Below are 72,089 nucleotides of genomic sequence, written 5' to 3' on the forward strand. Positions count from 1 at the left end.
TAAAGATCCATTTGTTCTGAATAGCTTTGCGGCCCTCAGGTAGTATCTCCAAAGTCCACACTTTGTTCTCATACATGGATCCTATCTCGGATTTCATGGCTTCTAGCCATTTGTTGGAATTTGAGCCCACCATTGCTTCTTCATAACTTGCAGGTTCATTGTTGTCTAACAACATGATTGATAAGACGGGATTACCGTACCACTCTGGAGCAGCACGTGATCTCGTCGACCTGCGTGGTTCAATAGAAACTTGAACTGGAGTTTCATGATCATCATCATTAACTTCCTCCTCAACTGGCGTCGCAACGACAGAGGTTTCCCCTTGCCCTGCGCCACCATCCAGAGGGATGATAGGTTCGACAACCTCGTCAAGTTCTATCTTCCTCCCACTCAATTCTCTCGAGAGAAACTCCTTCTCGAGAAAAGCTTCGTTCTTAGCAACAAACACTTTGCCCTCGGATTTGAGATAGAAGGTGTACCCAACTGTCTCTTTTGGGTAACCTATGAAGACGCACTTTTCCGCTTTGGGTTCCAGCTTTTCAGGCTGAAGCTTTTTGACATAAGCATCACATCCCCAAACTTTAAGAAACGACAACTTTGGCCTTTTGCCATACCACAGTTCGTATGGTGTCGTCTCAACAGATTTTGATGGTGCCCTATTTAAAGTGAATGCAGCTGTTTCTAATGCATAACCCTAAAATGATAACGGCAAATCAGTAAGAGACATCATAGATCGCACCATCTCTAACAAAGTACGATTACGACGTTCGGACACACCATTACGCTGTGGTGTTCCAGGCGGAGTCAACTGTGAAACAATTCCACATTTTCTTAAGTGATCACCAAACTCGAAACTCAGATATTCACCCCCACGATCAGACCGTAGGAACTTGATCTTCTTGTTACGATGATTTTTCACTTCACTCTGAAATTGCTTGAACTTTTCAAATGTTTCAGACTTGTGCTTCATCAAGTAGACATAGCCATACCTACTCAAATCGTCAGTGAAGGTGAGAAAAATAACGATATCCGCCGCGTGCCTCCACGCTCATCGGACCACACACATCAGTATGTATGATTTCCAACAAGTCACTTGCACGCTCCATTGTTCCGGAGAATGGAGTCTTAGTCATCTTGCCCATGAGGCATGGTTCGCACGTGTCAAGTGAATCAAAGTCAAGTGACTCCAAAAGTCCATCAGCATGGAGTTTCTTCATGCGCTTTACACCAATATGACCTAAGCGGCAGTGCCACAAAAATATAGCGCTATCATTGTTTACTCTAACTCTTTTGGTCTCAATGTTTTGTATATGCGTATCGCTATCAAGATTCAATATGAACAATCCCCTCACATTCGGTGCATGACCATAAAAGATGTTACTCATAGAAATAGAACAACCATTATTCTGTGACTTAAAAGAGTAACCGTCTCGCAATAAACAAGATCCAGATATAATGTTCATGCTCAACGCAGGCACTAAATAACAATGATTTAAGTTCATCACTAATCCCGATGGTAGCTGAAGTGACACTGTGCCGACGGCGATTGCATCAACATTGGAACCATTTCCTACGCGCATCGTCACTTCATCTTTCGCCAGCCTTCGTCTATTCCGCAGTTCCTGCTTCGAGTTGCAAATATGAGCAACAGAACCGGTATCGAATACCCAGGCACTACTACGAGAGCCAGTTAAGTACACATCAATAACATGTATATCAAATTTACCTGATTTTTCTTTGCCCGCCTTCTTATCTGCCACATACTTGGGGCAATTGCGCTTCCAGTGACCCATACCCTTGCAATAGAAACACTCCGTTTCAGGCTTAGGTCCAGCTTTGGGTTTCTTCGACGGATTGGCAACAGGCTTGCCGCTCTTCTTCGAATTGCCCTTCTTGCCTTTGCCGTTTCTCTTGAAACTAGTGGTCTTATTCACCATCAACACTTGATGCTCTTTACGGAGTTCAGACTCTGCGACTTTCAACATCGCAAACAACTCGCCGGGAGACTTGTTCATCCCTTGCATGTTGTAGTTCAACACAAAGCCTTTGTAGCTTGGCAGCAGTGATTGAAGGATTCTGTCAGTGATAGCTTCTTGCGGGAGTTCAATCCCCAGCTCAGCTAGACGGTTTGAGTACCCAGACATTTTGAGCACATGTTCACTGACAGACGAGTTTTCCTCCATCTTGCAAGCATAGAATTTATCGGAGGTCTCATACCTCTCGATCCGGGCGTTCTTCTGAAAGATAAACTCCAACTCCTGGAACATCTCAAATGCTCCATGACGCTCAAAGCGACGTTGAAGTCCCGGTTCTAAGCCATACAAGACTGCACATTGAACTATTGAGTAGTCCTCCTTACGTGCTAACCAAGCGTTCTTAACATCCTGATCAGCTGTAGCGGGTGGTTCATCTCCTAGCGCAGCATTAAGGACAGAATCCTTCTTCCCAGCTTGTAAGATTAGCTTAAGATTACGAGCCCAGTCTACAAAGTTGCTTCCATCATCTTTCAACTTAGCTTTCTCTAGGAACGTATTAAAATTCAGGATGACTGTCGCGTGAGCCATGATCTACAACACAAATATATTCAAAGTGGACTTAGACTATGTTCAAGGTAATTAGAGTTTAACTTAATCAAATTATATGCTAAACTCCCACTCAAAAAGTACATCTCTCTAGTCATTTGAGTGGTTCATGATCCACTTACACTATCCCAAGTCCGATCATCACGTGAGTTGAGTATAGTTTCAGTGGTAAGCATCCCTATGCTAATCATGTCATCTATATGATTCATGATCGACCTTTTGGTCTCATGTGTTCCGAGGCCATGTCTGCACATGCTAGGCTCGTCAAGCTTAACCCGAGTGTTCCGCGTGCGCAACTGTTTTGCACCCGTTGTATGTGAACGTTGAGTCTATCACACCCGATCATCACGTGGTGTCTCGAAACGACGAACTGTAGCAACGGTGCACAGTCGGGGAGAACACAATTTCGTCTTGAAATTTTAGTGAGAGGTCACCTCATAATGATACCGTCATTCTAAGCAAAATAAGGTGCATAAAAGGATTAACATCACATGCAATTCATAAGTGACATGATATGGCCATCATCACGTGCTTCTTGATCTCCATCACCAAAGCACCGGCACGATCTTCTTGTCACCGGCGCCACACCATGATCATCCATCAACGTGTTGCCATCGGGGTTGTCGTGCTACTTATGCTATTACTACTAAAGCTACATCCTAGCAAAATAGTAAACGCATCTGCAAGCACAAACGTTAGTATAAAGACAACCCTATGGCTCCTGCCGGTTGCCGTACCATCGACGTGCAAGTCGATATTTCTATTACAACATGATCATCTCATACATCCAATATATCACATCACATCGTTGGCCATATCACATCACAATCATACCCTGCAAAAACAAGTTAGACGTCCTCTAATTTTGTTGTTGCATGTTTTACGTGGTGACCAAGGGTATCTAGTAGGATCGCATCTTACTTATGCAAACACCACAACGGAGATATATGACTTGCTATTTAACCTCATCCAAGGACCTCCTCGGTCAAATCCGATTCAACTAAAGTTGGAGAAACCGACACTTGCCAGTCATCTTTGAGCAAAGGGGGTTACTCGTAACGATGAAACCAGTCTCTCGTAAGCGTACGAGTAATGTCGGTCCAAGCCGCTTCAATCCAACAATACCGCGGAATCAAGAAAAGACTAAGGAGGGCAGCAAAACGCACATCACCGCCCACAAAAACTTTTGTGTTCTACTCGAGAAGACATCTACACATGAACCTAGCTCATGATGCCACTGTTGGGGAACGTCGCATGGGAAACAAAAAATTTCCTACCCGCACGAAGACCTATCATGGTGATGTCCATCTACGAGAGGGGATGAGTGATCTACGTACCCTCGTAGACCGTACAACAGAAGCGTTAGAGAACGCGGTTGATGTAGTGGAACGTCCTCACGTCCCTCGATCCGCCCCGCGAACAATCCCGCGATCAGTCCCACGATCTAGTACCGAACGGACGGCACCTCCGCGTTCAGCACACGTACAGCTCGACGATGATCTCGGCCTTCTTGATCCAGCAAGAGAGACGGAGAGGTAGAAGAGTTCTCCGGCAGCGTGACGGCGCTCCGGAGGTTGGTGATGACCTTGTCTCAGCAGGGCTCCGCCCGAGCTCCGCAGAAACGCGATCTAGAGGAAAAACCGTGGAGGTATGTGTCGGGCTGCCGTGGAAAAGTCGTCTCAAATCAGCCCTAAAACCTCCGTATATATAGGTGGGAGGGAGGGGGCCTTGCCTTGGGGCTCAAGGAGCCCCAAGGGGGTCGGCCGAGTCCAAGGGGGAGGACTCTCCCCCCCAAACCGAGTTGGACTAGGTTTGGTGGGAGGGAGTCCCCCTTCCTTCCCACCTCCTCCTTTTTCTTTTCTTTCTCTCTTGATTTTCTTCTCCTTGGCGCATAGGGCACTTGTGGGCTGTCCCACCGGCCCACTAAGGTCTGGTGTGTCTCCCCAAAGGCCTATGGGCTTCCCCGGGGTGGGTTGCCCCCCCCCCCCGGTGAACTCCCGGAACCCATTCGTCATTCCCGGTACATTCCCGGTAACTCCGAAAACCTTCCGGTAATCAAATGAGGTCATCCTATATATCAATCTTCGTTTCCGGACCATTCCGGAAACCCTCGTGACGTCCGTGATCTCATCCGGGACTCCGAACAACATTCGGTAACCAACCATATAACTCAAATACGCATAAAACAACGTCGAACCTTAAGTGTGCAGACCCTGCGGGTTCGAGAACTATGTAGACATGACCCGAGAGACTCCTCGGTCAATATCCAACAGCGGGACCTGGATGCCCATATTGGATCCTACATATTCTACGAAGATCTTATCGTTTGAACCTCAGTGCCAAGGATTCGTATAATCCCGTATGTCATTCCCTTTGTCCTTCGGTATGTTACTTGCCCGAGATTCGATCGTCAGTATCCGCATACCTATTTCAATCTCGTTTACCGGCAAGTCTCTTTACTCGTTCCGTAATACAAGATCCCGCAACTTACACTAAGTTACATTGCTTGCAAGGCTTGTGTGTGATGTTGTATTACCGAGTGGGCCCCGAGATACCTCTCCGTCACACGGAGTGACAAATCCCAGTCTTGATCCATACTAACTCAACTAACACCTTCGGAGATACCTGTAGAGCATCTTTATAGTCACCCAGTTACGTTGCGACGTTTGATACACACAAAGCATTCCTCCGGTGTCAGTGAGTTATATGATCTCATGGTCATAGGAATAAATACTTGACACGCAGAAAACAGTAGCAACAAAATGACACGATCAACATGCTACGTCTATTAGTTTGGGTCTAGTCCATCACGTGATTCTCCCAATGACGTGATCCAGTTATCAAGCAACAACACCTTGTTCATAATCAGAAGACACTGACTATCATCGATCAACTGGCTAGCCAACTAGAGGCATGCTAGGGACGGTGTTTTGTCTATGTATCCACACATGTAAATGAGTCTTCATTCAATACAATTATAGCATGGATAATAAACTATTATCTTGATACAGGAATTATAATAATAACTATATTTATTATTGCCTCTAGGGCATAATTCCAACATTTCTTCCGTTTGGACTCCGTTCCAAAATCAGATCTGAAAAGAGTCAAAAACACGGAAAAAACAGGAACTGGCACTTGGCACTGAATTAATAAGTTAGTCCCAAAAAGATATAAAAAGATACGTAAAACATACAAAGAAGGCAAGATAACAGCGGGAAAACATCAAAAATTATAGATATGTTTGAGACGTATCAACATGCAGTCAATATTGCCTCCCCCCACCATGCCTTGGAGAGACCCGATGTATCTAACATGGCGTTAACCAAATCAGTTAGAGTACGGTTCTTTCTTTCGGCTATCCCATTTGATTGAGGTGAATAGGGAGGCGTCCTCTCATGGATTATACCATGTTGCGCACAAAAAGAATCAAAATCATTTGAGAAATACTCTCCACCACGATCGGACCTAGGCCTCTTGATTTTTCGATCAAGTTGGTTTTCTGCTTCAGCTTTATAGATCTTGAAAAAGTTCAGAGCCTCATCCTTAGATTTCAGAAGATACACTCGGCATTATCTAGTGGACTCATCAATTAGTGTCATGAAATATTTCTTTCCACCTTTTGTCAAAATGCCATTCATTTCACATAGATCTGAATGTATGAGCTCTAGCGGTGCTAGATTTCTCGTTTCGGCAGTCGTGTGAGACTTACGAGGTTGTTTGGCTTCCACACAAACTTGACACTTAGATCCCTTGACGGTGTTAAAGCTAGGGATTAAGTTCAATTTGACTAGTCGCGACATGCAACCAAAGTTAACATGACAAAGACGTGAATGCCACACATTTGATTCACTATTGTTGTAAACATGATTAACAACTTTATTGCAAACGTCTGCCAAGGATAAACGGAACAAGCCTCCTGACTCGTAGCCCTTACCAACAAAAGTTCCATACTTGGATATTACAAATTTATTAGACTCAAAGACAAGCTTGTAGCCATCTCTACACAAAAGAGATCCGCTAACAAGATTTTTATTGACGGAGGGGACATAATGCACATTCTTTAGCCGCACGACCTTTCCCGAAGTAAACTTCAGATCGACCGTGCCAACCCCACGAACAGAAGCACGCGAACCGTTGCCCATCAGGACGGTGGAAGTCCCTGCGGACTGATAAGACGAAAACATGGAGATATCACCGCATATGCACATTAGCACCCGTGTCAATCAACCAATCAGGAAAATGACATACTGAAATAATAGTGGGTAATATACCATACCCAACATCCTCAATGTCAGTGTCAGCAATGACGACATTAGCAGACTTGCCGCCTTTCCCATGTTGACGCTTGTCATAACGATTAGGGCAGTTAGGTGCCCAATGATGAGGATCTCCGCACACATGACAAACACCTTTCTTCTTGTCATTCTTCTTCTTGAAGTTGGTGTGTTGTACAACCTTGTTCTTCCCATCAAACTTTGCTTTACCATCAAACTTGCCCTTGTTCTTGAAATTGTGGGGCTGGAAGTTTTTCTTCTGTACCAGATTGGCACTAGAACCTTCCTCAATAGCTCGAGCACGTGCGTCTTTTGCTCTCGCCTTTTCTTCCACATCAAGAGTACCTATGAGATCCGGAACGGAAAACTCCTGTCTCTTATGCTTCAGTAAGGTAGCAAAGTTCCTCCACGAAGGAGGAAGTTTAGTGATGATGCCTCCGGCAAAAAACTTGTCCGGTAGCATGCAATTGAAGTGCTCAAGTTCTCTTGCAAATTACTGTATTTCGTGAGCTTGCTCAACCACGGAGCACTCTTCAGTCATCCTGTAGTCATAGAATTGTTCCATGATGTACAACTCAGTGCCAACATCCGAGACCCCAAACTTGGTCTCGAGTGCATCCCACATATCTTTTCCATTATCAATTGACGCATAAGCATCAACTATGTTCTCACCAAGAACGCTCAAGAGAGTAGCCTTAAACAAGGTATCCATTTTTTGAAAAGCTAGCTCATGTTGAGCATCATGATCTCCTTCAGGTTTGCCAAGAGTGGCGTCATAGCAGCTCATGGTTTGAAACCATAGAACAGCTCTCACGCGTCATCTCTTGTAGTGAACATCCTCAAACATAGGAGGTCTCATGGAGGCAGCAAAACCATAACATGAGGTGGTCGACGTCGGGGTCCGTGATGGAAGACAGTAGTCGTGCTGAGCGCTCCCAAAAACATTATCGCCCTTCTCGGCTCATTCCTGCAACCCGCGTCGTGACGAGGCGGCGGAGGAGGAGCGCGCGTGTATGTCTCTCTTGTTCTCAAGCTCATACATGTGTGGAAACATCCTCCCTTATAAGGAGGTCCAACTCCCACTAAACTAGCAATGTGGGACTAAACATTTGCACCTCTTGCCTTGCACAAATGGGCTGCGTGGGCCTCTAGGATTTAATACAAATTTTCTGAAATCATATATATTGGGCTGACCCATATTTGGACAAAATTCCAGCAACTCTATCATTATGAAATAAACTACTATTGATCTTGCAAAACAAAGTACTCCCTTCGTCCAAAAATAAGTGTCTTAACTTTGTACTAACTCTAATATAAAATTGTATTAAACTTGACACTTATTTTAGAACAGAGGGAGTAACATTGCACACTGAACTGTAGCGGCAGATAATTACGAGCACTTGGCAATGAGGCAGTCGAGCACCACCTCGGCAGTGCAAGTCAGCGACTCGCGGACACATTCAGATGCATTTATGATTCAGGTATAATGACTGAGTAGCACATGAAAAACGTCCGCCGCATCCATAAACATCAAACTTCATACATCAAATCCGTACTAGCCATGTTGACAAAAAAAACATAAGTACATACATATTAAATCTACTCATCGTCGAAAATAACGATGCTAAAATGTTAGGCAAATTCATGAATAATTTTAACAAATAATTTATAACTAGAACAGAAAGTAGAATGCAACAATATACATTTCCAAGGATGAATAGCAGCAACTACAGGTAAATACACGAACACATCAAGATCAGTGGCGGAGCCAGGATTTGAATATGAGGGGGGGCAAGCCAAATAAAATCCTATGTATAGTTAATTATGCACTTATGATAGACTGCTCGATACCTGTACTTTCACAAAGTGCTTGGCAGTACTGCTGATGGGGGAGGCCAACAAGCCAAGTACAGATATATACGTAGCAATACTTCATGTGTAAGCTGGTCGTTGGGGGGGGGGGGGGGGGCGGTCTCCGCCACTGATCAAGATGTATGCATTGTTCGTTACATGCAGGATCACAAAGACATCAAAAATTAAAATGGAAAAAGGAAATTGCATCCCTAAAAAGTATCAAATCAGATTTGGACGGATCAATCGCGTGCATGTGGCGTGTGCACACACCCGGGCCTCTAACCGGACTAAAAGGAGGATTGTTTCTTCATTTATTTTCGTCCATAATAAAAGTTTTTTGTACGTCCCTATTGTCTTCGTCCGCTTTGGTACGTTCGAGCACAATTTTTTTTTACCATTCCAAATCAAACCTTGGTCTAATGTTTTTTTAACACAAACCTTGGTCTACTTAATATATGCATAGTCACCCAAATCAAGTGAATTAAGACACAAATTTTGCCCTATTGGGCAAGCCAATGAGCGGGGAGGAACACCCCCTGTTTCTTTATTTCCTTTTTATTTTTATTTTTTTCTTCTTGGACTAATTCCAGACTTTAAAAAAACTTTGAAATTTCAAAACAAAACAAGATTTCTGGCAAAATGCTCCAGAAGTAATAGAATTTGGTGTATTAAAAAAACATTCATGATTTTTTAAAAATGTTCACGGATTGAAAAAATGTTCGTGAATTTGAAAACAAAATCCTGACTTCAAAACATGTGCATGATTTTTTAAGTGCTCACTAAAATAAAAATGATCATGAATTCAAACAAAGTTCATGCACTTCAGAAAAATGTTGGTGAAAAAGAATATTTTCATGAGCTTCAGAAGGTGTTCATCCATTTAAAAATGTTCGCCAATCAAAGAAGCGTTCATCGACTCGGAAAATGTTCTTTTACTAAAAAGAGTGTTGTCGATCCGGGATAATTTTTCTCCGTTGAACTCACGGGCATATTTGCTAGTAGATTAGAAAGTGTAAAACAAAACAGTAGTGAAATCCATATATGTGGATCATCTCTTCCATATGGGAAATACTTGTTAGCTTGCATGTTCATTACTAGCAGAAAGCTAGCTTTATTATTTCTACTTTTACTTGCTCTACCATATTGAGGTATGGACCCCACCATGCTAATCATAACATTTAATCATTGACAATAATTAAGGCACACTTTTTGATTGTAGACTATCCAGAGTAAAATTAAGGTTGGTGTTGCGGTTCGGGAGATGAGGTTGTTGTCGAGCATTCGAGGAGCATGACGACGGGGATTGGTGGAGAGAAGTCTATCCTATTTCACTTCCTTGAGATATAAAAAACATTTTGTTCCATTCTCACGCTGCAACATTTATTTGCATATCAACTCCAGCATTTTCACTTTTTTTATATGGTTCCAAGCTTATTGTGAAAACAGAAAGTACTCAAAGAGTTCACTACACAAATATGGAAGAACAAGAGACAACACAATTCACTTACAAAACACAATTTGGTGCCAAATCTCCATACTATGTAGCTAACATAATTTCTTCATCAATCTTAACATATGTGGCATAATTTACATTGTATTCATGGAATGTAAAGTACAAACTATGCTTCAGATACACATACAAACTATACTTTAGAATTTAAATATACATACAAACTATATGTTTTTAAAGTAGACATGTGCAATTAATTTATCTTTCCGTGCATACGAAAATATGTTGCATATGTCGCTCATTCTATGCAGTGGGGTAAGAAGGCTCCATCGCAAGGCCACACATGCCTTTCTTGTCTGGAATGTCCTTCTCCATTCTTAAATATCCGTTCTCGCCCCATGTTGTTCCCCATGAATTCTTCAGCAACCAATACTTTGTGCCATCGCTGGTCTTGCCATAACCAATAGCTGCAATACCATGGTCCAGATCTGTGCCACATGAGCCTGTCATCACTCCACCTTTGTAAAATTGGAAGGTCATATCTCCTCCATCTACAGCCACTGAGACGGGTTGGCTTGCGACGGCTTGCATGAGAGCTCCCTCGTTGTTGGCCGGAACATCCTCATAGCTTTTGATGGTTGCGGCACCATTGGTTCCACTCTTGCACTTGTCATCTGCCGCGGTATATGGGTAGTTGGACTCGGTTGTGAGACCGCCATTCTTGATTATGAACTTAAAGGCATCATCCATAAGCCCACCTTCACAACCTTGGTCTTCACCATGGACATCACAATCCACTAGTTCTTGCTCAGACAACGAGATAAGCTTGCCGGTTTTGAGCTTAACGATGCCCTCCGTAGCGGCGACAGCAGAAAAAGCCCAACAACAACCTACACATGTTTACGGTTGTGCAGATACTATAAGAGGACATTCGCATTAAAAATTCAAACATATATGCAATATATTATTATCCTATAAATTCTTACCACATTGGCCCTGATCCTTGATGGGGGTGACTGCTCCTTTGGTTCTCCAGTCTACGGTTACCGGAAGTGCATCGAAACTTACATTCTCATACCTGAACCCAGTAGGTATCCTCTTCAAGCTTGGTCTGTACCCCTTGTTAGCCTTTGTCGTCTTGAACTCCTCATTGGTGAGGTCGGCGAACTGATTGACACCCAAATAGAACTTGCGGTTCTTGACGTTGAACGACTTGATAAACATGACATTGGCCTTGAACACCCCGAATCGTTGCGCCTTCTCAGTTTCATCCTTGTACACACGGCCGTACTGCACCATCCAGCTCTCGTGCCTTGCCACCATCGACAAGTCATCATTGAGCTCACGAGTTGCTAGGACCGAACTGCAGAAGCAGACGCATCCGAGGATGCCAAGGATCAAAGCTTTTGAGATGGTCATGTTATGTTTGATGAATTGCTTGCTACTACTAGCTAGTTTGCAGCGTGTGCTCTGGTTTGGTTTTGTGAATGAAGCTAGGTGTCTTATATAGTTGCATGGATGTACGTATTTAAATACGGGGGATTGAGATGGTCTCCAATCGTAACGGTGAAGTACTTCTGGTAGGCGGATAGTGTAAAATAAAGATGTGTGCATACAACGTACGCTTCCCTTAGCATATGAGTATACTGGAACTTTCGATGTTAGTGCAAGGAAAACCAAGTAACCATGATTATGGCATATTTTGATACTTTAGACAGACTTAGGTCCTATTTGGATCACCGTTTTCCTTCAAATACACTTGTAAAAGATACATAGCTGCTGCCGTCGTTTCATTTTCGGATGGAATTTGCACAGCGACGAGTAAATTATATGTGTAAGTCATAGACCTCCGTATTAAAATACATCCAATCCAAACATGGCCTTAGGTGAATGTGATCGCATGGTGATATTGACAGGCGTTTCTCGGTCCTATTCAGATGTGACCTCTTGCAGAGGCGAGTATAACACGGAAACGGCAAGTTGATCAAGACAACCTAACCAGCCAGATCGTCAAATGTTAAGAGAACTAAGATTAGTTAACTGATTTTAAGTAATTTAATCTCGAGTCCAAACATACCTTGGTTCCCCTAGTACGTCAAGTGCATAAATCTTCTATTCTTAAAAAGTTGTAACACACTACCTATTTTTTCTTCTCATGGACCATGACACATCATCAAGTCATGCATTTAGTCATAAGTACTTATTTTTTCCTTCACTATCTATTTTTCCTTCTCATGCAACCATGTTACAATGTCAGTCATGCATTTAGTCATAAATACTTATTTTTTTTCTCATGTAACTATGTCACATCATCAAGTCATGCATGTGATCATAAGTTATAATGTGTGCACTAATCTACACATTGTTTCACTAATTTTTGTTATGGGCATAAGCGGTGTATACTTAGAGCAAATATATGTAGATCATGTTACACTTTTTTACGCATCTTTTGTCATATGCTTCACATGAGTTATTGTTCCTAAAATATAAAACGAGAGCAATCCTAATTTTTTTAGCAATAATTTTTTATTTTCAACATCTGTTTATCATGTTTTCCGCGGCAACGCGTGGGACATCATCTAGTTAATATTAATACCGTCGGACGTACTTTTCACCCATTTAGATGTTTTTTTACTCTCACAACTTCGTAGATAATATCTCACTACCCATCACACATTTGTGACGGCCATGGTTTGCCGGTTAGAGGAAGGGGCGACGGCCGTTGGAACGGAGGAAGGAGCTCTTTATCTTAGTTTTACAGTTTGTTTTTATAGTTTCTGTTCGGCCGTGGACCCTTAGAATGCCTTTTTTCAACCCGTATCCCAGTTTTATAGTTTGCATTTTATGGGGTCTGCTAGAGATGCTCTAATATGGGCTGCAGCGTGCAGGTAGCTCGGTAGTCCTACACGTATAAGAGCATCTCTAGCTGACCCCGTATAATGTTTCGACCAGCAAAATAACCGCTAAAATACGGGTTGGGGCGGGAAATGTTGCCCGATCAGACCCCGCAAACGCGTCCGATCCTTAAAAAAAAATTGCGGAGCGCGGCAAAAGTTCGTCCTCAACCTTGAGATTCATGGGGTGGGAGGCCGACCCGAGCTCGCCTCATATCCGCAACAAGATTTAGCGCGAGGGAAATTTCCGCGCAGCCGTTCCCCGCTCCCCCTCCTCGACAGCCATTGCCTCATCATTGCGTGCTCCGGACCATCTTCCCCGCCATTCCTCGCCGCCATGGAAGCCTCCCAGCGGGCCCACGTCAACGTGGAGGTCGCGCACGCGCAATCCCCTCCGGCGGATCTCGTCGCCAGCCATGTCGCCCCCGCCGTCGCCCAAGGTACCAACGCGCCTGCCCGCAAGCGGTCGGGCAACGTTGTTGTGCACGGCGGCAATCCGGCTGGCCCCGCTGGAAAGTCCCGCGTGCCGGGTGCCGTCGCTGCTGCGCGATCTGACCGGCCGCCGGCGGAGAAGATGACCAAGGTTTCGGGCATGAAGCGAAAGAAGGTTCCTACGAAAAAACCAACGCCTTTGTCCACTCCCTCCGCCCCGACGAGATGCTCCCCGACGATGCCTTCGAACGGCGCTGCTTCCACCGCAAGCGAGGTGTTCGATGAAATGGCTGAAAAGTATGCATCTTCCCTCCCTTGTTCTTGCTTCGCTTTTCGCCACTGTGGTAGCTCGTGACTTGCTGTCACTCAATTTAGCGGTGGTCAAACAATGTCGCTCCCGAGTTCATGAACTTGTGTTGGACACCAACGCCGTCGACATCGATCAAGCCCCGATCGCTGGTTTCGAGTACAATGAATTGAAGGGTGGCGTGGATGACCACGATGGTGAAGATTAAGTGGAGGAGGTAGACGAGGGGCGTATCAGCAAGCGCAAGCTATGCTTTATTGTTTGAATTTGAACTCATTTGTCGAAATCGCTGTTAAATTCGCGTATTGGGGGTTTTCGGTTTGCGGGTCGCTGCGGCGGCTCCCGAGCAGACCCCGCATAGCCGACCCGTAAAAGAACATCTTCTATGAATATCCTTTTTATGGATCCGTTTTGCAGGGTCTGACTTTGTCCGCGCACGTGCCGATCCGCAAAACCGTTTTTCGTGAACTGTAAACGAGTTTTGTGGATCGGCTTTATACAGGGTCTGCTAGAGATGCTCTAACATCAGATTATAAGACCCCAACGGAAGACTGGCAACAGGGCTATGATCTATTCTTAGGGCATTTCTAATCGATCCCTTATAATCGATAAGAGGAGAAAAAAGCGGTTTTACTCCTCTAATCGGGACTAACCGATTCCTTATCCATCGTAAAGCAGTAATTTTGTACTCATGTCCTAAATTTCTTCCTATGTTTATTCCACTGCAAGGCGGCCGAGTAAACGATGCGCCTCTTCTCCACTACCTCCCTCTCCCACTATGTAGGCTCCACCGTTGTTCATTACCATTTTAATTTGTCCCTCCTTGTCCCGTCCCTCCTCGTCCTGTCATCGTCGAAGAACCGGTGGATCTGTGGTTGCTTCCTCCACCGCCGGATTTGGCGTTTCCGGCCAACGGCTGATGCGCCTTGCCACGGATTACCCGGGAAGCAGACCACACAGCCCCGACAACGCCTCCGGGGCGCATGCAAGTACCGTTCCTCCTCTCGCCACTTGAATCTCCCTCGCAAACGCCTCCGGACAGCATACAGGGCTCCGTGTTGGCCCAGTGGCTCGTCGGCTGGCCGTTGCCGGTCATAAAGTGCAATCATTGCCCGTTGTAGGTGGTGCACCAAGTTTCAACCACACCAGAACATCCCGGATATGTGTTCTTCAAGTGCAAAAAAGATAGGGTATGTACTTGTTTTAATTCGGCTGTTCATCGAATTTGGCGCAATTTCAGTAGCTCATTGTTTATTCAAATTTGCGTGTAAGAAGGATGCAAGTTTTGGTATTGGAAAAACAATACATTGATTTATTGATAGTAAGAAATTTGATAGATATCCGTGCACTTGTTGCTAGAATTGAGGCTAGAGATAAGACTAGAGAAAAGACTAAAGGAGAAGCAACGTGTAATTCTTTAGAATAAAAGAAGAAATAAATATGCGAGCTCGAGAATCCGCAGACCAACAATGAAGACATAGAAAAAATATTAATCCAAATAGTATGTGCAGTTATGGAAATTGGATACTCTTTTTAAATGTCTAATTAGGGTTTTTATTTTTTTTATATTGCTTTCGTAGCGAAGAATTGATGAATTAAGTACTCCAATATATCAAAATGTCATTGAATGAAATAAAGTGAAAGAAGAAATGTGTTTCGGTGGCCGAAAATGAAATGCGAATGGAATTATTATTTTTACTCCATTAAATATAGGGGATTGGCTAGGTCCGGCCAAAACTTAGTGGAGTAAATACACTTCACTAAGCTTTTATTCCATCGGATACTTCATTATTTTTAGGAGATCGGTTAGAAATGACCTTAGGAGGACACATTTCAGACAGATGTGCACCTATCACTCTCAGGGATTCGAAATTCAGTTCGCTGGAAGAGATGCAGGTGCGGCGGCTCATAGATGTGCAAAATACGCTCTTTCAGCATACTTACATGATGTATTATTTGGTTTAGTCCCTGACTTTCTGAATGCCGCTGTGCATTCAGATTCTGTACTTTCGATGAATGAAGAAATGCGTTCAAGGGCCGTACTGAAAGAAACCCGCATGGCATTAGATTAAAAATTAAACTGATGGCACCACATTAAACTATGGCGACAAAACATTACTAGTAAGACCAATATATACATTGCACATTAAACTGCATTGGCAGATAATAATTGTCAGCACTTGGCAGTGAAGCAGTCGAGCATCACCCTCGGAAACTCGGAAGTGACAAGTCACCAACTCGTGAACTGCCAGTCAACGTAACATTAAGTGGATCGGTAAAAACTCCACCAGCAGCACAATATACCAACCAAAGCATTCATTCATCACAAACGTATGTATGCATTGGACATTTGGACCAGACCAACAGTGGCAGATGTTTCTGAGTTCAGATGACTATTACAGAATGATGGTTCTATGGCCATACGAAAACTCCTCTAGATATCACATCCGACTACAACAGAGCTCCTATGGAAGTGGAACACTGCGTCCGTGCTCGATACTGTAAGAGAAGCAAAGAATCTTAAGCTCCAGGCATCGCCACATAGACAGAGGCACCGGCGCAGGAATCCGGCATCAGAACTTCAACCACTTCTTCTCCTTCTCCTTCCTGGCGACCGCATTGGTGGCCGAGGCATGCGTCGCCTCGGCGTCCGTGAGCGCCTTCCGCGTCTGCTCCAGCTTCCTCGACGCCGCGTCGTGCACCGCCTTGTCCCTGCGGTTGCGCTGCACCATCTCCTCCAGCCGCCCGACCTGGCTCCTCAGCTCCTTCACCTCGTCGTCGTACGCGAGCAGAGACCTTCTGTTGTCTTCCTTCTTGGGATGCCCATTGGCCTGACCCGATGGTGACTCTTTCCTGGCTTTGGCGGACGAGGAGCCTTCCGCCGCGTCCTGGCTCACCAGCTGGCTGTTCATGAAGCTGAAGACTGACCTCTCCGCCTCCTCGGCCTTGGCGGCCCTGGCCAGCTCCGCAAACTTCCGATCGCGCTTCCTTTGTCCACCCCGGCTGCGCTTCTTGTCTTTCTCGCGGTGTATGCTTCGTCCGTCCTCGCCTGTGGTTGCAGCGACCGCGTGGTCGAGTGATTGCTTGGCCGGTAGTACCTTGACTGGGATTGGATCGAGCATGCCTTGGCCGGACACGCCAAGCCCCATGCCCTCTCGGTACCCCATCTTTGCCATCATTTTGGAGGCAACGCCCCTGGTGTGCTGTTCCCATTTTGCAAAGATCACGGTCTCGGTCTGAACGCCGGTTAGATTTGTGGGTTCCATACGGCCAAGGCCCTGATGGATGGATTCATCCTCTTGATCGCCATCTTCACTCAACTCAGATTCATCCTCGCTTGAGCCTCTTTCATCATCTTCGCCGCTCACATCAGCATATTCTGGGATAGAAAGGGAATCACCCGGGAGCGTTGCAGTGCTCCCATCATCTTGAAAGACCACCTGACCGCGCTTCAACTCATCATCCCACGACTCGAGTTCAGCTCTCCTCCAAAGGCCAGAATGGTGCCCAGAAGCTGCCAGTATGCTGGATCCTGCCAAGGACTGTCGCCATGCAGTTGGATTGAACTGTTTCAAGGATGAAGTAGGAATCACAACACCTGCAGATAATTATGAATTAGAAGACAAGCATACCACTTAGCATGAAAGTACAAAATCATACACAAATATTTACAGTAATGCATAGGAAAACAGGGAGAAGCAAATATTGCATACTGACAAGCAATATGAATCCACTGAAGGAGCGATTCGTTTTAAAGGGTTCAGTGTGAAAACAAATGGACAAGACATGGGAAAAAAGCACAGTCCAAAGGGTTCAATCTTTCAAACGGTGAAAAGAGCATTTACATACCATGGGACAAGCGGCAGTTATTAGCAAACCGACACCGTTGCTGCAGAAAGAACTTGCACATCTGCACTATGGGCAGACTTATATTAGAAAGTCTGGCAATAATAATGATCTTTGTTCTAGGTATTACTACAGTTATATTAAGCAGCAGAAAGTTATGGCTGAAGGAAAGGTAGCTGTAGCAACCCACCTGTGTAACCTACTCTAAGAGGGGGTTTTCTGCTTTTGTTGTGTATTTCTGGGTGTCCGTGGGAGTGGGATGGAAACAAACAGAGGGTGCAATGCGCTCAGGTTTTATCAAGAGAAATTTATTTTCAAACAGATGGGTTATAATTAGTATATGCGCATTTCACATGGTTCTAGTGACGAAGAGTATAATGTAACGTCACTTTGCCTGGTAACAATTCATCAATAGTTCCCGAGGAGATGGGATTTGGAAATCAAACAACATTGTGACAATCAGAACTATTTCCTGTAGTTGTTCAGTTGCGCAATAGTCAAAGGCCATTCAACAAAACAACCACACAGGTCCTAGCATTGGTGGAAGTGACACACAAGCATAGATGAAGAAGGGAAAGCAGCAAAAAGGAAGACATACTACAAAGCGACCAAGTAATTTCGTACTGGCTGGTGAGCCACTACCACATAGTTACACTCTTGTGGTTACCAGGTAACAAGGCTGGTTCAATTTGGAAGACAATCTTTGTGCAAAAAGGATAGGTCAAGTTGCATGACTCACCGACATTTTCTCTGATGTGGGTGTCAGAAATGAGACCCGTGCATTGCCTGAACCTTCAAGTCCTAGAATGCATCCATTATACCAACGCCCATCATTGTGCCTGAATCTACACTTTGATCCTACTGAAAATTCTTGTGGCTCCAATGGTTCTGGCTCAACATCATCTGGATCTGATGGCTCAATAGCAGCTTCAGCTGATACCGATGCTGACTCCTGATTTGGAAAGATCTCGTCGATTTGCGTCACTAGCCTAGAACGCTTCAAATGCAGAAGCCCTTCCTCTGCATCCTTAATCGCAGACAGAAGTTCCCCATGCACCTTCAGAACAAAACATAATTTAACTCAGATACAGTACAAGTGCAAATGCAAAATTATTAAACATTGTGATCTGAAATGTCTCCCCAAAAGGGCTCTAGAATCTTCTCCAAGGGTCTTTAAGACAAGACATGCACACTTGTGTGTGCATATCAGGAATTAGCAAAAAAATAAGGGGAGCTACTAATCACTTCCACAGTACATGCCTTGCTTTCTTGCAACAGGTCTCATCAGTCGTCAATGATCAGCTGAAAGAAATAAGCCAAGATGCAAAATCTACCAAACTCATGCTCTCAACACCGCATGCCAGTATACATAGATGCTGTAATATACAATGCTTGGTCTCTTCTAGTTTCTCAGCTTAGCTGCTGCCAGTTTGAAAACAAGACATGAATGAGCTAAGCTAATCCAACCCCTGCAGCAACTTACATGGACAAAGTGCACTGGAACAATGCCACACATTTAAAAAGCACAGTAGCACCGTTTCTTGTAATCAAACCAAGATGCTACTACCAATTAGTGTCACCTCCCAAAATAGATAGAACATCCCTAACTGAGAAGCTGTTGCAACTATCAGGTAATAAACCAGCACATACTGCAGCAGAATGCCCTAACCCCATCGCAAAACAGGCAATCCATACTCCCTGCCTGGACGAATCAGGGATGCCCCCTACAAACAAGTCTACAATCCCTAGGACCCCTGAGAATCCCCATCCCTAGGGAACTAGTTAATCAGGACCCGAGAGCGGTTCCAGCAATCTGGGCCGCGCCACGCGTTCAGGGACGGACGCACACAGACGCGTACGCACCTCGAGGAGGTCCGCGTTGGAGGCGTCGGCGGCGAGGGCCTCGTCGACGGCGGCGAGGGAGGACCGCTGCTCCTCCAGGTGCTGCTCCAGCTGCAGCTCGATCTCCGCCGCCTCGTCCTCCTCCCCCTCGCCCGCCATGGCTCGCCGGTCCAGACAGCGCTCGGTCGGCAGAAGGGAAGGGCCGACGATTTCGATGGGTGAGGAAGTGCCGGTGCGGCAGGCCGGCAGCGCCGCTGCGCCGGGAGGACGACAGGTGTCGTGGGCCGGGGCGACGCCAGCAAAGGTCCACGGGCCGCCAGGCTGGGCTTCTATTGGGCTTGGCGGGCCGGGACAGGCCGTCATCCCTTCGGTCGGTTCGCGTCGAGAGATAGAGACCGTATTTCACCCGAACTCATCGTCGACGCGCGCGTACTTAGAGGATTTCGAGACCTTATAAAGTCAATCAGTAAAAATCATTTTCAGTTCATTAAAAAAGGTTTTATGGTTCGGTGCGGGCATGGATAAAGTCAGACTCTTCAAAATAGATCCGTAAAAAAGATATTCGCAGGAGACGTTTTTATACAGAACGACAATGCGAGGTCTTCTCGGAAGCCGTCGTGTCGACCCGCAAACCGAAAAACCTTCCAACAAAACATAGTTTAAATTTAACAGCGATTCCGACAAATTAGTTCGAATTTAAATAATAAAACATAATTCGTGCGTGAAATGAAAGCATAGTTTAAAAGACAAACGCAAAAGGATTTCATGCATCCTGGTCGCTCTTCACTCCGCACCATCGAGGTCATCGCTGCCCCCCGAATCCATCGCTGGCACTTGTTCCTACTTCGGCAAATGGTGTTGCACAACTTGAAACGTGAAAACGAACTCACATAGTCGGATTTCACGATTTCACTTGGAGGAGCATTGCGAACTGGTTCCAAGCAAGCTGCTCAACGGCTACATGTCGCTTAATCACGTCCCAACGACCTTGGAGTGACCGAGAGGTCCATGTTGTCCTATTGGGATACTTGGCCATGAATTGGAAGTATTGATCTTCAATTCTTTGCTAATACATCTTGGCGGTTTGGGACACACACATACAAGGATCCATAAACACCGTACTCCAAACCTTGATCAAGATTTGATCTTCCAAGATTATGTAGTTCTTCGGTCTCACACTGTTTTTTTTCTTGCGATTGCTGATACGTCCCCTCATCTACCTCCTTCACTTCATGTTCGCCACCGTGATCATCCACGCCATCCTCCATTTCATTGTAATCAAAACCAATGATCAAGGCTTGATTAATGTCGACGACGTTGGTGTCCAACAAGTTCACGGACTCGGCAGCGACATTGTTCGAACCACCGCTACATTGAGTGACATCACGTCACGACCTACCACAATGGCGAAAAATCGAAGCAAGAATAAGAGAGTGAAGATGCATACCATCCGGCCCTTTCATTGAACACCTCGCGTGCGGTGGAAGCAACACCGTAGAAAGGCACCGTAGGGGAACGTCTCGCGGGGGCGGAGGGAGTGGACAGAGGCTTTTTCGTAGGAACCTTCTTCCGCTTCAGGCCCGAAACCTTGCTCATCTTCCCCACCGGCGCCCAAAACCTTGCTATTTAAAACGGCCCGCCGCTCGTACTGCCTCCGATCCTTTTTTTCCTATTTTTTCCATATAGTCTGCGTAGTACTCCGTATTTCTTTTTTCAGCCGTCTTTATCAGATTTGTCTTTAGGGCATCTTCAATGGTTGTATGATCATCGTTGATAAAATTGTCACATAGATGATTTTGATGTCATGACGCATAATAAAATAAGAGAGAGAATGAAATCGTATGAACTTGAAGCAACGGTTCACGCACAAGTTCCGAGGCAAGCATGGTTATTTCTTCCATGTTTAGTGGACCCGTTTAGTTATTTTAAATACGATTAACATACACTACATTGAAGAGCTTGTATGATGTGCTGTTAGTTATGATGTGGACACTTATACCAACGATTGAACATACGGACTGTTAAAGATGTTCTTAAGGGCATGTACAATAGAGGCAACGCCTACGTGCTGCCCCATGCCTCCAGAGTGCATGAACGAACGTGGACGGTGATTTCATCTAGCAGCTGCCTAACTTGTGGTCCCATACTATCATCATTAGTGATCTTCTTTTTCATCTTTCTCCTTAGCTTTCCACAGTTTATTTTCCATATCAGTACTAGCAAGAGCAGCACACCACACATGCTTGCTTTGTCCCTCACTTTTTCTACCATTCTCGACAACGAGGCCGGTTCTTCTGCAAGAGGCCGCTTAAGCAGCATGCTGGACCATCCGAACATACGTGTATAGCCGAGGCATCACGGTGGAGCGTTGGTCATGCCCTAATATATCATTTCGCATGCGGCCTCTGCAGTTAATTCATCCTCCTAATTTACTCGCCTCCCACACGGTTATTGGCCAATTGCCGCCTCTCATGAGCAGAGAAAAATCTGTTGCATGCAGAGAAATAGGGAGGAGAAAAAAGGGCGGGAGGAAGTACACAGCGTCCTTGATTGTGTGGGGCACCGTTGACTCTCATTCTCTTCCCCTGATTGGATTGTGGGCCAGCGTTTACTAAAAGGTACTCTACTCCACACGCACCAAGCATAAAAGGAAAAGCATTTTCTGTTCACAAGCACATGAAACTTTCTTGCTTTTTTCCTCCTTCCCCGGCCTCTGCGTGCTTCATTATATCAACAAATAAAGGGAGACCCACAGAAACGAACACAGAAGAGCGAGAGGACACAGAAAGTAATCAAACATACGTACTCCAACGGCGAGAGGACACGAGTGCCCCCAACATACTCTCTCCGTTCTAAAATATAAAACCTTTTACATATTTCATTAGAAGACTACATACGAAGTAAAATGAGTGAATTTATACTTAAGATACGTCTATGTACGTCCATATATAGTTCATAATGTAATCTCTAAAAGATCTTATATTTAAAAACGAAGGGAGTAGTACAGTACTCAAGCAGAATGTAAGCAAACATGCACACACCAACACATACGGTACGGACCGCGGAGCCCTTGTGGCATCCTCCACGCGCCCTTCCCGCTAGGCGCCATCAAGCCTTTTGACGGTGATGTTGACGACGCCGTTACGGCTGCCCGCCGCCGGCCCTGTGTCGAACAACCGGTAGCTGAGACAATGAAGTTCGCCCGGTGGGAGAGCGTTGAAGTCGCCTACGGGCACGCGCGTCGCCGCCACGGGCTCGTCGTGCTTCTGGCAGTAAATCTCCAGGTAGATGGCCGCGCATTCAGCCGGCACCGTCACGATCACCGGCTCGCCCCAGTAGCGATACCCGTTGTAGGCGCCCTTCTCGCTGCTGACGCCCGTGCGCGCGGCGGAGCTGTCGGCATGCACCGCCGCGTAGGCCGGGCAGTCGAGCAGGCGGCGGCGGAACTCGCCGATGGCGAGTTCCTTGGCAGATACCACCGTCACCTCCAGCATAGTAGCCTGCTTGAACAGCTGTGACGGCAGCTTGGCCGATGACTTGGACCACCACTCGCCGGCAAATTGATCGGCCTTCGACGGTACGGGGGTGCCTCGCGCCATGGCTGCGAGTGGTTTGGATGGAGCCGCTTGTTATGGTGGTGGTTGTTTGGAGAGGATTCGGTTGGCGGCCTTGTTCTACTCCCCTGGGTAGCCATCCGGAGAGGCTCTATTTATAGTGAAGGATGGAAGCGGCAGCCGGCAGACGAATGCATCCTGCGCAAGGGCACAGGGCTCCCCAAACGTGAGGGCCCCATCCTGGGCATGTGCAGCCTATTAGTTTAACTTAACAGTAGGCTTAATAAAAACCAGGAATAGCCCAATATACTAGTACATGGGATTATGAAGTTTCAATTTGCCGGCGGCCACCGAGTTGGCTTGCATTCCCTGTCCATTTAAATATCTTGCCTCGGCAATAACTTTCTTTGGTAATCCTCACAGGATCAACGGAAATCCATAAAAAAGCAACGTATGATACCACTATGAGTATTGAACTAATTAATGATTGTTCAAAGCATGGAAGTAATTAAAATTATCTCGTCCATTTGTCCCGTGTTAAATATTAACCGCAATTCGAACAGAACTACTATTATATATTTTAGTTACATATTTTCCTAGTACTATAAAGTTTTCATACAATTCAGTACACTTTTTTAAAACTATTTTTCACCAGGAAAGGCCTCCTTTTCATTGTTCCAACATGGCCCCTCACTTGTCAGGACCTGCATGGACGTACGCGGCGGCGAGGAGAGGGAAACGAGAGGCTGAGAGCGACCGGGCTGTCATGAGGCCTGAGGGTGAGTTTGCTTTGCTGGCTCCCCTGGGTACTTTGTGCCTGGGCTAAGGGTCAATTTGGTGGCTCTCCTGGGTACTTTCTGCCTGGGCTGGAGGCTGCCTCAGTTATTTGATTTGTGCCTAACAAAGGAAGTACTCAGGCTGGAGGCTGCCTCAGACTTGCTTGGGTGTTATTTAATACTCCCTTCGTTCTTAAATATAAGTTTTTTAAAATGTTCCACTAGAGGACTACATACGAATGTATATAGACATACTTTATAATATATATATTCATTTATTTTGCTCTGTATGTAGTTCTTTAGTGAAACTTTTAAAATGACTTATATTTAGAATCGGAGGAAGTACTATGTGCCTGACCTGTAATGCATGGTGCCATCATTTGTCTGCCTTGAATCACGTGCAGCATAGTTAGAGGGTGTTTGGATCCAAGGGACTAAAACTAGTTTGACTAAAAATAGTCTCTTTGAGAGGCTAAAGTTCCAAGCACCCCTCACTAAAGAGGGGCTAAAACTAGTCTTAAGACTATTTTTTTTTAATCAGGGATACCCCTACTAAAATATGGATTAGTACTCTCTCTTCTTATTTAACTTCTCTTCTTTAACACATGCGAGTTCTGGATTGGAGGGTTTGAAGGATAATAAATGCTCATTAACTTGATTTTAGTCTCTTTGGTATTTGGATTCAAGCATGAATGAGGGTAGCAAATTTTATTCCCACTATTTTTGATCATAAGACTAAAACGTATCCAAACACCTTCTGAATTTGGCCCCGGCGTCTACCATCCAAGGCCGCCGCATGGGCTACTAAGATAGGTGAGAGAGGGACTCACAGGCCAAAATGACCAATAGAAGCCAGGCACCAGATCAGACTGTATCCAGGACGTTCAAAAGCTTTTGGGATTTGTGCGCCCCTGTATTTCTGGCTCTTGTTCCCCTGTAGAAACAGGCAGCTGCGCGTATTCTGGTCAATTGGCAGCGCTACACACCGACTCTAGGTAGTCAAAAGCTTCACCTCACCTACTCCGTATCCATGTAAAGCATAGATGGAGCCAGATTCCCATGCACGTCACGTCTTGATATAACTAAAATAACTGATATTTTTATCCCTTCCCTCCTTCCTGTTATCAAATATAGTATACTTGCTAATTCTGTTCTTGTGATTAAACTTTCGCATAGAGGCTTATGATTTGATGTTAGTACAATAAATTGGAAAAACATACCTCATGCATCGTTAACGTTATAGGCAATCAAATTTAAGTAATTCAGTTATTACAACCAATTGAAAAAAACACTTCATTTTTCAGATGCATAAAAACATGGGGTCCAATCCGACGGTCCCGTCTATAGCAGCCAAAGCGTATAATCTGGTGTCCTAGATTTGCAGCCTGGGAGGCAGCGCGCCCAAGATTTACATCAACGAAGCGAAAGTTTTTTGTGCGCGCTCTATTTTACAGCGTCTGCAGGAACACTATTTTTTGTTTCTAACGCACAAAAACGTGGTTTTTTAACGCGTGAGGTCTTTTTTGGACGTCTGATAGAGATGCTCTCAGATGGTTAGGTTTTTTGTGGTGGAACCAATTCATGAGAATCCAAGTCCTAGATTTAATACTTATGGTCATATTTTTTTAATTACTTCAGACATTTCAGTGATGTGCGTTCATTGTAAGGAGACGTTTCCATCGACTAAAATGGTGTTGAGTTAATGTGTTTGCTCAAGCTCTGAAAGATGCTCATAAAAATAGGATATGCATAGTGCCGTTTTCAGGAATTTGGGGCCCTTGGTGAAACACAAAAATGCAACCTTATTTTTTTAAATCATAAAGAAATACAGCATGCGGAAGCATACAAAATTTTGCTCGATTACACAATATAAGTAGAACTGAAACTCAATGCTAAATGATCGAAGAAAATAGATAACATATGACAAATAAAAAAGTACCAGATTAATAGGTTGATCTGTTCGTGCCTCTTATATGTGTAGACACTCCTTTTGTGCCATCAGTATAAAAAAATATTCATCTTGTTTTTCTACAACATGAAAGAAACTGAAACAAAAATTGGGCAATTTGAGATCCAATTAATAAAATGACTTTTTAATTCAATTCCAGTTCAATGTTCAAATCCATCCATTTATTTTATTTTTCCATCAAAGGGCCACCCAGCCTCCATTTTTACATTTTTATTAAGAAAATGGAGTGTCTACAAACAGAGTAATGCAGCATTTTAAAACAGGAAGTCCCGCAGCATCGATGCACACACGCATGAGGGGAAAGGAAGCAGCCAACAATTTCTAGACATCTGAATCAGGCTGCAAGTGGGAGTGGATAATGGTGGGACCAACTTAGCCCATCCAACTTAGGCTGATCATAGTGGGAGTATCATAGCTAGTAACATAGTTTTGAGACTAGCAAACATGGTGATGTGACAAGTAATTAAAAGAGAGAGAGAGAGGATTAGAGTAACATTGGTAGATACCGTAACATGTTAAATGCTATGCTACTATGTGTCATGCATGTCAATAAATGAGATCACCTATGATACTAGTTTATGATACTATGCACTTGTAATGCCCCAAGTGTAGAACCTACCCTTTTTTTTGGACCTACCTCATGTGGGACCACATTGTCAGAGATTATGATGTTAAGTTGGTACCATGATTTCATGTGTGTTCCTTGCTATTTCCTTCTCATGCATACATGCATAGCATATCATTGCATGCCCATGTGCTCTTGTTGTTGCAAAGTGGCCATTGGATTACATGTGGTATTTGTGGTCATGATGTTGGAGGTGATCTTGTGATAACATGTGATGATGGTGTGTAGAGATAGTGGTTGCTTGGGATTCCAAAGCTCTTTGCAAATTTCAAACCCTTTCCCTTTCCTATTTTCTTTTGTTCAAAATTCCATCTTTACGAGAGCTGTTTTAGAATGTCTTGTATTTAGAGGTTATTGTGGGGATGAGGATGTGATGATGTGGAGTTTTTATTTTGGTCTTGAGGGTGTTTATAAATCACAAAACAGTATATTTAGTGCTGTTTTGTATTTATTTAAATGCCCCATAAAATTCCTTTTGCATTTTATTTTAAAAGCTTAGGTATTTTTAGGCCCGGGGGCATTTTTTGTTTTGATTTTTATTTCAGCAGTAGTCCTGAGATTTTCTTTCTTTCTCTGGTTTTGTTACCTAATTAGAATAACTCCAGGGCTGTTTTTCTTTTTTTTCCCCTTCTCTGGTGGGCTCCCTCCCACCAAGAGAGGCCCAGTTTCTCTCCTGGGCCAATACCCCCTTCGCTGCTGCAGCCCAGCGCGTCCCTCTTCCTCCTCCCGTCGACGTCACGCTGTACGACTCCACCTCCTCCACAGATTCACCATGGCATGATCCTGTGGCTCCAGCGCCTCCCCCGAGGTAATATAAGAGGAAGGGAACCCTCCTCCTTCCCCTAGGGTTCCCTCTCCTTCTCCCCAGCGCCGCCACCTTCCCCCTTCTCTCTTTCTTCCCTTGGTAAGCCTCTGTAGGAGTTAGCAGAGAGAGAGAGAGAGAGTGCGGCCATGCCACCGTCTACCCCGCCCTTTCCGTCGAACAGCGCCGGGGGCCATGTCCAGGGGCACGGGGACGGTGCCCGCGCCCCATTTTCGCCCTCGGTGAGGTCGAGGGTCGTCTTCCATGCCGGCCAGGAGCACGTCAAGGAGCCGGCTCCGGTGAACCGCTCCGTCTACCTCCGTCGGCGCCAACCGACAGCAGGGCCTTCACCCGCGCGTCTTCTTCCTCTCCATCGACCGACGCCCTTCCTCCTTTCCCTAGGTGAGCAGGAGCCTCTCCTTCTGTCCTCCTTCGTAGATCAGCTCGGATGTGGTATGTGCACGTGCGTGTTCTCTGTCTCGTGCAACAGCAGTAGATCGTGCTTGTTGGGTGGTGCTCGTGCTGTAGGTATGTGGTGCTCGTGGGCTGCAGTAGCAGTAAGAGTTGCCACCCCGGGGCCTGGGAGCTTTCCCCGTCGACGTTGGGCGTGTGCAGCCTGGTCTGTGTTGCCGTCTCTGTCTCAGGCGAGCAGGTTAGATCAGGTAGCAGATAGCGACGGGAGAGACCCTTCTTCTATTTTTTTCTTGCGCGTTAGTTCAGCAGCCGGATCATAGCGCAGTGGTTGGCACTTGTGTCTGTAAGTGAGAGGTGCAAGGATCGAATCCCCTGTAGAGCACCTTTCCTTCGCATTTTTGTGTTGATTTTTTTCGGCCTATGGTGCTAACAGCTGCAGAGAGTATAGCCTGCGAATTGCCTCTCTCTCTATCAAAACGATGTCAGCAGTAGAGTGGTAGAATGCAGTGTGGTATACAAGGAGGTGCTGGGTTTGATTCCCAGGACCCCTGATGCATATTTTTGTTTGTTTTGCTGTCTTTTTATTTTTGTTCTTCCTCTTTCTTATGCATGGGCAGCAAGGTGCCTATTTAACTCTTTCCTGCTGGTGTAGATGGGTGCATATGGTCTTGTGTGTGTGTTTTGCACACTAGTATAGTGATAGTTGATGTGGGTGACTTAAGTGATATATGTGTGCATGTTGTCTCGTCAGATTATGATGTTGGTGTGTTTGCCAATAGGCTTTTGTGCATAGAGGTTGTAGGAGAAGTGATGGTGTAGGATGGAGCTGTGTTTGTTGTGAGTGCACACCACTTGTGGTTCCTACTAAGGTGTTGGAGAGGTGAGGCTACCAAGTTAATTGCTTAGTATTTTCCCCCTCTTGTTGTTCTTAGGTTTAAGAGCATGATGTTGTTATGAATGAAGTGGAATATATGTGTGTGTGTGGAACTTCCCCATCTTTGCAAAATTTATGCACCTTCACATGTCTATATGTGAGAGGGCATGGTGTTTGTGTGTGGGGATAGTTGGTAGATGTGTTGGTGTTGTTGATGTGCATGACACAAGCATGGGGTTCAAACCCCCATGTCACTTTGTCATTGTGCACATGAACTCTATGTTGGTAGTAGTTGTCTTTGTAGGGTGTTTTATGGAGTTGCATATTCAGTTTTGTTGCAAGTTTGAGCCTTGATTCCATGGAATAGGTGGAGTCCAAGGGCATGAGTATTTGTGTGATAGTAGTAGGGGTTTTGCTTTACACCATAGTGGTGTCAATCACCTCTTGGTGTTATGTGTGTGCAAACTAAGCCTAGACAAAGTGGGCTTGTGGCTGAAAAATTCCAGATTAGTGAACTCTGAAATTTCACTAAGTCTGGGATGCTGGAAACATTTTCTTCCCTTATAAATGAGGATGTGCTGGTCATTCTGTTGATAACTGGCCTTAGTTCAGTGCTAGGATTTTGAATCTGGTATGTTTGTGAAGCTCCCTGTCAAATTTCAAGTCATTTGGAGTCCATTAGGTTGTGTTTTGATTGCTGTCAAAAAGCTTCAGAACAGAGACAGAAACTCAGGTGCAGGAATTTTCACTAAGTCCCTGGGATCTGATGGTTTTGGGAAAGTTTGGGGCCTTGTATCTTCTAGAGTTTAATTCCTTTTGCTGTGATTCTTGCTGGTGCTTGTAGTGTTCTTGGTTGGCAACAGCTACATATATTATTTGTCATGTTTGAAGACCTGTAGCTATGTTGCATGTAGCTTCCAAATAGCTAAGATGCAGATTATGGCAGATTATGCAGTTTTGTCATTTTGAGCAAAGTATGTGCTTAATTGATGTTGGGGTGCTCTACCTTGCTCCATTTCATTCATGTTGGGTTGGTACATGTCTTGGCAACCTGGGAATACCAGATTTGTGCCATTTAAGTGTGTGGTGTTCATTCTTTCACGTAGAGCTTCATAACTTGTTTCGTTGATTCCCGTTGATCCATAACTCCGTTTGCAATGTTCTTTATATGGTTTTGTACCGATTTCACGAGCCGCGTCTGTTCATGTCATTCTCATGCATGTCAAAATAGCTTAGTGTACAGTTCTGTCCAGAAACTTGCAGTACTTTATTTTGCCTTTGCTAGTGATAGAAACAATGGTGCATGCTCAAATTTCATCTCATGCATCATGTGATTGTTGCATCTTATGGTGCTTCTGTTCATTGGCTGTTATTCTTATGTTGGGTAGCACCGGGATCAGAGAATGAATACGTGGAGTCAGGAGAGTACGTGCAGGACGATCCAGAACCATTCCAAGCTGAGGATATCACAGGCAAGATGATATGACCTTGATTCCATCTCTAGACTTGTTATGTTAGTTTCGTTTCCATGTCATATTGCTCGCTGCCTACCACTGAAATTAAATTGCCTCTTCGTATGCCATGAGCCCAAACACCGTACTCCTTCCTAGCAAACTTGTGTGGCTAAGTAGGCTTGCTCAGCTACTAATGTTAGCATTGCTAGTTGCAGGTGTTTAAAACTCATGTGTTGACATGAACTTTGATATCATTATCTTAAATTCTGATATTTATTTAATGCACCTATATACTTGGTAAATGACGGGAGGCCTAGCCTTTTGCCGGGTGCTTTGTTCCGTTATTGCCGCCTTAGTTACCGGTTAGAGGAGTTTGGTTTCATAATGATCGCTCCTAACACGTTCGGGGTTGTTATGGGGACCCCCTTGATAAATCGCGTAGTGTTAAGGCTTGTCCGGCAAGACCCAAATTTGGTGTTAATTTGCTAATCACTTAATAATAATCTGCATAGGGAGTAGCTACCCCGAGGTTTCTTAATCAACAACCCGGGCCAGTGCTCCTCATGAGTGTTGGTCCAAACTGGTCTGCCTGCGGGGCCACCACAAGGAAACTTGAGGTTTGGTACCTGTAGCTAGTTCCATCCGGCGTCTCCTGAGACTGAGATACGCGGCTCTTATCGGGGTCGTCGACACGTCGGGAGGTCCTGCTAGCCTTGTCTTACCTTAGCGGTATATCTTGCGTATAGAAATCCCAGTGAAGCTTTGGGTTCCCCCAGAGTTGAGGTTTTCCTCTAAGGAATCCGACGAGATCACGAGATTCGTGATAGAGGATGCCTTTGCAGCGTGTGTTCGTTTGTGATGGACTAGTTGGAGCACCCCTGCAGGGTTTAATCTTTCGGAAAGCCGTGCCCGCGGTTATGTGGCAACTTGGAATATTTTGTTAACATCCGGTATTAGAGAACTTAAACATAAATTAATAAAACTGCCAACTGTGTGCGTAACCGTGACTGTCCCTTCGAAGATCTCTCTTCGATCGGGAACACGGTGGGGTTATGAATGCCGTAGGTAGGTGTTCAGGATCACTTAGTGATCAAGTTAATCCGACCGTTAGTGTAGACCACCTTTACTTCTATTTTGCGTAAGTTAGCCACTTATTCAAGCATAGGTTGCTGCAGCCGGATACACTTCATCCCTACCCTATCCAATAACATGACTAGTTCTGGCACCAAGGTCTTAGATTGCTGAGTCCCCGTGGCTCACGGATTCCTCCGAAACTCCCAACAGGTACATGTACCCCAGAGACAGATGATCCCGACGTCACCCAGCTGGCGTGGCAGTACGACGAGGAGACAGACCACCTCTACGTGAACTATCCCGAGGACTGAGGCGTGGTCGTGATCGTGGGCCTGCAGCAGGGTAGCATAGCATTTTCCATGTTTCGTAGTCCGTAGCGGAACTACCTTGATTGTATCTGTGTTGTACTCTGAGTTATTAATAAGAAGACAGTTGAATCCCGAATTGTCTACTTGTATTATTATTTTGTGCTATGTTACTTGCTTGTGAAACGCTTAGATGCGCTTCTTTCCTATTCGGTGGCCTCGACCCCCAGATCGGAAAGGACAGCATCTTGGCCGTTACAGCACTATGAAGATAGTATCATACAATAGTAAAATATGCATGATACTATTATATGTTACTCTCCACTATGAGCAGACTTAAACAATTTAGGGGGTGTTTGTTTCCAGGGATTTTTTAGTGTAGGGACTAAAAAAAAGTCCCTTTTAGTTCTATGTGAAACAAACAGGAGGGACTTTTAGGACTAAAAGAAGGTATTTGGGACTAAAGGAAAAAGTCTCTATGGAAGGGTCTTTTTGGGACTTTTTTGACACTTTTTCCAACAGTGCCCCTACTTTTAGGGGAACGCTACGCGTCCGCCGGATGATTTTTAAAAATTATCCGTCACCTAGCTAGCCGTCGGATGTCGATCTAACGCCCCGCATCCCCGCCGCATGGTCAGTAGTTATTTCCTGAAACGACGCTCGAGTTGCGGAAACTTTCGCTTTGTTGCAAGAAATAAACTTTGGATCCGTTAATTCCTGAAACAACGGTCGAGTTTCAGAAACAATTTGCTTGTTGCAGATTTTTTCTTCTTCTTTCTGTAACATAGGTATTTTTACGGAAGAATTTTTGCAACAACGGTCGAGTTTCAGGAATTTTGCAACGAAAGTCACGTTGTAGCCGGGATCCATGCTCAACGGAGAGTCGCGCGCGCAAGCAGGGACACATCTCCAACGAGGCAGAGAAGCTCCCCTGCGGCGGGAGCTCGCCGGCGTCCGCGCCGCACACCTCCTCGTTCGTCGCGCGAGGTGAGGATCCGACGAGGGGCTGGATCTCGTCGGCGAGGTGGGGATCCGACGAGCTGGCGAGGACCGACGGTGGCGGCGGTTCGTCGGACTCCGGCAGGCTCGTCCCCGGTAGCAGAGGAGCCACGATGAGGAACCTGGAGTGCTCCAGCTTCAGCCCCGTTCCTGAAACAACGCTCCAGTTTCTGAAACAACGAGCCAGTTTCGAGAAATGGTTCCTGATCGAGGCGAGATCTAACGAACGAGCAGGCGGCGGATGGATCAACCGGATCAGCCGGTGGGATGTAATCTTTTCCCCTACTTTTAGCATGTCATTTAATAACTTCTATTACATTACTAGGGGTAACATGACCTTTATATGTCATTTAATGACCTTTAGTCCCTGTTTAGTCCATGAAAACAAACGAATAGGGACTAGAGACTTTTTAGTTTGGACTAAAAATAGTCTTGAGACTTTTGAAACAAACAGGACCTTAGTGGACACCCGATGGACACCATAAAATTTAAATGGGATGTCCCATTTAACCCATCGGGGCCCCACAAAACCCACTTTCCCGATCCCCGGTAGTTCTTTGGAAAATATAAAAATCCACTCTTGCAAAGGAGGAGACGCACATGCACATCTTCTGCTTCGCCGAAGACCGGAGCGCCAATCGACGAGGGAGGCCCAGAAAACTGTGACAGCCCGAGACCGACGTTCCAGAAGATTCCCGTGTTAATTCCGTTTCCGTCGTGTGATTAGTTTTGTTTGTTGCATTCATCATGTCATCATGCCATCACGTCGTTTTTTTGCAACTCAAATGCATAAATGGTACAGATCCTTGGTCCATTTAAATCAAGGGAATTCACATGGTGATTTCTCTATATAACTTATCCTCCCAACATTATTAGGGGGCCATAATGAAATATTCTAATCATAACACACTTGCAATTTAACTCCATTCTTTCCTATCTTATTTCTTGCCTTCAACTTTGCCCATAATTCTTTTGCTTAAGGTCTAGCCACCCTCTTAAATTCACCCCATCCGTAGTTCATTTAAAAGGGAGTTTGAATTCAAACATAACGAATTTAATTCATTATGTTTGGTATTTTTTTTTACTTCCTTCAGAATGTTCATCTTGTTCCCATAAATCATATTTATTATGTAGGGTGACCCTCCTAAATTTCTTCCCATTTGACATTGGTTTGATTAGGTTTTAAATTCAGGCAAGCATGAGTTAAATCAAACTTGTTTAAATTTATTTCCTGTAAAAGTCTCCAAACTGATTTTATAAAATAGAGTATATTTTTATGGTTCCACAAAAATATTTCTCCAACTCTATTTCTCTCTCTACCTCTCGTTTTCTTTTTCTCGAGATCTGTTTATTGAATTAATGGCTAAGGAAGATATAAACAGAGCAGGCCCAACTCTTACCTGTTTGATCTCAGCCCATTAAGCCCACCACCCCTTCTTCTTCCTACGTCACCTCCTGTACAAACCAGGGGATCACCATTGATCTCCTGGAGCTCGATCAGACGGCCGTCCCTTCTTCCTCTAGTCACATAAGAGCACCCGATGGGCCTAGGGTTCCCTCCTCCTTCCATTTTCCCCCTCTCTTCCTCCTGCCGCTACCAAGAGAGGCCTCCTCCATGCCTCGCCATGGTTTTGATCCAAGTTGGAGCTCGCGCTCGGTTTGAACCAAGCAACTGTCTCCTTCCTCAGGGGCGTCAAGATCGTCGCCGTCGTCTTCCTCACCCCGCTTCGGACCACAGGACCCCGAAGGTTTCTCCCTCGACGTCCACTTCTCTGCGTCCCCTACTTCGTCTTCGTCATGCGGGGACTTTGACATGCGGGGGGAGTCTGCTGTGGCGACAACAGAGGCGACTGCCATTCCGGCGGATACAGATCTTGGCGAGAAGGGCGAGGGGTCTAACGCCGATCAAGAGTGTGGTGGGGAGATCAGCACCTCCCTCCCCGACGACGGGAAGACTTTCGCGGAGCCCCGGCAGCCGTCGCGTGAGACCAAGGTAAGTTCTGGACTCCCTTCTTTTTCACATGGTTGTTCTGCAGGTGTTCATTATCACTGGGAGGTTCGTCTCTCGATCTCTAAGGATGCATCTAGGGTAGATCAGTTTGGTTCGCTAGTTGTTCATCATTCGTCTGGGTGGGCGACGATTAGAGATGCGGAGGGAGAGATTCTTGCAGGTAGCTATGTTATTCCAAATGATTTGAGGATCGGGTTAGAGATTGAGATGGATGGATTTCTAGTTATGTTGTTTAAACCTTATTTCTTGGAGAGCGATTGTGGGAAGAAGAATGCATCGGTTCCTCCTCGGGTGGGTGGAAAATTTTGGGTTCTTGCAGATCAGAATGATGATTCAGACATCGAGGATGATGCTCCTTCCTCCTCTTCGGTTCCATCTCCGATTTCTCCAGCCTCGCCCGTGGGGGTGTCAGTGGAGTGTAAGTTGCAGCAAGACTTCCAATTACCCACGAAGAAGATGGGTGCTCCAAGGCCGAAACCTTGGATCGGGCCTCTTCCTAAGGTAAGTAGGAATCCAATCTCTCTAGATGATTTTCTTTTTCCTGGAAGTTGGCCTACGGGAAGGTTGAACCAACGACAACGTAAATTACGGCCCTCGAAGCAGTCTACGTCGCGTCTGCCGCTGATGGCGCAGTTGACGCGATGTTTGCGGGATTCCTTCCTTGCGGCGGCACTTTCGGTGGACGGGCCGGACCCTCTTTCTGTGCCGTGTGCGGAATCGCAGGCTGGGTATCTGGCCCAGCCGGGTTCAAGTCGGCCTGATGCCGACCAGGTGGATTGCCAGAAGGACTCGGACCCTGGTGTTCGGGCTATTATTAAGACTGCTAGTGTTGGATTCCCTCGTCAGCAGTCTAGACGAGCGCCGCTAGTTCCTTTTCTTCGGTCGCCTGTTATGTCTGGCAAAGATGCCCCAGTACCGCAACAGCGCGCGCCGGCGGCCTCGCACCATGGTTCCGGCAGTCGAGGACCGGGGCCTCGCTTGCCTCCTCAACCTGCTCAACCTGCTGCTAAGTCTGTGGCGGGAGGAGTGCAGGCCGCTCCAAGAGCTGGCGAGCCAGGTGGGCATGCTGGGGGAGATGTTAATCGCATGCAGCCCCGCGGACGATGGGGAGACGATGGTGTCAATGCGTACGGCGCTGGTCAGCATCGTGGTTCGTCGTCGCAAGGGGGAGGTCGAGGATATGCTTGGCAGTCTAATGCTGGTTCGGGACAGGGTTACTCGGGACCCTCAGGAATTTTTGTGCCGGGGCAGCAGGTCCCAAGAGGGGTGGTTATCGAGGACGGTGGGGAGGCCATGGTGGTGGTAGGAGACTGCCGCCTCAGGTGGTTCCTGCTGCTGTCGACAAGGAGGCAGCGCAGAAGCCCGAGGAATCTCCATTACCTGCGCCCATTGGAGCTGTAGCATTTACTGTGGTTGTGGACAAAGGTGTTGTGCCTCCACGGATAGAGGGAGCAGATCGTCCAACAAAGTGGGCGCGTAAGAAGGAAAAGATGACGTGCTATCGCTGTGGTGAGAACGGGCACTTTGTGTCCGAGTGCTCGGCGGTGCTTTGTGAGCTATGTCTTAAGCCTGTGCATGGATCCTCTTCATGTCCTCTTATGACGGGTCCGATGCCTGTTATGACTATTTATGGGGTCTGTTCTGAGGAGCTTATGTTCTTTGAGTCCCCTACTATTTCCACTTCGACACATACGCCAGATGTGGCTCTTATAGGTAAGATCACCGTTGCCAGTGGTAAGATGACTGTTGACCAGGTGGTGCAACAGCTTCGAGATCTGGTGTCAGCTACTTTTTGGTGGGAGCCTATTGCGATTTCGGATTCTGTCTTTAAGGTGGTGTTTCCTTCTAAAGAAGATCTGGCCCATTTACTTAAGTTTGGCATGTGCAGAGTTCCAAGCACGAGTTGCATCCTGGAGTTTGATGTATGGGCGGGTGATGAGCCTCAGGGGGTGCCTCTGGACCAGGTCTGGGTTTGCTTCTATTGTGCTCCGTCTAAGGCAGTTAATGATTTTTCTGTGGCTTGGAGTTTTGGCTCCCTCATTGGTAAAACGGAGCAAGTGGATATGGTGTTCACTCGTGCTAATGGAGCGGTTCGGTTGTTAGTGAGTGTTCTCGATAGTGGATTGATTCCGGAGGAAGTACTTTGGATTTTCGAGGGTAAGAGATTTACCCTTTGTCTTCAGATCGAGACTCCGTCGGCGGCTGTTCAGGGTACGGTGGATCCTGACATTGACATGCCGGACAGGGATGGTGATTCAGGTGCTAATAATGCGGACAAGGGACAGTTTCCTTCTCATTCTCATAGTGCCCCTGGGTCGGCTACAGTGGATCCGAAGGCGGGGGAGGCTGCGCCGGCAGCAGGTGGCGCTGTAGGGGCCCCTGGGGCTCAGTTGCGCTTCGGCTCCTTCCACCCAGAGGCGTTGCCGGTCAGAATCGCCGATTCACAGATGAAACGGTCCTTTGGGAAGCAAGCCGCTGGTGCCTCGATGCAACCCTCTTCACCGGCTGTGGGACTACAACCGATCTCCCTGGATCGTTACTTGCTTCAGGTCAGACAGGAGGACGATAGGACAGCGCTGCCTGTGCCGAGTCTGGGGACAGTGCAGGAGGTTTCTGGATTTTCTAGTCCAAGCATTCAGGCAGAGATGATTGTCGCCGACCCTCCGGTGGCTTCGGTGCTGGAGACGCCCGATAGTTATATCTCTGAGGATGCGGTCATTCAGTTTGGGGGTATTCCAGATCCTGTGGCTTCGGACCGGAGGGTTAGCGACCGGATTCAGGGCCAGCCCGATGCGGATGACTTGCCTATGGGCCGTGCGACTAGGATTGCAAAATTGAAGGATGTTGAATCGTCAACAGGTATGTCGGTTAATTTGGAGCATTCTATTTTGCAGTTTTCACCTCCTGAAATTATTGATAAAGCTACGGCTATCGGGGTTTCGCTTGGTAATTCGAATGCAGAAGTTGCGAAATCTATTAATGAATTATTGGACCTAGAGGTAGATAGGGCTCTGGATATTGTTAGGAACTTAGCCGCGGTCAAGCCGATGACCGATGCAGAGATTAGTGACCTTGGGGGGCTGAATTCTTTATGTTAGAATTTGTACCCCATAGATGAGCTTAACGAGGGTCAGGATTCGGTTCTTGATAATACTTTAGGTGACGAGGGTGCTGTTCATAATGACTCAGGTGATCCTGGTTATACGGACCAGGGACATGGGGAGAAAATTAAACGGACTTGGAATAGAAAATTTTATCCGGTATCGGCTATTCGTAGGAGTGCCCGCTTTAAGACTGCTAAGAAATTCTACGATGAAAGATGAGAGGAATTTTTTGGAATAGCAGAGGTCTACGCGACTTGGCTAAAACAAGATTCCTCGCTGACGCCACGACGGAGCATCAGCTAGACTTTATTGCCGTTCTAGAGACAGGGAGAGATAAGTTCTCTTCTCAGTTTCTGAGTTCTCTTTCCGCAGGGATTGATTTTGATTGGCATTGTCTACCTCCAAGAGGAAGATCCGGAGGGATCTTACTTGGAGTCAGATGTGACACACTCCAGGTTAGGGAAGTAGTGTTTGGCGATTTTGCGGTCAAATTCAAAATTACATCCAAACTGGATGGTTTTAGGTGGGCTCTAGTAGTGGTTTATGGGACTGCTCAGCCTGAACTTAAATCTGAGTTCTTGGCGGATTTAGTTCGCATCTGTGATGACCAACTGCCTTTACTGATTGGTGGCGATTTTAATATTATTCGATGGGCGTATGAAAATAATAATAACAGTTTTGATGGTAGATGGTCATTCTTGTTCAATACTATTATTGAGAGCCTAGAACTGCGGGAGATAGAACTCACAGGTAGGAATTTCACTTGGGCAAATTCCCTGCCGAATCAAACTTTTGAGAAGTTAGATAGAGTTCTTACCAGTGTAGATTGGGAACAGAAGTTCCCTTTGGTTACAGTCCGTGCACTCCAAAGGGCGATTTCCGATCATACCCCCTTGCTGTTGGATACTGGGGATGCATTATATCTGGGTAATCGAGACAGTTTCTCTTTCGAATCCAGCTGGTTCTTAAGGGAGGGATTTCTGGAGTTGATAGACAGGGAATGGAATAGGACTTCGGGCGGCTCATCAAGTGTACAACCATGGCAAAATAAAATTAGACACCTGAGACAATACCTTCGTGGCTGGGCTAAGCATGTCTCGGGGACATATAAAGATGAGCGGGATAGGCTCATAAACTTTATCGATGAGCTGGATAGAAAGGCTGAGAACTGTGTGTTGGACGTAAATGATTGTCAACTCAGATTTGAGGCTGAACAAAGGCTTCATACTCTTCTCAGAGAGGAGGAGATGAAGTGGGCGAATAGAGCAAAAGTTAAAGCTATTATACTTGGGGATAATAACACTAAGTTCTTCCATTTAATAGCTAATGGCAAGCACATGAAGAAGAGGATAGTGCAGCTTGAACAGGATGAGGGTACCATAGTTGGTCATGAGAACCTAAAATTATACATCTCAAACTATTATAAACAGCTTTTTGGTGCTCATCAAGATAGTTTTGTGACTATGGACGAGTACCAGGTTGCAGATATTCCCCAAGTTGGGGAGGCTGATAATGAGTCTTTATCTGCTCCTTTCTCGGAGAAAGAGGTGCTAGACGCAATAGGAGGTTTGAAGTGTGGCAAGGCCCCTGGTCCGGATGGGTTTCCGGCAGAGTTTTACAAACACTGCTGGCACATCATTAAGAAGGATCTTATGGCTATGTTTGATGATCTGTATGCTGGTAATCTCCAACTCTTCCATCTGAATTTTGGTACTATTACGTTGATACCAAAGAAGGAAGGAGTGTCTCGTATTGAGCAGTTTTGCCCGATTTGTTTGCTTAATGTTAGTTTCAAAATATTCACAAAGGTTGGAACAGATAGACTAACAAAGATGGCGCATTCTGTGGTGCAATCTTCGCAAACCGCATTTATGCCTGGGCGTAATATCCTTGAAGGGGTAGTGGTTCTCCATGAGACTCTGCACGAAATTCACTCAAAGAAACTTGATGGAGTTATCTTTAAAGTGGATTTCGAAAAGGCATATGACAAAGTGAAATGGTCCTTCTTGCAACAAACATTGCGGATGAAGGGGTTCGATGACGTTTGGAGAAAGCACATAGATTCCTTTACTACAAGAGGGAGTGTCGGGATCAAGGTCAATGATGATATTGGTCACTTCTTCCAGACACTAAAGGGGCTAAGACAAGGGGATCCTATGTCCCCTATTCTCTTCAATATTGTTGCGGATATGTTGGCTCTGTTGATCAAGAGAGCTAACGAAAAGGACCTTGTAGCTGGATTAGTACCTCATCTGGTGGATGGGGGTGTATCTATTCTACAATATGCTGATGATACGATTCTCTTTATGGAGCATGATTTACTCAAAGCTAAAAATCTTAAGCTCATCTTGTGCCTTTTTGAGCAGTTATCTGGGTTGAAGATTAACTTCAATAAAAGTGAGTTGTTTTGTTTTGGTGAAGCCAAAAATCAACAACATATCTATAATCAGCTGTTTGGATGTGTGGCAGGGGAATTTCCTTTTACGTACTTAGGAATTCCCATCCACCATCGTAAACTATCTAATGCGGAGTGGAAATGCATTAAGGAACGGTTTGAAAAGAAACTTAGTACTTGGAAAGGCAAGCTTCTTTCTTACGGAGGCAGATTAGTGTTAGTTAATTCAGTATTAACTAGTATGCCTATGTTCCTCCTATCTTTTTTTGAGATACCTGTTGGGGTACGGAAAAGATTGGATTTCTACCGTTCTCGCTTTTTCTGGCAGAGTGATGAGGTTAAGACTAAGTATAGGTTGGCGAAATGGGATATTATTTGCCGTCCTATAGATCAAGGAGGATTAGGTATTGAAAATTTGGAAACCAAAAATAGATGTCTGCTCAGCAAGTGGTTGTTTAGATTGTCAATGGAAACCGACGGAATGTGGGTACAAATTCTGACCAACAAGTACCTGCAGTCCAAATCTTTATCTCAGGTGGAAGCGAGACCTTTTGACTCGCCATTCTGGAAGGGTCTAATGCGGGTAAAAAGCTCATTCTACCACAGATCGAGGTTTATCATTGGGAACGGGGAATTGACTAGATTCTAGGAAGACACCTGGTTAGGAGAAGCGCCTTTGGCTCTTCAATATCCGCGGTTGTACCATATTGCCCAGCGTCGACAAGTGACAGTTGCGGTTGTATTGCGTGAGATTCCCCTTAATATTCAATTCCGCAGATCTCTAGTTGGGGATAGATGGGTTTCCTGGTTGCATCTAGTTAGAAGGTTAATGGAGGTTAACCTTTCTGATAGGAGCTATCGAATCTCCTGGAGATTAACACCAAATGGGTTGTTTACGGTTAAATCCATGTATTCTGATCTCATTGATTCAGTACCTATTCCAAAATCCAAACATGTTTGGAAGGTTAGAGTTCCTCTTAGAATTGAAGTTTTCTTGTGGTTTGTTCACAAGGGAGTTATTTTAACTAAGGGTAATTTGGCCAAACGGAATTGGAAGGGGAGCCCCAGATGTTCTTTCTGTCCAAGAGTAGAAAGTATTCAGCACCTCTTTCTCGACTGTCCTTTGGCTAAACTTGTTTGGCGCTCAATTCATATTGCTTTTAACATCTCTCCTCCTGTTAACTTGAACTCGTTATTTGGAACGTGGTTACAGGGAATTGATGTTCAATTGGCTAAATCTATTCGTGTCGGAGCATGTGCTCTTCTTTGGGCTTTATGGAATAGCAGAAATGATTTGGTTTTTAACAGAACTCGTGATATTCAATTTTTGCACGTTATCTACAGAATTACTGCACTGATCCGTACATGGTCGTTACTAACTCCTGGGGCAGCCAGGGAGCCTATGGTTACTGGGTGTGTCCGCTCGGAGATGGTAGCACAGGGTATCTTCAACCGGTTTGGATGGCGGCATATTAATAGGATAGGTGTTTAGTCATCTTTATCTTTTAGCCACTTCAGGCCGCGGCTCGATGTTCGCCATGTATCTTTTTTCCTTTTTTTATATACTTTGTACTTTTTGAACACTTTGTTTGCTTAATATATGGCTGTATGCATCCCTCGATGTAGAGGCCGGGGCGAGGCCTCCTTTTCTAAAAAAAACTTCGTCTTCGTCACACCCTCGAACCCCTCCTCCTCGTCCCTTACCGTGAGCTCCGCGAGAGCCTCGGCCTCCGCGAGGGCCATGAGCCACTGGAGCATCTCGAGGACCCGAGAACCAGCGCCAGAGCCTCCCCTCTGGAGAGCCCGTCGCCTCCAGTCGGTGCTCACCGGAGCAGCCCCGCCTCCCGCCTCTCGTGTAACTCAGGCAAGCCGCCGGACCTCCTCCTCGTTGCCCCTAGCTCTCTCTCTGGTCCAGTCTTATTTTCCTCTCCTCAAGGTCTCTTTCTCTTTCTCTGTATGGCGCAGCAGCAGGAGAGAGCCATGGCGCTTGCCGAGCTCCGCATTGCCACTGCCCTGGTCAACCTCGACGGGCCCCGCCGTCGCTAGAAATGGATGCCCCTCCGCTGGATCCGGAGCCCAGAGCCGGACTGCCCGTCCCCATCGCACACGCGTACACCCAGTCGCGTCGCCCCACCTGCGATTGCATCTCCAGCCAAAGGAGACAGCAGCAAGTCTGTGTTTCATGTTCAGTTTCGTCAGGTAAGCATTAGGGTCTGTTTCATCTGCAGCGAATCCAGTTTTGTATCACTTCCCGCTTCTAGCGCACTGGTCAGCGAGCTGCGTTGCAACTCGAGAGACCTGAGATCGAATCACAACGCGCCCACCATTTTCATTTCATTTTCTGTTGCATTTTTTTTGTTCAGTTCAGCGCTAGCTTATGTTTCATTTGGAGTAACTCCCCACAAGCATCATAAACCACACTGTTGTGGTTAGCAAAGCTAGTATTCACCCAGGAGGCCAGGGATCAAATCCCCATGGCTGCACCTCACTTTTGCATTTTTTTCTTCTTCTTTGCTATGCATTTGGTCACTTGTCCAATACACTGCCTATTTACAAAATGTCATCTTTTAGGCGGCTATTAAGTATTTAACCATGCATGGCATGCAAAAATCATAGATTATAGAATGCGTAGAATTTTGCGTAGTTTTGCAAAAGCCACTTCCATACATGATAAAAGTAATAAAACGCGTTGTTTGCATTGATTTGTGTGTTAACGTGTTAAAATGTTTTAATTCGTAGCTAGTTAACCGTAGCTCCGTTGGAGATGTGCCATATATGTAAATGGACTAGAACGACGTGTAGTTTCACGTGAACCACTTTGTTTTGCCGTTTAACAAACATAAAATGTGGTTAGCATAAATCTGGACAGATTTAGAATTTAACGCGTGGGGTCATTTCGGAGATGCTATATGACGTTTTCGGCCTCATTTAAAATGTCTAGCTAGGTAGATTAATTTGTGCTTCACCCTCGTGCCATGTTTAACAACATTTAATAAAGCCGCGTACCTGAACGGGAGTGAACTAAATAATTAAACGTGGAGTTTCGTCATATTGAGCTTCACTTAATGTGTAGTGTTTGATTGTTGTGATTGTCATGCCTTGCATTAGACCGTTCATGCATCATATGTGTCTTGCATCTTGTGGTGAATATCTGTGTTGATGTTTGTTTCCGGTTTGCTCCGTCTTAATAGAGTTCCGCAAGCGTGTCGGACTGTGAGGACCCGTTCGACTACGTTGGTTCGCCGACTTCTCGGAGTCAATCTTCTCACAAGCGGGATCTCATGCAAGATGACCATTTCCCCAGATACCATTACTATCATTGCCATGCTAGATTTATCGCTTCTACCGATTATGTCTGGTTGCCTACCGCATGTTAAATATTAGCCTCTCAACAATGCCATGATTATCTTCAACCTGTTCGACCTAGTAAACCACTGATTAGCTATGTTACCGCTTGCTTAACCCTGTTGTTAGCGTTGCTAGTTGCAGATGCAGATGCTTCAATGTGATAACATGGGTTCTTCGTTATATCACCATGTTAAATGCTATTTAATTTAATGCACCTATATACTTGGTAAAAGGTAGAAGGCTCGGCCTTTCTAGCCTGGTGTTTTGTTCCACCTTTCCCCCCTTAGTTTCGGCTACCGGTGTTATGTTCCATAAATGAGTGCTCCTAACACGATCGGGGTTGTTATGGGAACCCCCTTGATAATTCGTTTTAGATTAAAGCTGGTCTGGCAAGGGCCAACATTGGTACTACATTTGCCCAACATAATAACTTGTTAATACTGAAAGCATAGGGCGTCATGAACCCGAGGAGTAATTTCACATAATACAGGGGGGCCAGTGCTGTTGGTGCTGGTCCAAAACTAGAGCCGTTTGCGGGGCCAACCCGGGGCAACTCGGGAGATTTCTATCAGGCCACCGTACCCTGTGCTTATCCGTCGTGTCGTGAGAACGAGATACGCGGCTCCTATCGGGATCGTCGACAAGTCGGGCGGCCTTGCTGGATTAGTTTTACCTTTGACGAGATATCTTGTGCATCGGGATTCCGGTGATGTTTTGGGTAATCTCAGAGTTGAGGTTTTCCACTAGGGAATCCGACGAGATCGCGAGCTTCGTGATTGAGGATTTCTATGCGGCTTGTGGTAATTTTGTGATGGACTAGTTGGAGCACCCCTGCAGGGTTAAATCTTTTCGGAAAGCCGTGCCCGCGGTTACGTGACAACGTGGAAACTTGGTTTAACACTGGTTCTAGATAACTCGAAGTTAACTTAATTAAAATATGCCAACTGTGTGCGTAACCGTGATTGTCTCTTTCGTGAGTTCCTTCTCCGATCGAGGACACGGTGGGGTTATGTCTGACGTAGGTAGGTGTTCAGGATCATTCATTTGATCATCAGTAGTTCACGTCCGTTAAGCGTAGATCTTCCCCCTCTTATTTCTTGTACTCATAAGTTAGCCACCTCATATATGCTTAGTCGCTGCTGCAACCTCACTACTTAACCATGCCTCGCCCATTAAGCTTTGCTAGTCTTGATACCTTTGGAAATGAGATTGCCGAGTCCCCTGTGGCTCACATATTATTACAACACCAGTTGCAGGTACAGGTAAAGGGTACTTGACGCGAGCGCGTTGATTGTTCATTTGGAGTTGCTTCTTCTTCTTCTTCTTCATCGATCTAGGATGGGTTCCAGGCCGGCAGCCTGGGATAGCAAGGATGGACGTCGTTCTTGTTTTGTCGGTTGTTTTCGTCCGTGGTCGGACCCTGCTCTTACTCTTGATGATTATGTAATGTACTGATGTGACTCTGATGTAGCTTGTGGCAAGTGTAAGCCAATTCTATATATCTCTTCTTTTCAGTACATGTACTTGTAACGATATCCGTTCTTGCGACACGACGAGATGCGCTTCTATCCCTGACGAGGCCCTCGTGTCAAATTGAGGATAGGGTCGCATCTTGGGCATGACAAGTTGGTATCAGAGCAGTACCGACCTAGGAGCCCCCTTGATTGATCGAACTTGGTCGAGTCGAGTCTAGTGAAAAATTGCTTTGAGTCTAGTTATATATCGGAGGGTAGGATTCTTTTTTCTCCTCCTCTATGCTCTGATGAGGAATCTTGACGTAATAATTTAATTCTACTCCTCTTTTCACTCAAATTTTTTTTAGGATCACGCGGATATTCTTGGGATCTATATGATGCCGATGTGACGGAGTTCTGTCTTGGTGCCTCCTATCTGCTTTAAGTTTCAGGGGAGTTGAGCTCAAGGGGATTCTTGAGCACATCGTTATCATTCAGATTTCTTAGTATCTCAGAACGAAGGATGTTCGTAATTGCTTCAATACTAGTAGTGGCGAGATAACGCCGATGTCCCCAGTACTCGTGCAGATTGTTCGGGAGTACTGCCATACTTTGTATCGTTGTGATCACGAGGGTCTGTTGTAGATGAAGGTCCGAGATTCTGGTTGTGTGTTGACGGATGTTATACAGGTGACGGGTTAGTATAGGAGTTGTGTGTTATTACTCCTTGTATCCGTGTACCAGATTGCATGACCAGAAATTTCGGGAATTCAAAGGTGGGAATTCAAGTAGTTGCTTATAGGACAATCTTCCAACAAATGCATGATGTTAGGTTGGGGTTCGACATCTAGTGGATTCCTGTCCACGAAAATATCGGACGAAATCTTTCTCATGAGTTTGTTCTGGCTTGTTTCGTAAGCCTCACCCTTTGTTTTGTTGGAATATGGTAATTCGTGTTGCTTCGATGTCAAGTGGTGATTTCAGATCTTTCCTAAGAGTTGTTCTCATATTCATATGAGAGTGCTAATCCTTTTGCTTAATCAATTGTCTTATCAATTCTTGTCAACCGGAGTTGTTATATCAATTCTTTTCAACCGTGTGTTTCTCTCCAAGTGGAGTCAATCCTCTCCAATTTTTGCAAGATCGTTCTCTCATTTTATTCCGGAGTTCATCTCATCTAGCCCAAGTTGTCTTTGTTTTTCCCCGCCCTCCCGCCCTTTTCTTCAGTGTTTGGATTTCAACCAAGTGCATTTCATTCCAGTGATGTTTCCGCTATCTCGTCTTCCTTTCGTAGCCGGTGATTCGTTGTGAAGATTCTCAGTTCTCCGTGTTCATCATATTCCTTTCGTCCTTGTAATTCTTTCCTGTGTTGGAAATTCTTATCTAGTATTCTGTTGTCATTTATCTCTATTCTTTCCGGAGCGTTGAAGATATCCCAGTAGTTTCTTGTTTTCACATCTTTCATTATTTCGAGGTGCCAACCTCATCTAGTTCTCGTTATACCGGCGCAATATCTCTCCTTATAATCAGTTGTTTCAACGGTGATTTCTTTGAGTGGGCCCATAACCCATAGGTTTTTCCCAGGATCTGTTATACCTCTTTTAATCTTTCCGGAGATCTCTAATTCTTTCATCTATGACGTAACTGTGAATTTCATCAGTCTTATTCCTTCTTCAAGATCTATTTGAGTTAATTCTCATAATTTTGGCTCAACCTTGCATTCTTCTTTATTCGAGAGTGTCTCAGCTATTCTTGGTGTTGTGACTCGGCATCGTTCTCAGCTTGCAAATTCGGAGGAGTGTTTCTCTCAAATCTTGGTTCATTCTTGTGGAGATTATCATTTCAGCTTGGTGCTATCATCTTCAATTGTTTCTATCATGAGTATCCCTTTCTTGCTATCTGGTGCATTTCTGAGTTGTTTACATTCTCGTTCCTCCGAAGGCCATCATTTTAGAAGATTCTTCGTTCTCAGCTTTCAACTTTCATCCTCAAATCTTCTCAATTGTTGTCTCTTCGTTCGTCTCTCGATTATCCGGTGCCTTGTTCAAGTTTTCTCTCAGGTGGATCATGTTCTCTTCATTCTCATGTATCTCCATTAATTCGTGGTGTTCCCATTTATTTGTGAATTCTTACCGGTGCTTCCTTCAATTTTGCCACAAATGGTGCTTATCTCTCTGCCTCTTCAAGATTCTTTAAAGATTAAGTGGTATGCTAAATCCGTTGCTTGTCATCAATTAAATTTGATGAAGGATAAGCATAACATAATTCTTATTCTTGTTCATAGTTATCTGAATTCTTCTTCCGGAGGGGCTCATGGTTTCAATTCTTTTCTCAAGTGTTCCTATCTTTCTTTTCCGAAGTTCCAAGTTCTATCAAGTATCTCTTGTGAGGCTTCATCTAAATATTGGTAAGTTCATAATCTTATTCTTTTCTACCTTCATATCGTTGCATCATTAATTTGTATACGGAGGTCCTTCTTGGTGGTCCATCAAGATTTCATTCATGTTGAAGTGTTCTTCAAGATTCTTATTGGAGTACCTCAAGTTTTGTTCTCTTGCATTTCCAAGTGCATTGTTCTTTCTTTATCCTTTGAGGTGGTATTATAGCATTCTTGTTAGCGTAGGAGCCTCGAAGAGTTTTCCTCTCAAGAATGAGATAATTAAAACCACCAATTCTTTGATCATGAGATATTTTCAACCCATGATTTCTTCATTGAGCTATCTTGGTTTGAATTTCACCTAAAGCTTTTCCTATGGATGGTTGCTATCATGGTGCTTGTCATTAATCCAAGTTCTCAAGGTATCCTCTTGGTGTAAGAAATTTTGCTTGTCTTGTTTCCCGAATCTATCCTTGTTTCTTTTAGTGGTTGTTTGTCACCTCATATTTGCTGAGATGATTTTCATAAGCCCACTACTATCTTGTTCTTTTCGTTGTCATTTTTTCCAACAACTTCGTTCAATTCTTCTTGCATGGATGCTTGCCAAGTTCATTGGAGTAGTAGTTGTCATTCTCTTCTTCCGTATGAGCTAGTTCATATTCTCTTCCTCCGGAGGCATTGTGATGTTGCTCTTTGGGTCTATTATGTTGTTCTATCAAGATCATGGTGTTCCCTTGTTCTAATTACTTGTTTGTTGTGAATATTGCCTAATTCTCTCTTCTTATCGAATTTTTTGTCCCATTTTCCTACCGAAGTGCTGCCGAAATTTTCCGTGAATTCTTGCTCGTCTCTCATATCATTCCTCATCTCTTTGCAACTTTCAAGGATTGTTGGTGTCACTCGTTTGTCAAAGAAGCGACTAAGTTTTTACCTCGTGTTCTTTCTCATCCTCTCCCCCCTTTCATTCTTGGATCTCGGGGCGAGATCCTCTTGTAGTGTAGGAGAGTTGTGACAGCCCGAGACCGACGTTCTAGAAGATTCCCGTGTTAATTCCGTTTCCGTCGTGTGATTAGTTTTGTTTTTTGCATTCATCATGTCATCATGCCATCACGTCGTTTTTTTGCAACTCGAATGCATAAATGGTACGGATCCTTGGTCCATTTAAATCAAGGGAATTCACAAGGTGATTTCTCTATATAACTTATCCTCCCAATATTATTAGGGGGCCATAATGAAATATTCTAACCGTAACACACTTGCAATTTAACTCCATTCTTTCCTATCTTATTTCTTGCCTTCAACTTTGCCCATAATTCTTTTGCTTAAGGTCCAGCCACCCTCTTAAATTCACCCCATCCATAGTTCATTTAAAAGGGAGTTTGAATTCAAACATAACGAATTTAATTCATTATGTTTGGTATTTTTTTTATTTCCTTCAGAAATGTTCATCTTGTTCCCATAAATCATATTTATTATGTAGGGTGACCCTCCTAAATTTCTTCCCATTTGACATTGGTTTGGTTAGGTTTTAAATTCAGGCAAGCATGAGTTAAATCAAACTTGTTTAAATTTATTTCCTGTAAAAGTCTCCAAACTGATTTTACAAAATAGAGTATATTTTTATGGTTCCACAAAAATATTTCTCCAACTCTATTTCTCTCTCTACCTCTCGTTTTCTTTTTCTCGAGATCTGTTTATTGAATTAATGGCTAAGGAAGATATAAAAAGAGCAGGCCCAACTCTTACCTGTTTGATCTCAGCCCATTAAGCCCACCACCCCTTCTTCTTCCTACGTGACCTCCGTTAGGAACCACGGGATCACCATTGATCTCCTGGAGCTCGATCAGACGGCCGTCCCTTCTTCCTCTAGTCACATAAGAGCACCCGATGGGCCTAGGGTTCCCTCCTCCTTCCATTTCCCCCCCTCTCTTCCTCCTGCCGCCGCCAAGAGAGGCCTCCTCCACGTCTCGCCATGGTTTTGATCTGTGACAGCCCGAGACTGACGTTCCAGAAGATTCCCCTTTTCTTTCCGTTTTCATCGTCTGTCTATTTTATTTTGTCGCATCATCATCGCATCATTCACATCATCTGCATTGCATCGACATCTCCGTTGCCGCCAGTTTTCAAAACTTGCATCCGTTGTTAGTTACCGGTCTCGCCGTTGTCCGTTCTGAGCCCGACCACACACGCACACACCCGCGACATCGTCAAAACCCTGTTTTAAAAGTGTGTTGAAAACTTTCTCTGATCAGGGTGAAACTTGTCATGCGGTCGAGATTAGTTATAGCCAGGCCGCCTGTCGAATTTCGTCGCGATCGGAGTCCGTCTGGTACCCGAACGGTCGACAACAGCAGCACCGTCTCCGGTTATTCGTCGGACATTTGCCGGTGTTTTAAAACTTGTTGCCGCGCCGCTCGTTCTCCCTCTCGTCTCCGGTTATCCCCTCTACACGGCCGCGTACCCGTTCCCGTATTCGGAATTACTCGAATCCGACCCCGCGGTTGGATCCGGGTCGAAATTTCGCTAAACCTAGCCCCCCTTTCCTATTTAAACACACCTCCCCTTCCATTTTAGACAGCCCCCTCTCCCCTGCCTCGAAAACCGTGCCAACCCTAGCCTCCCGCACCCTCTCTCTCCTCCCCTCGGTCCCTCAGCCGCCGCCTGGGCTCGCCGAGCCCAGATCAGGCCCGGGCAGGCCCGAAACCGCCGCCGCCGCCCGTTCTGCTCCCGTGCCCGTGCCTGTGTTGGCGAGCCGCCGGGCTGTCCGCGCCGCACCAGGCTCCCCAGGCCCCGCCGCCGGCTGCCCCTCGCCGGAGAGCCCGAGCCGGCCGCTCCCGTCGGTCGAGGGTGCCGCAGCCGAAGACCTTCGGTGCTCCCTCGCCTCGCCGGAGCATCGTCGTCAAGCCGCGCGCCTGAACATCGGCCGACCCCGCCGCGCCAGATCTCGCTGCTCGCCAGCCTCCGTCGCCAGATCCCGTCGGATTCCGCCTCCCTCGACGCCCCGGCAGCCTGCAGCGCCGAGCCTCGCCCTCCCTGCTGCCGGCAGCCTGCCGCCGCCGCCCGCATGCGCTCGGGTTCGTGCAGCGCTGGGCGTGCGACGAGGTGCCCGACGCCTCGCGCCTGGGCCTCGCTCGGCCTCCACCGCCTGGGCTCAGCTGGGCCGTTCGGCCTCCCCACCGCCAGCGCTGGCCCAAGACTCCTCCAGACCGCCTCCTCTTGGGCCACAGCCCGTGGGTGAGTCCCCTGCCGCCTCTAATCCTTGCCCTAAGCATCTTTTGCTATGCTACGTCCTTTGTTTAGGCCCGTAGCTATTTTTTTTTCAGGTTTCAGACTTTATTTTAATTTCAGGAATATTAGCTGTTTTTGAAACGTCCGTAGAATTTTATCCGTAAGTCGGATCAGAAAGTATTAGATATGTTTTTCGTGTAGTTTCTCGCGTAGAATCCGATTATAAAACATGCATAAATGTTTGACGTCATTTAGCGTGCCTAACGCCTAGTTTAGCAAGCTGTCCCAATAGGTTCCGTCCCGCTTTTATTTTTTCGTGCGAGACCGGGTTGCTCGTATGCCGTAGAATAAATGCCCATGTTTTAGGAACCCTCTTGCTATGTATTTTAGAGCGGTCATTGGTATTTTTACGTGTAGGGATTGCCGGTAGTTTATTTTTCCGTGAATAGGTTTTTATCTCATATTTAAGTGTGGCATTATTTTTGTTGTGCAACCCCACATATTTTATATGTTTCCGGGGTAGAAAAATCCATGGGATTTTTCTGTGCAATTAGTTTTAGCATTAGAGCAAGTTGGTTCGCGTGATATTTTGCCGTGATGCCCTTTTGTTTAATTCATAGGATTCATTCCGTGCTCCGTTTGATTAAGTTGTCAACTAGGGAGTTGTTCTTGGGTGTTTAGACTAGCCCCTGGTATTTTTAGTTGCAATAGAAATGCATGTTTAGGTGTAGTTTGATTGCTCTCAAGTTGCTAGAAATAGTGCTGATTTTGAGGAGCTGGAATATTTCTAAGTCTGGAATCTGTTATTATTTTGTTGTTGTATTGTCTTGCTTGTGTCTTTTGATCTGTAGCTCTTTTGAGGTTGGTCCAATGGAGTTAGTTGTACCCCTTGTGTTTCTCTTGCATTCTGTAAATTTTCATGCCATTTGGAGTCCTGTAGCTTATGGTTTTGCTGCTGTCAATATTTCTTCAGATCGAAAACTGCACTTTCATGAGGTGTAATTTTCACTAAGTCTGAAATAGTGTCTGAGATGCCATTTTGTGACTTCTTTTCCTAGTGATCCATGATGCCATGCTAGTTGTTGTTAGTTGTTTGTAGTAGTGCTTCTTGCCCTCTTCCGTGCCATGACTTGTTTGAGCATATCGGAGTTGTGTAGCCCGTAGTTGTGGGGTGTAGAAAATGCTATGTGGCTGATTTTGGCAGATTGTAGTCATTTCTTGTTTTGCTCGTAGTTGTTGAACCGTAGCTCCGATTTGATCGTGTCCTATATGAAACTTGCTTAGAATATCGTGTAGTTTCATTTTACCTTGCTGGTTGCATGTTTTGAAGTGCTCGTGACCGTCGTTGCACGCATATTGCATTCATGCCATCATATCTTGCGGTGCTTGTATCTTTTGATTCGTAGCTCCGTTGGAGATGATCTTTATGTGTAGATTGCTCGAATTGACGCGTAGAATCACATGAACCTATTTGTTTTGCTGTTTAACAACTAATTAAATGCATTAGTTCAGATCTGGACAGAATTGTAAATTAGCATGTGAGGTCGTCTCGGAGGTGCTATATGTCATTTCCGACCTCATTTAAAGTGCCTAGATAGGTAGTTTAATTATGCTTCACCTCTTGCCATGTGTAACCACATTTAATATTTTCGTGTATTTAATCGGGATAGAACTAAATAAATAAACATGGAGTTTCGTCAATATGCAACTCGTTGCATATTGAACTTCACTTAATGTGTAGTGTTTGATTGTGTGAATTGTCATGCCGTGACTTGCATGTATTCAGCTGTTCATGCATCATTTGTGTTGTGCATCGTGTGGTGAATTCCGTGTGTTGATTTGTGTTTCCGGTTTGCTTCATCTCGATAGAGTTCCGCAAGCGTGTCGGATGTGAGGACCCGTTCGACTACGTCGGTTCGTCTGCTTCACGGAGGCATTCTTCTTCCAAGCGGGATCTCAGGCAAGATGACCATTTCCCCAGATACCATTACTCTCATTGCCATGCTAGTTTTTTATCGCTTCTATCGTTTATGTCTCGTTGCCTACCACTTGTTAAATTTCAGCCTCTCAACAATGCCATGAAACCTTCAACCTGTTCGACCTAGCAAACCGCTGATTGGCTATGTTACTGCTTGCTTAACCCTGTTGTTAGCGTTGCTAGTTGCAGATGCAGTTGCTTCCATGTGATAACATGGATTCCTTGTTATATCACCATATTAAATGCTATTTAATTTAATGCACCTATATACTTGGTAAAAGGTGGAAGGCTCGGTCTTTCTAGCCTGGTGTTTTGTTCCACCTTTGCCCCCTTAGTTTCCGGCTACCGGTGTTATGTTCCATAAATGAGCGCTCCTAACACGACCGGGGTTGTTATGGGGACCCCCCATGATAATTCGTTTGCCTAATCACCTAACACGACTGGCAAGGCCCAACATTGGTACTACATTTGCCTAATCACCTAATAAAATTGCATAGGGACTTTCCGGACCCCGAGGATAATTTAATCAAGCCCCGGGCCAGTGCTCCGCATGAGTGTTGGTCCACCCACCTAGCAGTCGGCGGTGCCACCTCGAGGCAACTCGAGGTTTGGTTCCCGTCCACTATGCATAGATGGTGTGTCCTGAGAACAAGATACGCGGCTCCTATCTGGTTCGTCGACACACCGGGTGGCCTTGCAGGATTAGTTTTACCTTTGACGAGATATCTTGTGCATCGGGATTCCGGTGATGCTTTGGGTAATCTCAGAGTTGAGGTTTTCCACTAGGGAATCCGACGAGATCGCGAGCTTCGTGATTGAGGATTTCTATGCGGCTTGTGGTAATTTGTGATGGACTAGTTGGAGCACCCCTGCAGGGTTAAATCTTTTCGGAAAGCCGTGCCCGCGGTTATGTGGCAACGTGGAAGCTTTGTTTAACACTGGTTCTAGATAACTTGAAGTTAACTTAATTAAAACGTGCCAACTGTGTGCGTAACCGTGACTGTCTCCTTCGTGAGTTCTTACTCCGATCGAGGACACGGTGGGGTTATGTCTGACGTAGGTAGGTGTTCAGGATCATTCTTTTGATCATCAGTAGACACGTCCGTTATGCGTAGATCTTCCCCCTCTTATTTCTTGTACTCGTAAGTTAGCCACCAAATATATGCTTAGTCGCTGCTGCAACCTCACCACTTAACCATGCCTCACCCATTAAGCTTTGCTAGTATTGATACCTTTGGAAATGAGATTGCTGAGTCCCCTGTGGCTCACAGATTACTACTACACCAGATCGAGTTGTTTTCTCATTTTCTAACAAGGTCCTCAAAAGAGTTTCACTAAGAGTGAATCACGCGGCAAGAAGGAAGTCAATCAATACATTCATTTGAAAAGATTTTTTTACAAAATGAAATGGTCCTCTATCATCAAGCTCCAGAAGCTAAAATAGAAACAGGAAGTGCCACGAGGTCAATCACAATATACCTGGTGTATTTTCAAAAACCAAGAATCCGTGTGAGGGAAAGTTTGGGTACCCTATGATAGTAAATCAGTAATGTATACATCTAAAAGTACAACACAGATAAGCTATCAAACATTCATGGAATATACTTCTATAGAGAACATTTGTTTCCAAAAACACGTCCCTGGATGTGTAATAAACTTTTTACAGTTATAGGCTCGTGCTTTAAGTCAGTCTAGACATGTTATGCCCAGCATTTTAACTTCACAGCAGCCTCTGAACATCCCATGGAGTTATCTTAGATCTGCTTTATAATTAGTTGTGCAATGAAAATATTTAAAATAAAAATAGTATCAGCAGAACTTAGAGCTAAAAAATTACTGTGTTGTTCTTTTAGAGACAAGTTATATGCGTAAAAATTACCAAATCAGGTTCCAGCCAAATCAAGTTTCTTCCATAAATCAGGTTCCAGGGCATTAATGTGCACGAACCAAATACAACAATTAGATATTACTAGTCGTCAACCCGTGTATTCCCACGGGCACAATTATGATCATGAAATTGATATACCCAAGAAATTTAAGATGAACCACAAACATAAATATTCATATGAGTTATAATTTTGATTTTCATATTATGATTGAAGAATTAACTAAAACTCAATGCAAAATAATTTCTGCATCATGAGTTCACTGCCCAGTCGCACATCATGGTAATTTCCTTGCACTAATCATTCCATCCACTCCCACTGCACTTTCTAACATGCCGGCACTCACACGCAGCCAATAAAAAACATGCATGAAGTGTACTTATTATTCAGCTATGAGACTAACAACAATTAATGTCTCTCACTACACCCAATGAAATAGTTGCATCCATATGCAGGTTTCCAAAGCAGGGCCTTATAAAACGGACATGCCTATGCTGCTCTTAGGCACAGTAAACTCGTACGTAGGGAGTATTAAGCAACCACAACACAAATTATTAGGAAGAACAAATAGAAGAAAGGTTGTGACAAAAATCAACTTAATTATCTTTCCATGCGGTTATTGTCGAAAAGCAAAGCATAAAATAGAATGGCAAGATTCTACTTAACCATCCATGTCCTTAGTTATCCATCATGTATTCCGTGAAATAATGCTAAGGACCACCAGGTCTGACTAATGACTTGTTGTATATAGCAATTTCCAACTGAAATAAATAAACATTGGTGAGAATATTACAATGTGAGAAATGTACTTGATCACGTTCCCAATTATGCAAGCTTTATTGTTTGAAGAATTGAGAATGGGCCACCAGATTTGGCTGCCCTGATTATTCTTGTACATAGGCACGTAGTGGCTTGCACCAATTTTGTATGTGAAAACAAAATGTTAGAAGGCACGAAAATAACCCCTTGAAGATATATTACCTATGAGATCATCCGACTGAGCAAAACCATTTATTCTTTTTAGAAACTAAGATAAACATATTAGAGCATGGTTAATAGTATAGTCAACTGCTGGCTATAAGCCATCTTATAGCCCATCTTATAGCTAACTTGTACAATAGTGAGCTATAAAAGAGTACTACTTTTTCATATATGGCCCATATTTCATTCTCACAAAGCACCTACACTAGTAGAAAACGGGGCTTTGGCCTGGACCATTTAGTCCCGGCCTGCCTCTGGGCCGGGACTAAAGGCCCGGCCACGTCGCCCCAATTCTCAATGCCTCCCTCGAGGCTTTAGTCCCGGCCCGTAAGGAGCCTTTAGTCCCGGTTCGTGTCCCAAACCGGGACTAAAGGGCTACGCGGTGGGCAGTGGTGGTGGCAACCGTTCGTATCCCCCTTTAGTCCCGGTTGGTGGCTCAACCCGGGACTAAAGGACTAACACGTGGCCTGCCGTAGTGGTGGCGACCGTTGGTATACCTCTTTAGTCCCGGTTGGTGGCTCAAACCGGGACTAAAGGCCTAACATGTGGCCTGCCGTAGTGGTGGCAACCGTTTGGTATACCTCTTTAGTCCCGGTTGGTGGCTCAACCCGGGACTAAAGGCCCAAACGGTTTGCATCCCGCGTCGTTTTGGGCGATGAAAAGCACGAACCGAAGCGTACAGTCGCCATTTCTCTGTTCTTCTTCTCTCTCGCATCGCCCTCTCTGTTCTTCTCCTCTCTTCTTCCCTTCTCTTCTTCCACCATGCCAACTAGCTTTCATGAGGTGCTCGCACATGGCACGACCAAGCTCCGTGTCGTGTACACGAACCTGAGCAGGGAGGTGCCGTTTTTTCTTCATCAGTTGAAGGAACGATGGTTTGACCACGCAGCGGATCATGAGAAGTTCTTGGGGCTTGATCTGGAGTACACGGCCGATCAACGAGGTGTTGCCGTCATCCAACTATGCTTCGCACGCCATGTCTTGATCTTCCAATGGGCGAGGTAAGTTTTGAGGCTTTCTTTGATCCAAGATAATGACATTGTAAGTTTATTTGTTTCAATCATAGTTGGTACCCTTCAAATAGTTGTAGTGAAACAATTTTGATTAGTTGAAGGGGAGCACAATCTAATTGGAATAGTGTTCCATAATCTGAAAAATCGTATTAGAATCAACTAGTGTTTAATATGTTCCATTGGAATCATAGTTGGTTCCCTTCAAATAGTTGTAGTGAAACAATTTTGATTAGTTGAAGGGGAGCACAATCTAATTGGAATACTGTTCCATAATCTGAAAAATCGTATTAGAATCAACTAGTGTTTAATATGTTCCATTGGAATCATAGTTGGTTCCCTTCAAACAGTTGTAGTGAAACAATTTTGATTAGTTGAAGGGGAGCACAATCTAATTGGAATAGTGTTCCATAATCTGAAAAATCGTATTAGAATCAACTAGTGTTTAATATGTTCCATTGGAATCATAGTTGGTTCCCTTCAAATAGTTGTAGTGAAACAATTTTGATTAGTTGAAGGGGGACACAATCTGATTGGAATAGTGTTCCACAATCTGAAAAATCGTATTAGAATCAACTAGTGTTTAATATGTTCCATTGGAATCATAGTTGGTTCGCTTCAAATAGTTGTAGTGAAACAATTTTGATTAGTTGAAGGGAACACAATCTGATTGGAATAGTGTTCCACAATCTGAAAAATCTGATTGGTTCAATATGTTCCATTGAAATCATAGTTGTAGTGATACAATTTTATGCGGTGTTCTTTGATCCAAGGTTATGAAAATTGAATATAGCTAGTGATCTCTCTAGGTTCCATTGGATAGCAATATGATATGTCATAGTCATGAAAATTGCATATAGCTAGTGATCTCTCTAGGTTCCATTGGATACCTATAGTGATCTCTCTAGGTTCCATTGCATATGTTCTATTTGAATCCTAAAGATAAGTTTCTCTTTAGTTGTAGTGAAACATGTTTCCTTATTGCAGCACTATGTAACATTTGTTCCATTTAAATTTGTTTCTGTTGCAGGAGTGACAAGCATTGTCCAGAACTCATGGAGTTCCTTCGCAGCGGCATCAATTTTGCTTCCGTTGACATAAGGAACGACAAGCTGAAGATGAGGCACAACTTCGGTATTGAGATACCAGCTGGTTGCCTCGTTGATCTCCAAACGATATTCAGGCTTCGACATGACAGGACTTCGATGGCTCATATGGCAGTTGCATTGATCGACGAGTCATATGGTGATATGAAGACCAGTTTCCCAAAGTCTCAGCACAGACTTTGGGAGAAGGGCCCACTTGATGATATCAACATTGAGTATGCAGCAAAAGATGCATGCGTTTCATACGAGTTGTACCGCAAGATTCGAGTCGTCCAGTATGGCCAGCGTCACCTCGAGGAAGGTGGACATTCTGATTCAGATGATTCAGACGAGTAGTGTTCTGAACGTCGAACACTTGTATATATATCTCTATGGTAGCTATTATTATGTACTGTTTGGACTAGTATCATGTACTTCTTGGACCAATTTATATATGTCTAGTTTCTGTTTGTGCCATTATAGTTTCCAAATTTGAATGGTTTAGCCCTTTCTAACTTCATTTGCTACTTTTGAATGGTTTAGCCCTTTCTAACTTCATTTGCTACTTTTGAATGGTTTAGCCCTTTCTAACTTCATGGTATCATGCATTTCGACCACATATATATACAAAAAGTCTTCAGTTCAAATAAGTTCAAAAAATGAAATCCCTTTTGTAAGAGATCTGTTTTTGATTAAAATAGTCATTTAAAAATGAAAGACCATTAGTCCCACGTGGCGTGAAGCGGAACCACGTGGCGTGCAGCGGAACCACGTGGCGTGCCGCGGAACCACTTTTGTTGTGGGGGTCGCTTCTCCTTCTTCGAAACGCTGCTACTTCGAGAGAGAATGTCCGTTTTGTACACGAACTGCATCCAGTTTTTGTCGTAGCCCTCTCAACTTTTTAACACATGCTATGTGGGTGAAATGATGATAGCATGCCAACTTTCAACATTTTTCAGAGTTCATTTGTAGTGCTTTTCAATTTCAGGGTCAACTAGCTCAAAAAAAATAAGTAAATGCACGAAATATACCAAATAGAAAATAGTTTTGCATTATTTATTCAATTTGAAACACTTTTCATTATCATAGTTTTGTCAAATTCTCAAATATGCAAAAAGAATTTTTAATAAACATAGTTTTTAATTGAAAATAACAAAATAGATAATAGTTTGGATAGTCAAAATTTTTAATTATGAAAATAGAAAATAGTTTTGAATTATTTATTCAATTTCAAACACTTTTCATTATCATAGTTTTGTCAAAATCTCAAATATGCAAAAAGAATTTTTAATAAACATAGTTTTTAATTGAAAATCACAAAATAAGTTAATAGTTTGGATATTCAAAATAATTAATTTTTAAAATAGAAAAAAATTGAAACTATATGAGAAATCATGGACAAAATTCAACCTGAATTCACTTTGAATTCAGATTGAATTTTCTCCACAATTTCAAATATAGTTTCAATTTTCAGTAAGTTTAGGCCCGTAAGCCTCCTTTAGAGAGGAGCTCGATGGACAAGCTGCGACAGGGCTTATAAACAAGTGTTAGTCCCCCTCGCTGGGCGAGGTGGGACTAAACTTATCGTGCAGCCGAGGAGGGGCTTTAGTCCCGGGTGGAGCCACGCGCCGGGACTAAAGACACCCTTTAGTCCCGGCTGGAGCCACGCACCGGGACTAAAGACCCCCTGCTTCTCGCCTCTTGGTCTGCCCGAAAAGAGACCTTTAGTCCCGGGTCGTGGATCCACCTGGGACTAAAGGGGGTCTTTAGTCCCGGCTCGAGCCACGCACCGGGACTATAGATCCACCTATATAAGCGGGACTTCGAAAATTTCCAACCCAATTCGTCCATTTCTCTTCTTCTTCCTATCGTTCTCCTGCCCGGCGAGGCACAGCGACGAACTAACCGACGCCGTCAGGCTGCCCGCCGTCCTGCTCGCCGCCGCCTGCCGTCCTCCTCGCCGCCGCGCCGTCCTCCTCGCCGTCGCGCCGTGCTCCTCGCCGTCGCGCCGTCCTCCGCGTCGTCCTCCTCGCCGCGCGTCGTCGACACCTCCGGCCGGTAAGCCCCCCGCCCCCTCCTCCCCAACACTCCGGCCAGTATAGAAGAAAAGAAGAAAAGGGAGAAGAGAAGAAGAAAAAGGCGAAGAAAGGAAGAAAAAGGAGAAGAAAAGAAGAAAAAGGAGAAGAAAAGAAGAAAAAGAAAAGGATTTTTTTGTCATTTAATTCCTATTGTTATTAGGTTTGTGCTAGATTATTAGGGTTAGTAATATTTAGAATTAGGTTAGGGTTACAAGAAGAAGAAATATGAACAAAAATAAACAAATAAGATTAGGAAAAATGAAAATAAGAAGAGGAGGAGAAGAAAAGAAGAAAAAGTGTATATTGTATAGTGTATATGCTTAAGTGTATAGTGTATATAGTGTTTAGTGTATAAGGAGAGGAGGAATTTTGCTATAGTGTATATAAGTGTATAGTGTATAAGAAAAGAAGAAAAGAAGAGGATGAGAAGAGAAGAAAAGAAGAGGAGGAGAAGAAAAATGAAAATAAGAAGATGAGGATTTTTGCTATTGTATAGTGTATATGATTAAGTGTTAATAGTGTTTCTTAGATTATTGCTTAATTTTGCTATTGTATATGCTTAAGTGTTAATTGTTTAATTTTGCTATTGTATATGCTTAAGTGTTAATAGTTTATTTTTAGCAAGAAAATTAATATAACTAGTTTATTTTTTTAGTTCATTTTACGATGCCTATCCCGCATCCTCGTCATCGACTCGGCGGAGGACATCTGCTTGATCAGAGGGGCCCTGTCCGGGACTCGGCTCCGCCCGACTAGTATTGGGAGGTGCTACCTTCCGGGGGGCGTAGGTTGGTGAGGAGCCAGCCCGTCGTTGACCCGATCCTTGTTTGGTGGCGGTCGCGTGGGCCAGTGAGGGTGCCGAGGCTTCCGGACACCGCGGAGGTGGTACGTCACCGTGTCAGCGAGGAGGATGAGCACGTCCGTCGCTACATGGTTGCGTTGGAGGGCAGGTTCGAGCATACCTGGCAGGTTCTTCGGGGATCTCACTAGAGCTATGATCCTCTGATGGTTCCTTCTCTTTGGGTGTCCACCGCCCGCGCCGATACCCGTCGGGCGCTACGGTTCTAGATGTATTAGTGATGCTATATGTATGATAGTATTCAAGGAGTATTAGTGATAATATTCGACGATGTACGGACAAAAGTGATGATGTATTAGCTTATAATTGAATGCATGCTAATTTGAATACTACTTTATTTTACGATTTGGTTTTGCTTATTGAATGCTCAAATTTGAAAAGTACTCCTACTTTGAATACTATGCAGAAATCTAGGAGTCCCGGGTGGAGCCACGACCCGGGACTTAAAGTTGTTTTGGAACGGAGTTCCTGATAGAATAATTCTTTTTTGGTACAAAGGTTAAGAGAATCCGTTTTTTGCAGAACTATGGATCCACATATCAGGAACCTCGAAGAGGAAGAACTTCTCGAAGATATAATCAAAGACGGCCCCGACGTTGAACCAGCTGAATCTCCGTCGTCATATCTAAACCAGGACGTTGGAATGGAGGACGAGTGACACGAAGATGAAGCCGATGGGGCAGGAGATAGGTCCAATGACGGAGAAGGTGATAGCTCCACTGATGGAGAAGCCGGTGAAGAGGAGAAGTCCGGCGAGGTATACATATGAAGTTCGACAATCACTTGTAATATGTGAAAAATATTGGAGATAGCTCTATATTGTATACATATACATTCGTTTGACGAATGTTTCTCCCTCTTAGGCCTCCACATCGAGCAAAACTACGAAACGAGGCCCGACTAGAAAGTTGGATGCACGGACGCATTACAGATTTGAGGTGATATTTCCTACGGGTGAACCCAAGCTTCCTAAGAATGCTGCTGACACATTCAAGAAGCAATGCAGAGTTCTCGTTAGGGATCACGTCCCGATCAGCGTTCGGGAGTGGAACAAGCGCAAAGGGGCAGCCGATAGTGACTATGTCGCCGAAAGGTACAAAGATAATCTTTGGAATGATCTCATGTCACATTTCAACCTGCCAGAATGTGAGAATGCAGACACCGCAGACAAACTGAGGGCCAAAGTCAAGCAGTGGACTCTGAAGAAGATGGCCGAACTGTTCCGTAGCTGGAAGAAGAAGCTATGGAAAAACTATGTGAAGACACAGAAAGTGCCAGTATTCGAGGGGTATCTAGCCAAGCAGGCGAATCACTGGAAGGCATTTCAAGAGTACAAGGAGTCAGAAGATGCCCAGGCATTATCAGAAAAGAACAAGATAAATGCCGACAAGAAGAACTATCACCACAAGCTGAGGCCAGGGGGCTATGAGAGTGCCATCCCAAAGTGGGATAAGAAAGAGCAAGATCTGATAGATAAAGGCATCGTACCTGAACCACTCTGTGGTGAGTGGGAATTGAGAGCAAGAAATTGGTTCCTTGCGCATGGTGGGTCGTACGACGAAACAACAGGGGACCTCATCTGCAATGACGATCTTAGGATACCCAGGGAGAATTGGAAAAGGATAGTGAAAGAAATTAAGGAGGGACAAAGAAAGTTCACTGCAGATAGAGATAAAGATTTGCTCACACTGGTCCTCGGCAATGACGAACATGGAGGACGAACGCAAGGCTTCGGTCCTTCTTACCCGTGGTGGCTTGGGTTTGCCAGAGACCAAGACACTTACAGAAGCCGAGAGAGAGCAAAGAAGCGGCGGCAGGATGAGGAGAATGACAAGTTCAACCAGTTGCTTGCCAGGATTAACGAGCAACAGAAGCAGATTGATGAGCTTAGAGGAGTACCGCGCCAGGAAGATCCTGCACTTGATATTACCGGCGCCCCATCTAAGCAGAAAAGCAGCGTGGCTGAATCTGAGGCCCCGCCCGACGATGAACGAAGAATGATAGAGGGCGGTCCCGGCTACCCCGTGGATGGAATCAAGGAGTCAACATCATGTGAACTCCAGCAGAAATTCAAGAACATATCCATGAAGGTGGCCGTCGGACAAGCTTTACCTTCTGGCCCTGATGCACGCTGGCATGGCCGTGAGATTCCAGCTGGCTTTGCTAAAGTCGGGGTGGATGAAATCATGACGGGGTTTAATGATATGGAGCTCGACATAGCTGGACCCGAAATTGAGAGGACACTCGGAGAAGTACTGGGTGGAGTCATCCTATGGGACAAGAACTACATCAAGCTTCCAGGCTCGGCCCCAAGGACAACACCGCCTCCGAGTCGTCGCAGGTCACCTACACCTCCATTACCTCCAAGCCCTCCACATGACGTCGGCCATCACAACACGAGTCCATCTCGATCACCGCCGCCGGACTTGGGTCGTCCGTCTCCGCCGCCGCCCGCACATGATACTAAGCGGAAGCGTGCCAGCAAGAACACTCCGTCGATGATTTCTAAGCGACGGAGCTCCCCAAAGCGCAAACTTTCGCCCCTCCCAAAGGTACCTCATGCTAATCTTCCTATCGGACCTTATGATCGTACCCCCGAGGAAAACGCCAGGATAGCAAAGGAACAACATGATGCGCAGATGAAAAGGAAGGAACCCGAGCCCCGCCCGGAATACACCGAGAAGCACATAGCATGGGCAAAAGACTTCATAACCACTCCATCATAGTATGACTTACACTATAAGCCTGATGACTATACACGCACATTGCAGAAGGAAGTGAAAAAGAGCAGCTCACGTGCAAGTGCAAGTGGGAGCAAATCAAGTTCAACTACAAGCAAGAAAAAATCAGACGTTCCTCAGCTTGGACAACAGGCCAAACAGTTGATCCCACCCCTCAAGGTGTTAACCGAGAATGTTCCCCTCCGGTGCAGGGGCAAGCTTTTGAAAGAGCAAAGGAGTTGGCGGATGAATGTGGTATCTCGGTTGAAGATTTGCTGGCTTCCCAAGACGACAGGATACCCAAGGCTGTGGTAGCCCCTAAGCCACAGTTTGTCATGGGAGAGCCTTTGGTCAGCAAAGATGATCTCCCAACAAATATGCGTTACTTGCATAAATGGTACTTAAGTGAATCAAAGAATGGGAGAACGATGATCGTGCTGAGTGTCCCACGGGAGTACTACGGCCGCTCCGAAGAAATCCATATCGACTTTGATGAACTCTTCCAGATGTACAATGGCAACGCCCTCGACAAATTGCTTATGAGTTGCTATTGTCTGTAATTTTTTTAATTTGTTGTCTACATATAACTTGTTTAGTTATTTCAATTCATTGTCTATATATAACTTGTACTCTATTATGCAGAATGAAGATTCTGGATTGTAAAAGTAAGAGCATCCTAAATATTGGGTTTATTGACCCAGATAAAATACATATAGCGACGCTAACTAACAAACCCAAGGAGACGGAGGAAAACCTTCTAAGGTTTCTAACAGATCAAAATTTCTGTGACCACATACTGTTTCCATACAACTTCAGGTGAGGGTCTTTACTCTGTTGTGTCCATTCACATATAAGTGTAATTGATAAGTTACTGACACACACACACACTGTTGGAAATATGCCCTAGAGGCAATAATAAATTAGTTATTATTATATTTCTTAGTTCATGATAATCGTTTATTATCCATGCTATAATTGTATTGATTGGAAACACAATACTTGTGTGGATACATAGACAAAACACTGTCCCTAGTAAGCCTCTAGTTGACTAGCTCGTTGTTCAAAAGATGGTCAAGGTTTCCTGGCCATAGGCAAGTGTTGTCACTTGATAACGGGATCACATCATTAGGAGAATCATGTGATGGACTAGACCCAAACTAATAGACGTAGCATGTTGATCGTGTCATTTTGTTGCTACTGTTTTCTGCGTGTCAAGTATTTATTCCTATGACCATGAGATCATATAACTCACTGACACCGGAGGAATGCTTTGTGTGTATCAAACGTCGCAACGTAACTGGGTGACTATAAAGATGCTCTACAGGTATCTCCGAAGGTGTTAGTTGAGTTAGTATGGATCAAGACTGGGATTTGTCACTCCGTGTGACGGAGAGGTATCTCGGGGCCCACTCGGTAATACAACATCACACACAAGGCTTGCAAGCAATGTAACTTAGTGTAAGTTGCGGGATCTTGTATTACGGAACGAGTAAAGAGACTTGCCGGTAAACGAGATTGAAATAGGTATGCGGATACTGACGATCGAATCTCGGGCAAGTAACATACCGAAGGACAAAAGGGAATGACATACGGGATTATACGAATCCTTGGCACTGAGGTTCAAACGATAAGATCTTCGTAGAATATGTAGGATCCAATATGGGCATCCAGGTCCCGCTGTTGGATATTGACCGAGGAGTCTCTCGGGTCATGTCTACATAGTTCTCGAACCCGCAGGGTCTGCACACTTAAGGTTCGACGTTGTTTTATGCGTATTTGAGTTATATGGTTGGTTACCGAATGTTGTTCGGAGTCCCGGATGAGATCACGGACGTCACGAGGGTTTCCGGAATGGTCCGGAAATGAAGATTGATATATAGGATGACCTCATTTGGTTACCGGAAGGTTTTCGGAGTTGCCGGGAATGTACCGGGAATGACGAATGGGTTCCGGGAGTTCACCGGAGGGGGGCAACCCACTCCGGGGAAGCCCATAGGTATTTGTGGGGGTCACACCAGTCCTTAGTGGGCTGGTGGGACAGCCCACCAAATCCTATGCGCCAAGAAAGAAAAATCAAAGGAAGAAAAAAAAAAGAGGAAGAAGTGGGAAAGGGGAAGGACTCCCTCCCACCAAACCAAGTAGGACTCGGTTTGGGGGGGGAGAGTCCTCCCCCCTGGCTCGGCCGACCCCTTGGGGTTCCCTTGGACCCCAAGGCAAGGTCCCCCTCCCTCCTCCTATATATATGGGGCTTTTAGGGCAGATTTGAGACGACTTTCTCACGGCTGCCCGACCACATACCTCCATAGTTTTTCCTCTAGATCGTGTTTCTGCGGAGCTCGGGCGGAGCCCTGCCGAGACAAGATCATCACCAACCTCCGGAGCGCCGTCACGCTGCCGGAGAACTCTTCTACCTCTCCGTCTCTCTTGCTGGATCAAGAAGGCCGAGATCATCGTCGAGATGTACGTGTGCTGAACGCGGAGGTGCCGTCCGTTCGGTACTAGATCGTGGGACTGATCGCGGGATTGTTCGCGGGGCGGATCGAGGGACGTGAGGACGTTCCACTACATCAAACGCGATCTCTAATCGCTTCTGCTGTACGATCTACAAGGGTACGTAGATCACTCATCCCCTCTCGTAGATGGACATCACCATGATAGGTCTTCGTGCGCGTAGGAAATTTTTTTGTTTCCCATGCGACGTTCCCCAACAGTGGCATCATGAGCTAGGTTCATGCGTAGATGTCTTCTCGAGTAGAACACAAAAGGTTTTATGGGCGGTGATGTGCGTTTTGCTGCCCTCCTTAGTCTTTTCTTGATTCCGCGGTATTGTTGGATTGAAGCGGCTTGGACCGACATTACTCGTACGCTTACGAGAGACTGGTTTCATCGTTACGAGTAACCCCCTTTGCTCAAAGATGACTGGCAAGTGACGGTTTCTCCAACTTTAGTTGAATCGGATTTGACCGAGGAGGTCCTTGGATGAGGTTAAATAGCAATTCATATATCTCCGTTGTGGTGTTTGCGTAAGTAAGATGCGATCCTACTAGATACCCTTGGTCACCACGTAAAACATGCAACAACAAAATTAGAGGACGTCTAACTTGTTTTTGCAGGGTATGATTGTGATGTGATATGGCCAATGATGTGATGCGATATATTGGATGTATGAGATGATCATGTTGTAATAGAAATATCGACTTGCACGTCGATGGTACGGCAACCGGCAGGAGCCATAGGGTTGTCTTTATACTAACATATGTGCTTGCAGATGCGTTTACTATTTTGCTAGGATGTAGCTTTAGTAGTAATAGCATAAGTAGCACGACAACCCCGATGGCAACACGTTGATGGATGATCATGGTGTGGCGCCGGTGACAAGAAGATCGTGCCGGTGCTTTGGTGATGGAGATCAAGAAGCACGTGATGATGGCCATATCATGTCACTTATGAATTGCATGTGATGTTAATCCTTTTATGCACCTTATTTTGCTTAGAACGACGGTAGCATTATGAGGTGATCTCTCACTAAAATTTCAAGACGAAATTGTGTTCTCCCCGACTGTGCACCGTTGCGACAGTTCTTCGTTTCGAGACACCACGTGATGATCGGGTGTGATAGACTCAACGTTCACATACAACGGGTGCAAAACAGTTGCACACGCGGAACACTCGGGTTAAGCTTGACGAGCCTAGCATGTGCAGACATGGCCTCGGAACACATGAGACCGAAAGGTCGAGCATGAATCGTATAGTTGATATGATTAGCATAGGGATGCTTACCACTGAAACTATTCTCGACTCACGTGATGATCGGACTTGAGATAGCGAATTTGGATCATGTACCACTCAAATGACTAGAGAGATGTACTTTTTGAGTGGGAGTTCTTAAGTAATATGATTAATTGAACTAATTGTCATGAACATAGTCTAATGGTCTTTGCGAATTACGATGTAGCTTGCGCTATAGCTCTACTGTTTTTATATGTTCCTAGAGAAAATTTAGTTGAAAATTGATAGTAGCAACCTTTGCAGACTGAGTCTGTAAAACCGAGGATTGTCCTCGTTGCTACGCAGAAGGCTTATGTCCTTAATGCACCACTCGGTGTGCTGCACCTCGAGCGTCGTCTGTGGATGCTATGAACATCCGACATACACGTTACTGATGACTACACGATAGTTCAGTGCAAGATACTTGATGGCTTAGAAGCAAGGCGCCGAAAACGTTGTAAAACGTCACGGAACATAAGTGATGTTCCGAAGAGATGAAATTGTGATTTCATGCTTGTGCCCTTGTTAAGAGGTACGAGACCTCCAAACAAGATTCTTTGTCCACAAAGTAAAGGAGAGAAGCTCAATCGTTGAGCATGTGCTCAGATTGTCTGAGTACGACAATCGCTTGAATCAAGTGGGAGTTAATCTTCCAGATGAGATAGTGATGGTTCTCCAAAGTCACTGCCACCAAGCTATGAGAGCTTCGTGATGAACTATAACATATCAAGGATAGATACTATGATCTTTTGAGTGATTCGCGATGTTTGACACTGCGAAAGTAGAAATCAAGAAGGAGCATCAATAGTTGATGGTTAGTAAAACCACTAAGTTTCAAGAAAGGCAAGGGCTAGAAGGGATACTTCGTGAAACGGCAAAACAGTTGCTGCACTAATGAAGAGACCCAAGATTAAACCCAAAACCCGAGACTAAGTGCTTCTGTAATAAGGGGAACAGTCACTGAGGCGGAGCAACTCTAGATACTTGGTGGATAAGAAGGCTGGCAAAAGTCGAGAGAAGTATATTTGATATACATGAAGTTGATGTGTACTTTACTAGTACTCCTAGTAGCACGAGGGTATTGGATACCGGTTCGGTTGCTAAGTGATTAGTAACGCGAAATGACAGCTACGGCATAAACGGAGACTAGCGAAAGACGAGGTGACGATACGTGTTGGAAGTGTTTCCAAGGTTGATATAATCAAACGTCGCACGCTCCCTCTACCATCGGGATTGGTGTTGAACCTAAATAATTGTTATTTTGTGTTTGCGTTAAGCGTGAACATGATTGGATCGTGTTTATTGCAATACGATTATTCATTCAAAGAGAATAATGGTTACTCTATTTGCTTGAATGATCACCTTCAATGGTTTATTGAATCTCGATTGTAGTGTTACACATTGGTGCCAAAAGATACGAGTTAATAATGATAGTACCACTTACTTGTGGAACTGCCGCTTGAGTCATGTTAGTATAAATTGCATGAAGAGGCTCCATGCTGATGGATCTTTGTACTCACCTGATTTCGAATCACTAGTGACATGCAAATCATACCACGTGAGCAAGGCCTTGTTTTCATTGAGATGAAATAAGATAGTAACTTGTTGGAAGTGATACATTTTGATGTATGCAGTCCAATGGGTGCTGAGGCACGCAGTGGATATCATTATGTTCTTACTTCACTGACGATTTGAGTAGATACTAGAGTATTTACTTAATGAATCACAAGTCTGAAATATTGAAAGGTTCAATTCTGTTTCAGAGTGAAGTTCGTCGTAACAAAAGGATAAACTGTCTACGATATGATCGTAAAAATGAATATCTGAGTTACGAGTTTTGGTACGCAGTTAAGACAATGTGGAAGTTGTTTCGCAGTTCATGCCACCTGGAACATCATAGTGTGATGATGTGTCTGATCATCATAGCCACGCACTATTTGGTATGATGCATACTATGATGTCTCTTATCGAATTACCACTATCGTTTATGGGTTATGCATTAGAGACAACCGCACTCACTTTAAATAGGGCACCACGTATTTCCGTTGAGATGACACAGTATAGACTGAGGTTTAGAGAAATCTAAACTGTCGTTTCTTGAAAGTTTGGGGTTTCGACACTTATGTGAAAGGGTTTCAGTCTGATAAGCTCGAACCCAAAGCGGATAAATGCATCTTCATAGGATATCCAAAACAGTTGGGTACATCTCCTATCTCAGATCCAAAAGCAAAGTGTTTGTTTCTAGAAACGGATCCTTTCTCGTGGAAAGGTTTCTCTCGAAAGAATTGAGTGGGAGGGTAGTAGAACTTGATGAGGTTATTGAACCATCACTTCAACCAGTGTGTAGCAGGGCGCAGGAAGTTGTTCATTTGGCGCCTACACCAATTGAAGTGGAAGCTGATGATGATGATCATTGAGCTTCGAATGAAGTTACTACAAACCTCGTAGGTCGACAAGGTCGCGTACTGCTGCAGAGTGGTACGGTAACCCTGTCTTGGAGGTCATGTTGTTGAGCAACAGTGAACCTACGAGTTATGGAGAAAGCGATGGTGGGCCCGGATTCCGACAAATGGCTGGAAGCCATGAAATCCGAGAGAGGATCCATGTATGAAACCAAAGTGTAGACTTTGGAAGAATTACTTGATGGTCATAGGACTATTGAGTAAAGATGGATCTTTAAAAGAAGACAGACGATGATAGGTGATAAGTCACTATTAAGAAAAGCTCGACTTGTCGCAAAGATGTTTTCGACAAGATCAAACAGTTGACTATGATGAGACTTTCTCACTCGTAGCGATGCTAAAGGTCTGTTAGAATTATGTTAGTTGTTGATGCATTATTTATGAAATATTGCACGTAGGATGTCAAAACATTGTTTCCTCGACGGTTTCCTTGAGCAAACATTGTATGTGATACAACCAGAAGGTTTTGTCGATCCTAAAGATACTAGCAAGTATGCAAGCTCCAGTGATCCTTCAATGGACTGGTGCAAGCATCTCGGAGTTGGAATATACACTTTGATGAGATGATCAAGGATTTTGGGTTTGTACAAGGTTTATGAGAAACTTGTATTTCCAAAGAAGTGAGTGGGAGCACTATAGAATTTCTGATAGGTATATGTGGTTGACATATTGTGGATCAGAAGTAATGTAGAATTTCTGTAAAGCATACAAGGTTGTTTTGAAAGAAGTTTTCAAAGGAGTACCTGGATTACGCTACTTGAACGTTGAGCATCAAAGATCTATGGAGATAGATCGAAAAGCGCTTAATGGAAGTTTTCAACAAGATGCATGCCTTGACAAGTTTTTGAAAGGAGTTCAAAATAGATCAGCAAAGAAGGAGTTCTTGGTTGCGTTGTGAGGTGTGAATTTGAGTAAGACTCAAAACCCGACCCCGGCAGAATAAAGAGAATAGACGAAGGTCGTCTTCTATGCCTTAGCCGTAGAATCTAAAGTATGCCATGCTTTGTACCGCACCTGATGTGTGCCTTGACTCAAAGTGTGTTGAGAGGTACAGAGAGTGATCCATGATTGAATCACTAGCAGCGGTCAAAATTTATCCTTAGTAACTAATGGACTAAGGAATTTTTCTTGATTATGGAGGTGGTTGAAGAGTTCGTCGTAAAGGGTTACGTCGATGTAAGCTTTGACACTAATCCGAATAACTATGAGTAGTGAAACGGATTCGTATAGTAGAGTAGATATTTGGAGCATTTCCGAATAGCATGTAGTAGCAGCATCTATAAAATGACATAAAGATTTGTAAAGAACGCACGAATCTGAAAGTTTCAGAACCGTTGACTAAAACCTCTCTCACGAGCAAGACGTGATCAGACCCCATAACTATATGGGTGTTGGATTCGTTGGAATCACATGGTGATGTGAACTAGATTATTGACTCTAGTGCAAGTGGGAGACTGTTGGAAATATGCCCTAGAGGCAATAATAAATTAGTTATTATTATATTTCTTAGTTCATGATAATCGTTTATTATCCATGCTATAATTGTATTGATTGGAAACACAATACTTGTGTGGATACATAGACAAAACACTGTCCCTAGTAAGCCTCTAGTTGACTAGCTCGTTGTTCAAAAGATGGTCAAGGTTTCCTGGCCATAGGCAAGTGTTGTCACTTGATAACGGGATCACATCATTAGGAGAATCATGTGATGGACTAGACCCAAACTAATAGACGTAGCATGTTGATCGTGTCATTTTGTTGCTACTGTTTTCTGCGTGTCAAGTATTTATTCCTATGACCATGAGATCATATAACTCACTGACACCGGAGGAATGATTTGTGTGTATCAAACGTCGCAACGTAACTGGGTGACTATAAAGATGCTCTACAGGTATCTCCGAAGGTGTTAGTTGAGTTAGTATGGATCAAGACTGGGATTTGTCACTCCGTGTGACGGAGAGGTATCTCGGGGCCCACTCGGTAATACAACATCACACATAAGCCTTGCAAGCAATGTAACTTAGTGTAAGTTGCGGGATCTTGTATTACGGAACGAGTAAAGAGACTTGCCGGCAAACGAGATTGAAATAGGTATGCGGATACTGACGATCGAATCTCGGGCAAGTAACATACCGAAGGACAAAGGGAATGACATACGGGATTATACGAATCCTTGGCACTGAGGTTCAAACGATAAGATCTTCGTAGAATATGTAGGATCCAATATGGGCATCCAGGTCCCGCTATTGGATATTGACCGAGGAGTCTCTCGGGTCATGTCTACATAGTTCTCGAACCCGCAGGGTCTGCACACTTAAGGTTCGACGTTGTTTTATGCGTATTTGAGTTATATGGTTGGTTACCGAATGTTGTTCGGAGTCCCGGATGAGATCACGGACGTCACGAGGGTTTCCGGAATGGTCCGGAAACGAAGATTGATATATAGGATGACCTCATTTGATTACCGGAAGGTTTTCGGAGTTGCCGGGAATGTACCGGGAATGACGAATGGGTTCCGGGAGTTCACCGGAGGGGGGCAACCCACTCCGGGGAAGCCCATAGGTATTTGTGGGGGTCACACCAGCCCTTAGTGGGCTGGTGGGACAGCCCACCAAATCCTATGCGCCAAGGAAGAAAAATCAAAGGAAGAAAAAAAAAGGGGAAGAAGTGGGAAAGGGGAAGGTCCCCCTCCCTCCTCCTATATATATGGGGCTTTTAGGGCAGATTTGAGACGACTTTCTCACGGCTGCCCGACCACATACCTCCATAATTTTTCCTCTAGATCGTGTTTCTGCGGAGCTCGGGCGGAGCCCTGCTGAGACAAGATCATCACCAACCTCCGGAGCGCCGTCACGCTGCCGGAGAACTCTTCTACCTCTCCGTCTCTCTTGCTGGATCAAGAAGGCCGAGATCATCGTCGAGCTGTACGTGTGCTGAACGCGGAGGTGCCGTCCGTTCGGTACTAGATCGTGGGACTGATCGCGGGATTGTTCGCGGGGCGGATCGAGGGACGTG

General features: G+C 44.8%; 3 protein-coding genes across 3 annotated transcripts; all 3 read right to left on the bottom strand.

Moving 5' to 3' along the window:
- Positions 1-10,466: 10,466 nt before the first annotated feature.
- LOC123402693 (senescence-specific cysteine protease SAG39-like) lies at positions 10,467-11,588 on the bottom strand. The gene is made up of 2 exons (XM_045096633.1): positions 11,150-11,588; positions 10,467-11,053 (listed from the first exon to the last, which is right to left on the bottom strand). Exons 1-2 carry the CDS (start codon positions 11,580-11,582, stop codon positions 10,467-10,469), a joined length of 1,020 nt encoding a protein of 339 aa, XP_044952568.1. The 5' UTR covers positions 11,583-11,588.
- A 4,509-nt stretch (positions 11,589-16,097) lies between these two features.
- On the bottom strand, positions 16,098-19,719 carry LOC123402692 (zinc finger CCCH domain-containing protein 18). The gene is made up of 4 exons (XM_045096632.1): positions 19,506-19,719; positions 18,382-18,699; positions 17,646-17,706; positions 16,098-17,394 (listed from the first exon to the last, which is right to left on the bottom strand). Exons 1-4 carry the CDS (start codon positions 19,641-19,643, stop codon positions 16,370-16,372), a joined length of 1,542 nt encoding a protein of 513 aa, XP_044952567.1. The 5' UTR covers positions 19,644-19,719; the 3' UTR covers positions 16,098-16,369.
- A 2,726-nt stretch (positions 19,720-22,445) lies between these two features.
- LOC123402695 lies at positions 22,446-23,139 on the bottom strand. Its single transcript, XM_045096634.1, has one exon. The coding sequence runs from the start codon at positions 23,081-23,083 to the stop codon at positions 22,583-22,585; it is 501 nt and encodes a 166-aa protein (XP_044952569.1). The 5' UTR covers positions 23,084-23,139; the 3' UTR covers positions 22,446-22,582.
- Between the last annotated feature and the right edge of the window lie 48,950 nt (positions 23,140-72,089).

Source organism: Hordeum vulgare, chromosome 6H, assembly GCF_904849725.1.
Source record: "Hordeum vulgare subsp. vulgare chromosome 6H, MorexV3_pseudomolecules_assembly, whole genome shotgun sequence".
In the NCBI taxonomy this organism is placed as follows: domain Eukaryota; kingdom Viridiplantae; phylum Streptophyta; class Magnoliopsida; order Poales; family Poaceae; genus Hordeum; species Hordeum vulgare.

Excerpts from the sequence above, each read along its gene's own strand:
- LOC123402695 (XM_045096634.1), bottom strand. The coding sequence starts at position 23,083 with ATGGCGCGAGGCACCCCCGTACCGTCGAAGGCCGATCAATTTGCCGGC.
- LOC123402693 (XM_045096633.1), bottom strand. The coding sequence starts at position 11,582 with ATGACCATCTCAAAAGCTTTGATCCTTGGCATCCTCGGATGCGTCTGC. Across the intron at positions 11,054-11,149 it reads CAAGGATCAGGGCCAATGTG|GTTGTTGTTGGGCTTTTTCT; the intron begins GTAAGAATTTAT and ends AAACATGTGTAG.
- LOC123402692 (XM_045096632.1), bottom strand. The coding sequence starts at position 19,643 with ATGGCGGGCGAGGGGGAGGAGGACGAGGCGGCGGAGATCGAGCTGCAG. Across the intron at positions 17,707-18,381 it reads CCACATCAGAGAAAATGTCG|ATGTGCAAGTTCTTTCTGCA; the intron begins GTGAGTCATGCA and ends CCCATAGTGCAG. Across the intron at positions 17,395-17,645 it reads TAACTGCCGCTTGTCCCATG|GTGTTGTGATTCCTACTTCA; the intron begins GTATGTAAATGC and ends AATTATCTGCAG.